At 37.1% G+C, this 72,089-nt stretch overlaps 2 protein-coding genes across 2 annotated transcripts; one reads left to right on the top strand and one right to left on the bottom strand.

Moving 5' to 3' along the window:
- The first annotated feature begins 22,068 nt into the window (after positions 1–22,068).
- On the top strand, positions 22,069–42,031 carry LOC148849240 (serine/threonine-protein kinase SAPK10-like). Its single transcript, XM_088949978.1, has 9 exons — positions 22,069–22,659; positions 23,649–23,723; positions 23,810–23,911; positions 23,997–24,050; positions 24,145–24,237; positions 35,407–35,499; positions 40,407–40,511; positions 40,589–40,687; positions 41,207–42,031. Exons 1-9 carry the CDS (start codon positions 22,483–22,485, stop codon positions 41,495–41,497), a joined length of 1,089 nt encoding a protein of 362 aa, XP_088806104.1. The 5' UTR covers positions 22,069–22,482; the 3' UTR covers positions 41,498–42,031.
- Positions 42,032–64,716: 22,685 nt separating this feature from the next.
- On the bottom strand, positions 64,717–69,544 carry LOC148849239 (putative disease resistance protein At5g66900). The gene is made up of 6 exons (XM_088951396.1): positions 68,400–69,544; positions 67,817–68,229; positions 66,421–66,459; positions 65,666–66,021; positions 65,304–65,521; positions 64,717–65,219 (listed from the first exon to the last, which is right to left on the bottom strand). The coding sequence occupies exons 1-6, from the start codon at positions 68,581–68,583 to the stop codon at positions 64,717–64,719; spliced, it is 1,713 nt and encodes a 570-aa protein (XP_088807522.1). The 5' UTR covers positions 68,584–69,544.
- Positions 69,545–72,089: the final 2,545 nt, after the last annotated feature.

Genomic DNA, 72,089 nt, shown 5'->3' with positions numbered 1-72,089 from the left:
ATCTGCAGGTGCCACCGAATAACCACAGTGAGTCAGAAATTCAGCAATTTTTCCATACCAAGCTCTCGGTGCTTGCTTTAGTCCATAAAGCGCCTTCCGTAGCTTACACACAAATTCAGGATGATCTTGACTTTGAAAGCCCATCAGTTGAACCATGTAGACTTTTCGATCTAACTCTTCATGCAAGAATGCATTCTTCACATCTAACTACCACAAATTCCAATCTTTGTTAGCTGCAAGTGCAAGTAGAACTCGTACAGTCATAAGTTTTGCAATTGGACTAAACATTTCATCATAGTCTAGTCCATATTGTTGAGAAAACCCCCGAGCTACCAGGCGAGCCTTGTGCCTCTCGATTGATCCATCTGTGCGACGCTTTACCTTATACACCCACTTGCAAGAGATAGGCTTCACATTTGTAGGTTTTGGCACGAGATCCCAAGTCTGATTTCGTTCTAATGCAGTGATCTCCTCATCCATAGTTTTATTCCACTCCGGATTCTGAAATGCTTCCTCAAATGTCTCTGGTTCTTTTGCAGCTATTTCTTCTATTATAGCTTTGTTGGCATATTTGGGATTTGGCTTTCTATCTCTTGTAGATCTTCTGAGAGGAGTTGGTGCTTCTGCTTCAATAAGCTCACCTTCTTTGCCTGATTGATCATAAACTCCAGTTTGCCAAGAACTTTGAGCTATGTCTTGCTAGACATTGCTACCATCATCTGCATCTTCAAATTTGCCTAAACTCAGTTGGATTTGAGCAGATTGTAGCTCATCTTTAATAATATCAGAGTCTGGCAGTATCTCCTTTTCTGAGGACCACCATGAAGATGCTTCATCAAACACCACATCCCGAGATGTGTAGCACTTTCTAGTTGTAGGATCACAGCACCTCCATCATTTTCTTTGATTGTCATATCCTACAAAAATGCACTTAACAGCTTTCTTGTCCATCTTGCTACGTAAATGATCAGGTACAAAAACATAGCAAATATAGCCAAAAACTCGAAAATAGCTAACTGTAGGTTTTACATTGCACAACTTTTCAAAAGGTGAAAGAAAGAATAACCTTTGTTGAGGAAGCTTGTTGATTATGAAGGTTCTAGTCTTCATTGCTTTTGCCCAAATTTGTCTTGGAACATTCTTCGCATGAAGCATACTTTGACATATTTTTGCCAAGTGCCTATTCTTCCTTTCTGCTACTCCGTTTTGCTATGGAGTATTAGGACATGTGAACTGATTGCGTATTTAGTGCTCCTGAAGAAAATCACTTAACTCCCCTGAGGTATACTCTCCTTCGTTGTCGGTGTGTAGACAACGAATTCTTTTGCCAACTTCTGCTACCGCTACTTTCCTAAACTCATTAAACTTTGAGAGAGTTTCAGATTTTTGTCTCATGAAGTAAATCCACACATACCTTGAGAAATCATCAACAAAGGTCACCATGTACTTCATCCCACCAATAGAGGCTTGCTTGACAGGTCCAAACACATAGAGTTTATTAACTCTAATGGTTCATTTGCTTTAAATTTTGATTCTTCATATGGCAACTGATGCGCTTTACCATATTGGCACCCTACGCAGACTGTGTCTGCATTAACTTCAAGTTGGGGAAGACCTTTCAACATTGATCTCTTCATCATCACATTTAGCTTGGAATAGTTAACGTGACCTAACCGCATATGCCATAAGTCAGTCGTCTCATTTTTTCTTGTCTTGTCTACATATGCAGTTTCTGTAGACATCACATAGGCTGATTCTAATCTTCGCCCCTTCATCACTGGCTCTTCTATAACTTCAAGGTCACGATAAACCTTGACATCTTGTGGACCAAATAGAACAAAATGGCCAGAAGATGTTAGTTGTGATACTGAAAGCAGATTTTTCTTCATACCTGGAACATGATAAACATTTTGAAGTTGCACCTTATTAGCACTATTTTGGGGAGAAACTGCCATATTAACGATGTGAGCTATTAGTAACTTCGAGTTGTTGGCTGTCACCACAACTCGGCTTCCCTTGTACTCTGACAAATTTTGCAACTTTTCTTTATCACCCGTCATATGATTTGAGCATCCCGAGTTGATGATCCAATCTTTCTCATAGTCAATATGTTCAGATATAGTTGCTATAAGAGCTAACTCCTCTTCTGCTGCAAATAATGCTTCAGCATCCCACTCTTCTTCACTTTTGGAGGTAGCCGCGTTACTCACCATCGGCTTTTTCATTGACCAACAAGCTTTTGCCATGTGACCCTTCTTTCCGCAATTGTAGCATTTTCCTTCAAATTTTCTACCATTGCCATGATTCTTTGAAGCTCCCCATGTACAAGCACTTCCTTCGCCTTGATGACTTCTTGCCTTGTCATCATTCTTCTTAGACCTTCCAAATGTATGCTGCTTGGAGTTCTTCTTGCTTTTATTAACATAGAGTGCTTCTTGCTCACCCTTTAGCGATATTCCTTCCATTTGCTTAGCTAGTGCTTCTTGTTTAGCAAGCAAATTTTCAAACTCAACAAGTGATGGCTGATTTTTCCATCCCTATATTGCAGCAACAAAGCCCTTGTATTCAGGTCTCAAACCATGGATAATTATTCTTTTTATCCTGGTTTCCCCGATTGGAGCTTTCGGATCCAACTCGGAAATTTCACGGCATAGTGACTTCACCTTGTGCTAACGACAAAAGTTCGCTAACTAAAAGTTGAAGCCTTGTGTCATTCTTCTTTGAGAACAACATGGCAAGCGCATCCCAAGCTTCTTTGGGAGTTTTGGCATCCCAGATATGTTCTAGCACATCTTCTTCGACCATGGTCTTTAAAGTGAACATTGCCTTACCCGCTTTTATCTTCCACTTCCGCAATGTACCATTTGCATCCTTTGTTTCCGGTTGCATAACTTCGTTTCCGTTGACAACCTCCCACAAATCTTGGCCTTGCATGTAAGACACCATACATGTAGACCAAGTATTGTAATTCTGATTGTTGAGCTTTTTTATTCCGCCAATGACATGAAGATCGCTCATCTTATCAAGAGAAAAGGCTTACCAAATCTGATGTCCACATCCAACCTGGCTCTGATACCAGATTGATGAAATTGGTGAAATACAACAAAGAAAAATAACTAGAGATACTCACAAAGAATCTCACGAACAGAGAAGAAGGCACAAATTAAACAGCAACCAAGCTATTTTTTTATTTGAAAACTAGACACTACAACTGATGAACTTGTTTGCCTTATATAGGCATACATGAGGATCAACTAATTAAAACATTTTAATTCCACTAATATTTAATTTGGTAACTAACTTAGCAGTTACTAATTCACTAACACAAATTCGGTAACCGACTACTAATACAAAATTCGGTAACTGATTAACAATTACTAATCTACTAATAAAATTGGTAACCGATTAATAATTATTAATCTACTAATAAAATTTGTAACCGACTAACAATTACTAATCCACTGATGTGATGGTGTTGTATTTTATCATTGCATACTTCTTCTTTATTGGTTAAGATATCCCTAATTTGCACAAAGAAAAGTATAGGGATCATTCCCAACAAAGTAGTATCAAAGCTCTTTGTTCTTTGTTCTTGTGCAAATCATGGAAGGAAATTCAGTTAGGATGATTTAATTGAATGGAAGTAATTAGTCTCTTTGGAAATCAAAGATGAAATGTATGTTGCTCTCCAAAGACTTGTATGCACCATTGAAAGGTGAACAAGGTAAGCCCAAGGATATGTCAAGTGACCAATGGAAAATTCTTGACTTGAAAGCCATTGCATGCATTCGACAATGGTTGTATGATATTATTTATCATCTTATAGCAAATGAAACTTCAATCATTCCTCTTTGGAACAATTTGGAAGAATTGTATGAGAAGAAAACTGCTGGCAATAAGGCTTTCTTAATAAGGAATCTCGTAAATTTGAAGTACAAGGAGGGTTCATTATTACCGAACACTTGAACCATATGCAAGATGTTGTAAATCAGTTGGCTTCAATGAAATGGTGTTTGATGATGAACTCCAAGCCTTATTGTTACTAAGTTCATTGCTAGAAAGTTGGGAAACGGTTTTGGTGTCTCTTAGTAACTTTGCACCCGAAGGAAAAGTCACAATGCTCTTTGGAACAAGTTGGAAGAGTTGTATGAGAAGAAAATTGCCGACAATAAGGCTTTCTTAATAAGGAAGCTCGTAAATTTGGAGTACAAGGAGGGTTTGTCCATTACCAAACACTTGAACCAGATTCAAGATGTTGTAAATCAGTTGGCTTCAACGAAAATGGTGTTTGATGGTGAACTCCAAGCCTTATTGTTACTGAGTTCATTGCCGGAAAGTTGAGAAATGATTGTGGTGTCTCTTAGTAACTTTGCACCCGAAGGAAAAGTCACAATGAGTATGGTAAGAAGCAGTTTGCTCAATGAGGAAATTAGAAGAAAATCATTGGACACTAGTAAATCAAATGTACTTCTTACAGAAAGTTGGGGTAGAAATCAAAACCGAGGTCCATACAACCATGACAAGTCTAGAGGTAAATCTAAGTCAAGAAAAGACATCACTTGTCATTATTATAATAAGTTGAGACACTTTAAGAACGAATGCAGAAAATTAAAAAGTGACAAAAAGAAGGAAAATTTTGAAAAGAAAGAAGGAAAGGAGACGACTATAGTTGTTTCAGATGGCGAGGTTATGATTTTTGTAGGATGTGAAGAGTCTTGTTTTAGCCTTACATGCCAAGACATAGATTGGATTATTGGCGCCGGTGCATCATACCATGCTACTCCATACAAGGAATTCTTTGCCACTTACAAATCAAATGATTTTGGTATTGTAAAAATGGGTAACAGCTACACATAAAAAATTGTGGGGTTAAGTGATGTACAAATAGAGACTGATGTTGGTTGTAAATTGGTTCTCAAGGATGTGAGGCACATACCGGATCTTTGCTTCAACCTAATTTTTGCAGGAAAATTAGATGAAGAAGGCTATAACAACAATTTTGGTGAAGGAAAATGGAAACTCACCAAAAGATCTCTTATAGTGGCAAAGGGGCGAAGATGTTGCACTCTTTACAAAATAAAAGCTTAGTTATGCTAGGGGCAACTGAATGTTACAGAAAAAGACTCCTCCAATCTATGGCATAACGGCTTAGTCACATGAGTGAGAAAGGACTTCAAGTTCTTGCCAAGAAACAACTCCTCTCAGGCTTTAAAAGGTATGCATTTAGATTCATGTATTCATTGTTTTGCTGGTAAACAACATAGAATGTACATAGAATTTTTTTCAAAGAAATCATCATCATAGAAAGAAAAATGTTTTAAAATTGGTTTATTCTGATGTATGTGACATGAAAGCCAAGTTTCTTAATGGTGCCTCTTACTTTGTTACATTTTTTATGATGCATCTAGGAAAGTATGGGCATATACCATAAAATATAAAATTGAGATCTTAGAAATATTTAAACATTTTCATATTAGAGTTAAAAGAGAAATAGGAAAACTCTTCAAATGCATCTGTACAAACAATGGAGGTGAATATATTGGTCCATTTGAGGAATATTGTAAAAGTAGTGGTATTTGGCATGAACAGTCAGTTCCCAAGACTCCACAACATAATGGTGCGGCTGAAAGGATGAACTGCACCATTAAGGAAAGAGTTAGGTGTATGCTTTCACATGCTAAATTGCCAAAATCTTTTTGGTGTACTGCTTGTTATTTAATTAATCTATCTCCTTCAATTGTTTTGGATGGAGATGTGTCAGAAAAGATATCAACAATGAGAGATGTCTCATATGATCACCTACGGGTGTTTGGTTGCAAGACATTTGTGCATATTCCCAAAGATGAAAGGTCTAAGTTTGATAAAAAGTCCAAACAATGCATTCTTTTGGGTTATGCAAATGAAAAATTTGGGTACAAGTTATGGGGTCTAGTTGACAATAAGCTAATAAGAAGCAGAGATGTGATCTTTTTTGAAGATCAAATGGTTGAGCTTGAGAACTCTGCAAAGTCACAATCAAAGTTTGAAAGCTTTACTAATTTGGATCCAGTTCCTTTCTCTGTTGTGCATGGTGAAAACATAGAAGATTTACAAGATAATGTGGTTGATGATGATAGCGCCTCAGGTGGCAACCTAGGTGAAGTTGATCATGAAGAGGGGGAGTAGCCTATAAAAGCTCATCAAGTACCACAAGAGCAACCACAAACTCAAGAAGAAGAACTACAATTGAGAAGATCTACTAGGGGATGAGTGTCATTAAAGAAATACTCTCTTCATGAGTATGTTATGCTCACTGATGTAGGTGAACCACAACGTTATGAGGAAGCTGTAGAAAGTAAAGAAAAAGAAAAAATGGTTGAAAGCAATGCAAGAAGAATTAGATTCATTGCATAAGAACTACACTTATAACTTGGTGGATTTACCAAAAAGCAAAAATTCACTCAAGAACATATGGGTATTTAGGTTGGAAAAAAAAAAACTCATAGCCAAGGTACAAAGCAAGATTGGTTGTGAAAGAATTTGGTCAAAAAAAGGGTATTGATTTTGATGAAAAATTTTCTCCAGTTGTAAAAATGTCATCAATCAGAGTAGTATTGGGCCTAGCAACAAGTATGAATTTAGAGGTTGAGTAGTTTGATGTCAAAACTGCATTTCTTCATGGTGATTTGGAATAAGACATCTACATGGAGCAATTGGAAAGGTTTGAAGTCAAGGGAAGAGAACATATGGTTTGTAAGCTAAGAAAGTGCTTGTACGAGTTAAAACAAGCATCTAGGCAGTGGTACAAGAAATTTGAGTCATTCATGGTGGACAAAAGGTACAAGAAAATAGCTACAGATCATTGTGTAATCATTAAAAAATTGTCTAATGATGATTTTATCATTTTCTTGCTCTATGTTAATGATATGTTGATTGTTGGGCAGGACATAAGCAAGATAACATGTTAAAAAAGGAATTAAGCAAATGTTTTTCTATGAAAGATTTGGATTCAACACAACAAATTTTGGGAATTCAAATCTCTCGCAATAGGAAAGTTGGAAAGCTATGGCTATCACAAGAAATGTACATTGGGAAAGTGTTGGAAATGTTCAACACGGACAAAGACGGACAAAGACAAGTCAATTAGTACTCCACTTGCAAGTCACTCCAAGTTGAGTCTTGAATAGAGTCCTTCAATTGAGAAAAAAAAAAGGAAGAAATGATGAATGTACCATACTCTTCAATTGTAGGAAGTTTGATGTATGGTATGGTTTGCACTAGGCTTGACATTGCACATGTAGTTGGTGTGGTTAGTAGATTTCTTGTCAATCCAGGAAAAGAGCATTGGAAAGTAGTTAATGAATTTTCAGGTATCTCAAGAGCACTTTTGAATTATGTTTGTGCTTTTGTAGTGGTAAGACTGTTGGAATGCTATACTGATGCAAACATGGCTGGGGACACTGACTCTAGGAAGTCCATATCATGTTTTTTACTTACTTTTGTAGGAGGAATAGTGTCAAGGCAATTCAAACTACAGAAATGTGTTGCTTTATTTACTACAGAAGCTAAATACATTATTGCAGCCGAAGCTTGCAAGGAAATTTTGTGGATGAAGTAATTCTTTAAAGAATTGGGTAGACAACAAGATGAATATGTTGTTGATTTTTACAGTTAGAGTGCTATCCACTTAGCTAAGAATCCAACTTTTCATTTCAAGTCCAAGCACATTGGTGTCGGGTATCATTGGATTAGAGATGTTCTTGAGGATAAGAAATTACAACTAGAGAAGATCCATATGGAAAGGAATGGCTCAGATATAATGACTAAATATTTACCCAAGAACAAATTTGATTTCTATAGAGGCTTGGCATGTTTGAGTATGAAGAAGACCTCCTCATGAGTCGTAGGGGAGATTTGTTGGATTATCCTCCTCATGAGGTGGGACCCACAAATTGATAAAGCCAAAAATGAAGTAAAGTAAAAAAGGACAAAAAGGGGAAATCAACTAAAAGGGCCTTTTTGTACTATTTGGCTTGTCTTGCAAGCCAATACATCTTTTGGTGTCCAATGAATTAGGAGAGCTCACCCTCCACTCTCTAGAAAATAACAGAGAACAGAGAAGGGGTTTTGAAAAGAAGGGTTTGAAAGAAGAAGATGGGGATAAATTACAAGGGCTGAAACGAAGAAGACAAGTCCAATTTTAGCATTTTTTCTTACTTCCATTTGTGTGTTTCCACCTTTGGTGAGAGATTTCCTATTTGTTGTTTACTTTATTGATGTTTTTATTGTTGGAACACAAGAGATTTTTTAATGTTCATCATCTAGTTGTCCTTAGATAGAAAAACATTGTATCCCATTTTCATTGCTGATAGTGGATGATTTAGACTTCGGCCATATGGTTTTTACCATCACATTGAGGGGTTTTCCACGTAAAAACTTGTTGTGTACTACTATTGCTTACTTTGTTTTTGGTTATTTGTTTCATTACTACATATTTGTTCTTTATTGGTTAAAATACCCCTAATTTGCACAAAGAAAAATATAGGGATCATTCCCAACACTATGGATGAGTTGCAAGCACAAAGATCCCATCATATTAAACTACACAAAAAATTTAGACAATCGAACAATCAACCATCTAGGAGAATGGCTTAAAGCAGATCATCATGCAGAGCAACCTTACGAATTCAATTTATTCATCCTCCTTTCTCATGCATGAATCGTGTAGAATCGTTTAGACGAAGATTCAGAAGATAATGATCCAAACATGCATTAGCGTCGATGTATTGAAGGAATAGGAGATAAATCAACACCAGCAACCAGCCCGTTTAATGTGTTACCACAAGTTTAATTTAGGCTTACAACTCGTCCATGTAGACAGAAGCACCTTCTACGGGAATACAATCACATCTTGATCATGCGGACCCTCTCAATAACATGTGGTACACCCTTGAAAATTTGGGACTAAATTATAAACAACACTACATCACCAAGACAAGATGGCCAGGTCTGTTAGATCTTTGTACGAGAAAAAGGAAGAGAGGCCTGTTGTTCATTGATTTTGTCCATACTACATATAGCACACACCCACGTCATGATTTTACTTTCGGAGAAGTACAGAAAGACTCAATGCAGATTTTTGATTTCCACCGCAAAGCTATAAACATTCAAAATGTCAAAAACCCACACTCTATGCACCTGTGCCCGCCATGAATTGACATCAATTCTGAACTGGCGCCTACCCTAAATGTACTTTGAGCTACAAATTATGACCCTGGGATGAACTGTCATTCTCCTTTTTACTTTCTTGGAATATAAGGGGAGCTAATGGCTCTAAAACCATTTGTCACTTGCAAAATATATGTAAGAGTGAGAGACTAGACCTTCTATTCTTATGTGAAACCCGACTTAAACTAAAAGTTAGGAATTAGCAAAATCTCTTCGCTTTCTAAACTCAATATGTAAAGAAGCCAATGGACAATTTGGGGGTTGCTTTGTTGCTGAAACACCACCTTATAGATATAAGTTAAGTTGGTTTTCGCTCACCTCATACATCTGTACATAGAAAACACACCACTATCATGTAACTGGCACTTGCTCTTGTTTTACAGATTCCCACAAAATATTAGAGGAAGATTGTTTGAAACTATAGGAAAAATGACTTTTAGCGGCAGTCTAAAGGTCTCTAAAATTGCCGCTAGAGACTTTACCGACAGCCGGCTTGCCACTATAAGTTTGGTGTGCTTTATTTTAGCGGCAGCCATGGCCTTCTTTAGTGGTAGCCCTGGCGCACTATAAGTTTTGCTTATCACCACTCTCCTATCTCCAATCTATAAGCCTTGGTTACTCTTAGGGGATGTAAATGACATTTACCTCCCTCAAGATTTAAAAAATTTCAGAAATAGCATTGCAAAAGTCTCCAAACATATGAAGAATTTCATCACCCAATTTCATCTAGCTAACTTCGATTATGTTGGGCTACTATTTATATGGACCAATGGCCAATCAGGACCCACACAGATATTGGAACGACTGGATCGAGGTTTGGCCACCCCAAACTAGATACAACTTTTCCTTGACTCTACTCTTTACAACCAACCTATTATATCATCAGATCGTGGTCCCATCAAACTAAACACTCAGCCTTCTGCCCCACAATCTAAATCTCACTTTTCATTTTCTCCCTTTTTGGATGGACCATCCAATTTGCAAACAAGTCATTGAGAATGAATGGGCCATGCAAACCCAAGGACATCCTTGTTACAAACTCACGACAAAACTTAAAAGCATGCAAGAAAAGACTAAAAGCATGGAACAAGAACCGCTATGGTATCCAAGATCATCAAAATAGGCTGCCACACAAAATATCCTCCCTCCAAATAGCATATGGCTCATCAACTAATGCAAGAAAGGTGCAAAAACTACAACAACACTAAATTCTTGGTTGAATGACGGTGACAAAAACACTAAATTCTTCCACCAACTGTGAAAGCAAAGAAATACCAAAAACTTAAACATCTGGGTCAAAGACTTTGAGGATCAATGGACTTCAAGCAAAAGTGAAGTATCCAAAGCTTTCTTTGATACCATTTGGCAGATAAGAAGTAAGGAGGACGTTCTTAATCCGAATGAGCTATCTCCTATCTCTTTCCCACAGTTGCAACTTACACAAGTAGAGCCATTGATGGCACCACTAACTCAAGGTGGGCTTCTCCAAGTAGTGAAACAGATGAATTCACACAAAGCTCCGGGATCGGATGGTTTCATTACCACTTTTACCAAAATTATTAGGACATTATAAACGTGGAAATCCTTGAATTGGTCAAGAGTTTCTTTCACTTCGAATAGTTGCACAATGAAATAAATAATACCAATTTGGTATTTGTGCCTAAATGCAGCACACCAATGAATGTACACAACTATAGACCTATCAACCTATGTAATGTGTTGTGCAAAATCATTTCTAAATGGATAGTGCTAAAGTTGCAACCATTACTATAAGAGCTCATCTCTCCTTACTAGTCTGGTTTCCTAAAAACCCAGCAAATAACAGACAATATTATTTTGGTAAAGAAAATTGTTCATCACATTAGGTTGCAACGAAAAGGCAAAGATCATGTTGCCATCAAGCTTGACATGTCCAGGGCTTTCAATAGAATGGGTTGGAGATTCCTAAGGAAAACAATGGCAAAAATGAACTTTCCATCAAAATGTATCAACCTAATATACCAATGCATCTCTACTCCCACCATTTTCATCAAGATTGGAGGTGAAGCTCACAACCACTTTCATATAAATAGGGGATTGAGGCAGAGAGACCTCCTATCACCATATCATTTTGTATTAGGTATGGAAATACTCACCCAACTACTCTTTGCTAATGATGTGATTCTTTTCTGTCAAGCTAACATGTCACAAGTCAAAGTCCTTAACCAAGTTTTGAAAAAATTTGGAAACCTATCTGGTTAGAGGATAAATCTTGGCAAGTGATCAATCATGTTTAGTATAAATGTACTTAGACATCACCAAAAATTCATCTCAAGCATGCTCCACATTCGCAAGCTACTTTCAGGCTCCAAATACCTAGGAATCAGAGTTGGTTTCCAAAACAGAATCGACATTTCCCATCAAGAAATTCTAGATAATTTAAGCAGCCGGGTTACTACATGAAACCAAAATTACTCTCTCATGTTGGCAAATTAACTCTAGCTAAATCAATATTGCATTATGCTCCTATATACCCCATGCATACAAAAAAGAGGGAAATCCAAAACCAAGACAAATTGCAGACACTTAGACATGATCCATAAAAGTGGCAGACTTACTGAATTGTGACAGGTCTTGGTCTCTTGGAAATTCCAATTGTTTAACTAACTTTTTAACCCAGCCCAACTCCCCCATATACAAAACATATGGCCTAACCTACAATTGGACTCAAATAAATTAATCTGGAAAAAAACAACGCCCAATGGTCAATTGATAGTTTCCTTAGTTTATTGGGAGCTAGTAACAAAAAATCCTACCCCCTCCACTACCTATTTTAATTGGTAGCATTTGTGGAAAACAAAAATTTCACGAAGATCCCAACTATTTGTTTGGAAGCTCCTATAGGATGGATGGAATATTGACAAAAGATAAATGCTCCTCATGGCTTGGAACCGAGTACTTAACTTGCACTTTTTGTCATCAAGAGGAAGAAATAGCAAATCATTTGTTATTCTTATGCACAACAATCTAGAGTCATGGGAAAGTGGGCCTTAACCCAAGTAAGGTGAAATTCTATTAACGGGATTTCGTTTTTTGGATTTTGAGAGGGGGAAAGTTTTTTTTTTCCTGGGTATCACTTACCCAGGAAATAAAAGAATACTTGTACGAGACAAAAATGCCCCTTTTGATAATAGAATTTTATGGATAAAATGGTCATTATTTTATTTACTTGGGAAATAAAAGAACATGGATAAGCACTTACCTTGGTAAATGTTTCCAGGAAACACTTACTTGGGTAAGCAACTTACCAAAAGTAAACAGGGCCTTAAAGTCACCAATGACAAAGAAACTTATATCTACCTATTTGGTAAAGGTTGTATTGTGCTCTATCTGGAGAGCAAGGAACAATCTAATATTTGAAAGTACTATTATCACACCAGCACAAGTCAATGCATAAGCAAAGTGCTTTCTACAACAGTGCTTCACCTGGCTTGCAAAAACTACTTCAAACTTAACCTAGATACCATGCTCTAATAGTATGCATATTGATGGTTCTTTTGACCCTGTATCAGGTCATGCAGGAAAGGCATTCATCATCAAACTTTTCATAGAAGAAACCATTGCTGAAGGACAACATTGCTGCCTTGTTGGACAACATCAAGCTATGATGCTGAAATAAGAGCTCTCTTGGCAGGATGAGAAATAGCCAAAATATGTTCTTGTGGAGTATTACTATATATTGTTACTCTCGTAAGCTAATAGATCTTTTAACTATCACAAGCCTAACGAATGGGTGGAGCAACTTCATTGGCATTAGCTAAAGAACATGTTGCAATCTTTTGACTCTATTTTTTTTTTTTCTTTTGTGCATGTAAATAGGAACCTAAACCTAGCTGCTCATATATTAGCCTACATGTAGGGGTGTCAATGGACCAGTTTTGGGTTGGACTCCATCTAAATCAAAATCAATTTGGATGGATAGGACGGACTAATAAGACATTGAATTTGGACAGACTGGACGGACCAATAAGACATATTGGATTAGACCTGGTCTGTCCATAAGAATTTATATTGGATTGAGCCAATATCTGATTCATTGATAGAAGATAAGGAACATAGGTGTCAATGGACTAGGTTTGAGTTGGAACCAATCTAAATAATAAGAATTTGAACAGATTGGACAGTCTACATTGAACTGGACCAGTCCAAAATGGTCCAAAATATTCATTGTATTGGATTGGACCAGATCCATTTGTAATGAACTCACCTTGGACTGGTTTGGAGACCAAGTCCAATCCAATTGACACCCCTACCTACACGTCATGCAAAGGTAAGATGGTCATAAGATATAAATATGATATTGCTTATTTTATACAGTTTTCCATCACGTAATGAAGGCTGCTTCTTCCTTTTTTTTTCCTTTTTTTGCAAAAATAAATAAATAAATAAATATATGGTTCCATGTCCAAATATCAATTAAGTGATATTTTTCTCCTTAATGTTGTACCAAATCTAAGTCATTTAATTGATATACCAAGTCAACCCAAATCTCAATAACCATCCAATTGATGTACCAAGATTTTAATCAACCATTCAAATAAGTCAACACAAATCTCAACCATCAAGTGATGTGTAAAGATGTTAATTAATATATATAAGCCATCCAAATAAATCAACCCAATAATGTATGCTATCAAAATTGTTTCTTAGGTTCAGTTTGGAAGGAGTACAAATGCAAATTTGTAGAGTGCAAAACCATGTATTTTGTATGTATTTGCACTGTATATATTTGTATTTGTACTCCTTCCAAACTGAGCCTTAGGAGTTATGAATTAATCATGAGTGCCCAAGTATATATCAATATCTTAACCTATCCCAACCATTCAATTAATGCATAGAACTTTTTAAAGAAAATAGGCTATGCAAATAACATATAAAAAAGATAAATGAATAAAATCCATTTTTGGCATGAATAAAATCTTGACATCTGTTAGAGGCATTTAGTCGATCTTTTTGGTGTTTCATAAATTTGTGTTAATTGCAGAGATTTCTCAAGTCGTTTTTCTCCGGGTGCTCGTGGTTACCTGTTTTTGTCTCAACATGCTTAACATGCTTTTTTGGTTATATTTTTCATTGTTGTTAATTTTTCCACTTTGTAACCTGAGAATTTATTAATGAACTTGCCTTTAGGTTTATAAAAAAAAATCTTGATCATTTAAATCCATCCAAATAATGGATCTAACTAAGTTTGGAATATGCTATGTTGCAACTAAACTCTTGATACATCACTTGGATGGATGATGTTAACTCATTGCTCAAGGAGGCTACTTTGGATTGGTGAGATTAATTCACTAATCCTAGGAGACCATTTTGATGGTCTAATATTTGGATTGATGTGGCATACTAATTATTTTGATTGGTTAGATCAAGCGAAAATTTGATACATCATTTGAAAGCTAAGTTGCTTAATCCACAAGGCTTGTATTTTTTTTTTTTTTGAAGTTTTTCATGAGTTATTTGTATGGGTGAGATCAATTCAATAATTGTAGAGACCATTTTGATAGCTTTGATGTTTGGATTTATTGGATACATCATTTAGATGGGCAATATTAGATGAATTCTTGGTAAATTATTTGAATGGTTGAAATTAGTTAACCAATCTTGAAATGCTATTTTTCATGATCAACAAGAGTTTGAGTTCTCACAAAGTTGGTCCTGACACCCACCTCAGAGCTTTTGAAGTCATGCATTGGGAACATTTATGTGCTTATCTGTTTTTATTCATGAGGAGATGTTCTCAATGCACAACTACAAGGATTATTTTGATAACCCATTTCATATATGGTTGTATTTTATAGAAATTAAAAGAAGCAACAGGGATCACTAGAATTGGTAGAAATCTTGGTCACTCACACATAGGCCCTGTTTGTTTTTTATTTTATTTGGGTAACTATGTTTACCTGTACATGTGTTTTTTCAGTAAGCAAGTTTTTATCGTTTTTGTATGCTAGCAGACTAGCAGTTACTCAGATAAAGAGAGAGGTGAGAGGGAGAAAGTGCTTATCGGCTTCAATAATTGAGCATGTAAGTTATTTACCCATGTATAAGTTAATCATGTAACTGATACTCTTCGGTATCCTGAATTACCAAAATGCCTAGTATAATAGCAAATGAATGCAAGTACTGTGGTAAACTTATGGGTAGATCGAGAAATAGGGCCATAAATACAATGGGTGGGTAATTTCATAATCCTTCACTCCTTTAATCTTTATTAACACTTTCAAAATGTACAAAGCTTGGGAAATTTGCCAAGAAAAAGTTTAGGGAATTAAATGATAGGATATAATAGAAGGGGGTTTATAGGAAATCCCTCATCTTTCCCTTCCTTTTCCTACCTTTTCTTTCAAACCAAACACAATCCAAATTGCACACTTATCTATATTTCTATTTGATCTAGAGATCTGATGCATTAAATTGTATGCCAACTCTTAAATGGGCCACTAAGATCAAAATCGTGTGTTGCGAGAACTCTGAATCAAGATCGCAGTTAGATAGTCTTGCCAACTAGTGAAGCCGAGGTGGAAGGACGAAGCCGCACACCAAGATCAAGGTCTGAAATCAAGATAGAGGATCAAAGGCCTAAGGAGTTGTTCCCCGGGTAGGCACTCTAATTCTCAAGTCAATAATGAGAGAGATGGGTGGTTAGGCTGAGCAGTTGAGAATAATACTGGTCTTAGCAAGAGAAGTAGAGTAACGGTATGAAAGTCTGAAGAGTCCAAAAGTCCCTTACCTTGAACAGAGGTTACCTATTTATAGCCAAAGATCTGTGTCTAATTTGGATGAGGCTATCGGGGCTGTCGAGATGAGGTTACCCGCCGAGGTCTTCGGGATAAGTCCTCTTCCCTAGCAGAGTTGTCTTCCTTATCCGTATGGGACTCCTCTTCTTGGTTGCACTTATCCATCTTACAGAGGCCGCCACATGGCACACTAGGCCAACTCAACCATAACTCAAACAATTAACACTACCAAAATGTGCAAAGCTTGGGAAATCTTCCAAGAAAAAGTTTAGGGAATTAAATGACAAGATATAATAGAAGGGGGTTTATAGGAAATCCCTCATCTTTCCCTTCCTTTTCCTACCTTTTCTTTCAAACCAAACATAATCCAAATTGCACACTTGTCTACATTTCTATTTGATCTAGAGATCTGATACATTAAAATGTATGCCAACTCTTAAATGGGCCATAAAGATCAAAATCATGTGTTGTGAGAACTCTAAATCAAGATTGCAGTTAGATAGTCTTGCCAACTAGTGAAGCTGAGGTGGAAGGATGAAGCCGTGTACCAAGATCAAGGTCTGAAATCAAGAAAGAGGATCAGAGGCCTGAGGAGTTGTGTCCCCGGGTAGGCACTCTGACACTCAAATAAGTAATGAGAGAGATGGGTGGTCAAGCCGAGCAGTTGAGAATAGTACTGGTCTGAGCAAGAGAAGTAGAGTAACGGTATGGAAGTCTAAAGAGTCCAAAAGTCCCTTAACTTGCGTGGGGGTTATCTATTTATAACCGAAGATCCGTGTCCAGTTCGGATGAGGCTGTTGGGGTTGTCAGGATGAGGTTACCCGCCGAGGTCTTCTGGATAAGTCCTCTTCCCTAGTGGAGTTGTTTTCCTTATCCGTATGGGACTCCTCTTCTTTATTGCGCTTATCCATCTTATGGAGGCCGCCACATGGCACACTAGGCCAACTCAACCATAACTCAAACAATTAACACTACCAAAATGTACAAAGCATGGGAAACCTTCTAAAAAAAATTAGGGAATTAAATGACAAGATATAATAGAAGGGGGTTTACAGGAAATCCCTCATCTTTACCTTCCTTTTCCTACCTTTTCTTTCAAACCAAACATAATCCAAATTGCACACTTGTCTACATTTCTATTTGATCTAGAGATCTAATACATTAAAATGTATGCCAACTCTTAAATGGGCCATAAAGATCAAAATCATGTGTTGTGAGAACTCTGAATCAAAATTGCAGTTAGATAGTCTTGCCAACTAGTGAAGCCGAGGTGGAAGGATGAAGCCGTGTACCAAGATCAAGGTCTGAAATCAAGAAAGAGGATCAGATGCCTGAGGAGTTGTGTCCCCGGGTAGGCACTCTGACGCTCAAATCAGTAATGAGAGAGATGGGTGGTCAAGCCGAGCAGTTGAGAATAATACTGGTCTGAGCAAGAGAAGTAGAGTAACGGTATGGAAGTCTAAAGAGTCCAAAAGTCCCTTAACTTGCATGGGGGTTATCTATTTATAACCGAAGATCCGTGTCCAGTTCGGATGAGGCTGTCGGGGTTGTGAGGATGAGGTTACCCGCCGAGGTCTTCTGGATAAGTCCTCTTCCCTAGTGGAGTTGTTTTCCTTATCCGTATGGGACTCCTCTTCTTTATTGCGCTTATCCATCTTATGGAGGCCGCCACATGGCACACTGGGCCAACTCAACCATAACTCAAACAATTAACACTACCAAAATGTACAAAGCATGGGAAACCTTCCAAAAAAAATTAGGGAATTAAATGACAAGATATAATAGAAGGGGGTTTACAGGAAATCCCTCATCTTTACCTTCCTTTTCCTACCTTTTCTTTCAAACCAAACATAATCCAAATTGCACACTTGTCTACATTTCTATTTGATCTAGAGATCTGATACATTAAAATGTATGCCAACTCTTAAATGGGCCATAAAGATCAAAATCATGTGTTGTGAGAACTCTGAATCAAGATTGCAGTTAGATAGTCTTGCCAACTAGTGAAGCCGAGGTGGAAGGATGAAGCCGTGTACCAAGATCAAGGTCTGAAATCAAGAAAGAGGATCAGAGGCCTGAGGAGTTGTGTCCCCGGGTAGGCACTCTGACGCTCAAATAAGTAATGAGAGAGATGGGTGGTCAAGCCGAGCAGTTGAGAATAATACTGGTCTGAGCAAGAGAAGTAGAGTAACGGTATGGAAGTCTAAAGAGTCCAAAAGTCCCTTAACTTGCGTGGGGGTTATCTATTTATAACCGAAGATCCGTGTCCAGTTCGGATGAGGCTGTCGGGGTTGTCAGGATGAGGTTACCCGCCGAGGTCTTCTGGATAAGTCCTCTTCCCTAGTGGAGTTGTTTTCCTTATCCGTATGGGACTCCTCTTCTTTATTGCGCTTATCCATCTTATGGAGGCCGCCACATGGCACACTAGGCCAACTCAACCATAACTCAAACAATTAACACTACCAAAATGTACAAAGCATGGGAAACCTTCAAAAAAAAATTAGGGAATTAAATGACAAGATATAATAGAAGGGGGTTTACAGGAAATCCCTCATCTTTGCCTTCCTTTTCCTACCTTTTCTTTCAAACCAAACATAATCCAAATTGCACACTTGTCTACATTTCTATTTGATCTAGAGATCTAATACATTAAAATGTATGCCAACTCTTAAATGGGCCATAAAGATCAAAATCATGTGTTGTGAGAACTCTGAATCAAGATTGCAGTTAGATAGTCTTGCCAACTGGTGAAGCCGAGGTGGAAGGATGAAGCTGCGCACCAAGATCCAGGCCTGAAATCAATAAAGAGGATCAGAGGCCTGAGGAGTTGTGTCCCCGTCAGGTCGAGCAGTTGAGAATAATACTGGTCTTAGCAAGAGAAGTAGAGTAACGGTATGGAAGTCTGAAGAGTCCAAAAGTCATTTACCTTGAGTGGGGGTTATCTGTTTATAGCCAAAGATCCGTGTCCAATTTGGATGAGGCTGCCGGGGTTGTCGAGATGAGGTTACCCACTTAGGTCTTCGGGATAAGTCCCTCTTCCCTAGTGGAGTTGTCTTCCTTATCCGTATGGGAATCCTCTTCTTGGTTGTGCTTATTCATCTTATGGAGGCCGCCACATGGCACACAGGGCCAACTCAACCATAACTCAAACAATTAATACTACCAAAATGTACAAAGCTTGGGAAATCTTCCAATAAAAAAGTTTAGGGAATTAAATGATAAGATATAATAAAAGGGGGTTTATAGGAAATCCCTCATCTTTACCTTCATTTTCCTACCTTTTCTTTCAAACCAAACACAACCCAAATTGCACACTTGTCTACATTTCTATTTGATCTAGAGATCTAATACATTAAATTGTATGCCAACTCTTAAATGGGCCACAGAGATCAAAATTGTGTGTTATGAGAAATTGTATGCAGTCATCTCGCTATGCATAGCGGTGGCAATTGGACGGGTTGGGTTGGGTTGGGTTGGGTTTGTGTTGAGCTTCAACCCAACCCATTAATGACCCAATTATATAAAATTAAATGGGTTGGGTTCAATTCAAACCCGCTTTAACCCAATCCAACCTGCACCAAAACCATTAATCTTATATTCATGTACTTAAAAAAAAACCAACTCTCTTGACAAATAAGTTGGTATAGTCATAGTTTGGTGGTAATGGTAGTTGCTATTTATATAAGTGGTGAAGATTCAAATAACATTATATGCATGTTATTTTTACACAAGCGGCGAAGCCATTTAATTATGTTTGGGTTTCCGGTTTGACCGAACCACTTAGGTTCAAACCAGTCAGACCAACTTGAACAATCTAATTGGATTGCCTTCGAGCTAATCACGTTAAGGGTGGCTGAACCATTTAGATTTGGATCAGTTCAGTGGGACCAGACTAGACTGGTTTAGTTAATGGCGGATTGACTTGGACCAGCCCATATTAGGTTTGTGCACAGGTTTGGGACCAAACCGACTAGCACGAAGCGGGTCAAAAGAAGTAATCCGGTGACCGGTCTAGGTTCGGGTTGGGTTGTGTGGATACGAACGGATTGAATGATCCAAATTGGACAAAGAAAGTGGGGTGCTGAGCCAGCCTGCCCAGACCCATTTCAGATTCGGGTCGACCCAGATTGGCTTGTATCAGGTCGGGTCAGGTTTGGACCGGGTTGACCGACCCAACCGAACCGAACCGAGGTGATCGAGTTTGTTCATATTTAGACCAAGTTGAGCTAGTCCAGACTTGGGTCAAATTGATTTAGATTTATGTCGATTTGAGTGAAGTGTGTTGATTCGAGACAAAACTAATTTTAGTCAATAATTAATAGAAAATTAATAATTAATTATAACTTATTTCATTCAAATGAAAAAAACTAAAAAAATGGCTAAGGATTTAATACATATATATAGTGATTAACCCAATGGTTATTCACAATCCAACCCATTTAAATTGACCCAATAAATAATCAACCCATTTCCAACCTACCAAACTAAATATGCGAATTGGATGAAAAATTACCACCCCTAACTATGCATTAATAATCCTCCCTTTGACCCTTTTCTCCCCAAAATGGTAATTGTGGGATTCCATTTCGTGTCACCACTGAACAAACCAGCTAATAATACACCAACGAGCCACCTCTCGGTTGGTCAATCGTCTACTTGGATGGTACGGGCAAGAGAGAGAGAGAGAGTGTGGGTTACATTGGATCCAAACGGGCAGGGAGAGCGAGAGAGAGAGAGGACAATGAGTGTGAGTGTACTCCTCACACACTCCGCGGCTCCATGTATAGGACCAAATCATGGTCATGGTCATTGCTTCATTGGTCGACAACTTTTCTTTGCACTCGAGAACCTCTTTTTAGCATGCTTAAGAAGTTTCCGAGTGTACATTTGGAAATTTCCCTACGTAAAAAGGTTAAAACAAAAATAATAAATCCGCGAAAAACAGCGGGTTTTCGGACTATTTTGGACCACATGTCCATCGATCCAATGGCAACCGCACTCTTACATCTAAAATCGGGTAAGGTAAGACCAATTCGTTATTACATTTTACAACCGGTAAAAACATCTGAAAAGTGCTCTCACTCTCACTCTCACTCTCACAGTACCTTCCTATTCTTTCCGGACAGCAACATCAGGGGTCGGTCTATCGTGCCGTACATCGTCGTCTTGTTACTTTCATTTTCATATACGCTATACCGATTTTACCCCCGAATGTTATAGTATTCCTCAAAAAATACACTGCCACCAGTAACAGTATGGTTACTTACCTTGGAATTGGAATTTGGAAAAAAAAAGCAAAACGGACCAATTTTAGGAAGATTCCTGAAGTTTTGAGAAAAAAAAGAAAGATAATTCCGTCATTTGAATTGGCATTTTCTATAGGTAAAAGGTTAGAAACTCGCTTTGTCCCCACGGCTCGATTTCTCATGTTGACCTTGTTTTCTTTTTTTATTTTGGGAATTCATTATATTTGCATTTTGACTCTCATGCTTTAATTACAATAGTACCCTCGTTTCATTGAGGATAAGAAGAAATTTGACGAATCAGAACACCCCCTGAATATTGTTGAATACCGGCTGAGTGAGTGAGTGGTTCCCACTTCCCATTTTTATGATACCGTCCGATTGGTTATCGGTTTTCTTTATGTATTTTCGGTATCATATCGGACCTTTTAGTTCAGTGCAACCCTAATGGGAAACTTTTTTTTTAGTTTGCACGGAATTGGTTAACTTTAACGGTTTAACTAGTTGACGAGCACAAGCACCGAAGCACGATCTGTCAACCGTCAGACCAGAATCTAAGTCCACTCGATTATTGCAGTAAGATCAGCCGGATTTCAATCAGGCGGTTGTTGTTATGCACGTCTATTTTGGTGTCACTTCTCAGGTTTGACACTGCTAATAAAAGGGTGTGGGGTTGTCTCGTGACAGTCGTGACTTCTTACCCTTATCCAATGCATGGAGTTGCGGGGGTAATAAGGTCATTTTATGCGAGGGAGTTATCCGTACTTTTCCGTAAAAACTTTTGGTAGCTTGCGGCGGAGACAGAGGATATTTCCGTAATTTTGGATACACTTTTTTATTCTGTTTAATTAAACTCTCCCGTTCACAGATATTAATCCGTTGTCGATCGCCGATAATAAAAAATCTGCTTTCTGGGGTTTTTTCATAGAGAAGTGAAAGGAGTTCACGAGTTCTCACCGTCTCTGCAACTCATCTGTGTTTTCAGTTCGAGGCCTAAAAAGAAGAAAGGAAAAAGAACAGAAAAAAGAGAAATTTCAAAACGGTGAAGCTGTTGAAGGCAAGTAAGCTTCACGGGCTTGGCCTCTTCGTCCGTCTCTTTCTTCAACCGACAGGTTCTCGATCGATCGAGTGGATCGAATGATCGATCTCGTGCCACGTCTTGGAATTCTGGTTCCTTTGTGTTTAGGGTTTCCTCGCCGTTTCTTTTAGTCCGATAATGTGACCGTAGTCTCGTCGGAGGACAACTCAGAGTGAAGATGGATCGGTCGCAGATCACCGTCGGTCCCGGCATGGATATGCCGATAATGCACGATAGCGATCGGTACGAGCTTGTCAAAGATATTGGTTCGGGTAATTTCGGCGTTGCGAGGTTGATGAGGGATAAGCAGACCAGAGAACTTGTCGCCGTGAAGTACATCGAGCGAGGCGATAAGGTTAGTTGAATTGCTGAAAATTCCTGTTTGTTTCTTTAATTTGATTTTATCTTTTGTTATTGACTTTATACTTTACCTTGTTTATGGATACTAGCTGGTTTTCTTCTTGATTATTGGTTGAGATAGCGAAGTCAATTATGTAGAGGGTTGTGACACCTGCCCAAAAAGGGATGAGATAAACCGAGTTTCTTCAGTTTTGAATTGTTGTCGGTTTGAAATTTAATGATGATTTCGCGATATTTATTTGTGTTTTTCCGCATATTTATTCTTTTCTTGGGGATTACTGTAGGTGTAAACAAGAAGGTTTAGCGGGGAATTTGATGTCAAATCAGTTTATGTTTGAAGTGTTTTGGCCCTTCTTTGGGACCTTAGTTTATTTGAACATATATAATAGTTTCCAAATAGAAAGCCTTAATTTGTTTTCTTTTCCCTGTAGTGTGAGTTCTTGTTAATTCCTTTTATTTGTTAACTTGTTTTCTTAAATTTCGTGCGTTGCCTTTTGGTTGTAAATGGAATAGGTGGACTTGTTTAACTTTTTACTACATTGGGATTTCTTTCCTTATTTACTTTCTATTTTTTTACCCAAATATGCAAGTAGTTAAGTGATTAGTTAGTTAGTAGGTAAAGAAAGGAATGTCTACACCGAACATTTATTTGCATTGCCAACTAAGCAAACTGTCGTTGCTAGTATAGTATTGGTTTCCTGTTTCAAACCAGTTAATGTACCATGACAAAACGTAGAAGCTAACTTTGAAGTAAGTGGTTGTAAAGTTTTCTTACTCAACTTTTGGACTTACTATTGTACCATGCTATTTTAGTAGCAACATTGGGATTCTTTAATGGATTATATTTCCTGAACTTTATCTATCCATGTGTGTGTGGCTGTGGCTGTTGGGGGGGGGGATTGTAACTGAATAGGCCCAAAAATTATTGCATGTGAAACTATTGTGGCATTTATTGTTTTTCCATTCCTCTTTCCTATGTAACAGATAGATGAAAATGTGCAAAGAGAAATTATTAACCATAGGTCATTGAGGCATCCCAACATTGTTAGGTTCAAGGAGGTATGTGCAGTTTTGATCTTTTTAATAGTATCAATTTGGGAAGGACTGGTGGCCAAAGTGTTAATCTGCTTTTCATCTTACTTAAGGTCATCTTAACACCAACTCATTTGGCTATTGTGATGGAATATGCATCTGGTGGAGAGCTGTTTGAGCGCATTTGCAATGCTGGACGCTTCAGTGAGGATGAGGTTCTTAGTCCAATCCATCGTCAATTTTCTCCTCTATTCCTTGTTGGTTTACTTAATGATTCTATTAACTTTTTAACCTCTGCAGGCTCGCTTCTTTTTCCAGCAACTTATATCTGGAGTCAGCTATTGTCACTCAATGGTAGCTGATTAACTTAGTATATTCAATTGTTGGCCTCCCCAGGGAATGCCACAGAAACTAACTTTTGCTTCTATTTGCTGCTTTATTCATGAAGCAAGTCTGCCACCGAGACCTAAAATTAGAAAATACACTGTTAGATGGTAGCCCAGCACCTCGTTTGAAGATATGTGATTTTGGGTACTCAAAGGTACTCTTACCTTTCCTGATATTTTTCTGCTGTTAAGTTTTGGCTTTCTTCTATATGATGACATATTTTAGGAGTTGAAGGTGAGACTATTTCTGCATGCACTAGTGTACATGTTTTCTTGAATATCATATGCATCTAACGTTGCATCTTCACTTCCTTTGAAAGGAATATCTGATATTTTGTTGTTTATCCTTATATTTGTTTGAATTTGATATTTACTCCTTTTTTGTTATTTCTTTCTCACAAAAGTAACTATGGGGTATCATCTTAATGAACAGTAGGTGTTTGTACATGAGAAAATTTACATAAATGCACAAAAGTATTTGGTGTAGATCCATGTCCACAAAAAAGGGACATAGAGGTATTGGAAACAGAAAAAACATGTCCAGCCAATCTTTTTTTTTTTTTTGGAAAAAGGTAAAGTAATTTTATTCAGAGAGAGCATATTACAACAAGACTCAGGCCAACTAGATCTTCCTGGGCCTAAAACAGATTACAAGAACATCCATGATTTAGTACATGTCCAGCCAATCTTATTAAGCCATTAGCAATAGATTTCAAAGCCCTAGCAATTTATCCAATTTTAATTGGCACATTGGTGAATTTTTTTTTTCTGATCTCATTAAAGAGATAATAGACTAATAAAACATAGATTTCAAAGCACTAAGCAAGGCTAGGTGACCGGATGCGCCTTGTCACCTTGTTACTTAGGCAAATGAATTTTTTAAATAAAAACTATGAATCCTACGGTAATTCCCTAGGTTCCATGATAACTAGCAATCATCTTTCATTAATAATTGTCCATAATATTCATAAAAAAGGTATAAGCTTCATATTAAAACATAGAAAATCACATATCCATGGGGAGAAAATATAGGGGCTGATCCCTTGTTTTTGTCCTAGGAAAAGAAAAAAAAAGGGTTGAAGGAGAAAAAGAAGAAGATGATGAAGATAAAGAATGTGTTGATTTTGTTGAGATCATGTATCATAAGCTTGGGAGTATGGTTATATCCTGTATGTATCATATGTAATGTTTTTGGTCTTTTTCTTTCTTTATTACTTAGGAAGGGCAGATTTGTCCTTTCATCTTCTTTTATAAATCTAATATAAATACAGTTCTTTCTTGGGTGTGTGAAATAGAGAACACACTTGATATTCAACTCTAAACTGCTCTCTCTTACCCATTTGACATGGTATCAGAGCAGGTCTTTCTGACATGTTTTTAATTTGGATTTGATTCCTGGGATTTAAAGGAAGATTGAAGGACTATAGATCGACTTCTCTGCATTCTTTTGTAAGCCTTCTGGATGCTGTTTTGATCAGCACAAGTTCTTCTTGTCTTTACACCGAAATCATGGGTTACACCTGTGTTTTTCTTTTTTCTCTCAATCAGACCATTGGATCTTGCTAGGATTCTAGATTCTGTGTTGCCCTAGCCTTCTCTTTCAATCTATGAAATCAGATCTTGGATTCAATCTGTTGTTGAAAGGTTTTGATCCCTCTCTTCTTACCAATACTGCTGAAAGTTACTTTTTTTGGACTATTAGTCCTTGTTCTTGGTTGTTTGAAGTTACTCTTTTGGAAAAACTGTTTTCTTTGGTGGTTTTTACATCAACTTCTTTCTGTTTATCACTTGATGGACCTGTTCTTGGTATTTTTTATTGTAATGGCTTCAAATAGAAGAGGAACTCTTCTACTTAAGTTTAACGGAAATAATTATGCAATGTGGAAGTTTCATTTTTAGTTTTTTGTTGAAGGACAAGGGTTGTGGGTCTATATTGATTGTTCAAAACCCAAAGCGGATGAATCAGACAGTAAAGGAATGAAACAATGGAAAATAGACAATGCTAGAATTGTCTCTTGGGTTCTTGGATCGCTTGAGACAGATATTGCCATTCCGTTGAGAGGTTTAAGGATCACCAAGGAGATGTTTGACTATATGGAGAAGGTTTACCAGCAATCTATCCTATCTAAGTAATACTAAATTGAAACTAAAATCTTCTCCTACAATCAAGGGGAGAAGAGAATACAGGAATACTATGCTGGGTTTGTAAACTTGTAGATTGAATATGAATTGGTTCATTTGGGGGAGTCCTTGGTAGCTTGCTGTGTTAAAGCAATGAAAGGTCACTTCGATAATAGAAAGGTTATGCACTTTCTCTTGCATTTGGAGCTTGACGTTGAGGTGATCAGGTCAAATATTTTGAGTAGGGGAACTATACCTAGTTTGGATTCTATCTTGGGAGATCTTTATATAGAAGAAAAGGATGATTACTCAGTCTACCATAGATAGGAAACATGATACTAGTGTTGAAACTGTTTTTCTTGCTAGCAAGTCCAAACCCAAAAGGGATTTGTCTTGGGTTTAGTGTTATGAGTGTAAGGAGTTTGGCCACATGGTTTTCCATTCCAAAAAGAACACATGTACCTATTTTAAACAACATGGACACATTATCACTGAGTGTCCCACTCGGCCACCTAAAGGACATACATTAGCCCTAAAGAACAATCAACACAAAGCCTATTAGTCTATGATTGATGGTGTTTTCGTTGAGGAAAAGATGCGGCAATTGGTATCCACTGCAATTTCTTCTGCGTTTATAGCCATTGGTCTATTTGGTAAGTCATCACCTTATTGTCCCAACCCTAGCCATCTTTGGATAATTGATTCAGGTGCCTCTAATCATTTGATGAGGCATATTCTGGTCAGTCTCTCAAACTTTCATCTTTTGTACTAAAAACATTGTTACAACCAATGGTGAACAACTTGAAATCATTGGATGTGATGATTTTTTTTTTTGATCAATAACAAAAACTTTTATTAATAAAAGGATATGGAAAAGATACAACAAGAAGGGGGTAAAATCTCTTACCCCACCCAAAAAACATCACATTACAATACAGCCCAAAAGAAACTAGTTCTTCCCACCCCTTGCTTAGCTAGATAATCTACAAAAGAATTGGCGCTCCTCTTGGACCATTGAAACTGAATTTGCATGTCTTGAGTGAGTTGGAAAATTTCTTTTTTTTTTTCATTCAAGAACTTCCATAAACCAGCCTCTTTCTTCTGCAGCCAGTTAATAGTCAGTTTAGAATCATCCTCCACCAACAGCTTCCTAATATTCAATTGTTTGGCTCTTCTAATTCCTTCTAATATTGCTGAAATTTCAGCTCTCAGAGAATCCCCCCAGCCTATAGGCCCTGAAAACATAGCCATAATTCGATCTTCTTCATCCCTAAACATTCTTCCAATACCTGAAAGTCCTAGGTTCCCTTCTCTGCTACCATCAAAATTCAATTTAGTAAACCCCATAATTGGAGGAGACCAAGTTGGAACAGTAGCATTAAATAGCCGAGCAGACCAAACAACTTCTTTCCAATTTCTAATGATGTCTCCTGCTGAGATACCTTTAAAAAGCTCCGTAGATTTGACCCAATGAACCACCCTAATGTAGATTAAATCAATGATGGCTTCTTTGTTCCTTTCTTTTTCCTGGAAGGTTCGTTGATTTCTTTCCTCCCACACTGACCAACATACAACTGCTCTTACACATCTCCGTAAGATCTTACCTCTCTTTTTTAAACCCCTCACTGGAACAGAGTTAAACAAGCTTAGTACACTTGGGGGAGTGGGTCACCTGCAACCAAAAAGAGAGAAAAACCAACACCAGATTTCTGAAACAAAAGGACAGGAAACAAATAAGTGATAATAGCTCTCACCATTCCTCTTACATAAGATACACCAGTGTGGGGATAAACACCATCATGGCCTTTTCTTTTGAAGTAAGTCACAAGTGTTACGCTTTCATAGGATAGCTTCCCAGCATAAAGCACCTACTCTGGGAGGAATTGGGTTACCCCAAACTTCCGGAGTTGGGAAAGGAGGATCAAGGGCCGAATGGGAATGGGCTAATTCCTTGAAGAAGGAAGAGCATGAAAAAATACCTGAAGGAGTAGGAGCCCAAATCCTACTGTCCAATCTAGAGGGGTCAACAACTACCTCCTCCAAAATCTTAATCAAATTAGAAATGGAATCCAATTCAGAGTCTCTAAGAGGCCTCCGGAAGCCCAAGTTCCAAACAGGGCCATAAGTAGAATAGGTTAGGAAAGTAGCAACAGGCTCATTTTTAAACCTTGAGAGAGAGAACAAAGAAGGAAACTGCTCTTTCTTTCATTTTTAAACTTTGCCTTCCCTGACTAATTCTCATTTTCATCTCCCTAAAACCTTGTTTGCCTCGAAACTTACTACTAATTTGATATTTGTCGGTTAGTTGGTTGATGGTAACATTGTTTCTTTTCCCTTTTATGGTTGATTAATCCAGGACCGACACACTGGGACAATGAAGGGGAAGGGGCGTAGGCAGGGTTGGCAATTTTCTCCAGAAGGCGAGAAGACAAAGACACCATCTACCTCACCTTGTTTGCTTTCTATTGCTACTAGTTCTATTATTGCTTGCAAAAATGATGGGCGGCATCTTTGGCATAGACGTCTTGGCCACCCTTATCCTAAGAAACTTGAGTTTTTATTTCGTAATAGTTACCTATCTTCTAAAGCTACTACGTTTGTGGACGTTGATAAGTTTTGTATTACATGCTGCTTGAGTAAGAGTCATATATTGCCATTTCCTTTTGCTGCTGAACACTCTACTATTCTTTCAAGTTAATACATAGTGAATGTTTGGTCGTCTCCTATAACTTCTAGATTGGGCTATAAATATTTTGTTCTTTTCATTGATGACTATACCTCACTTGGATCTATTTTTTGCGCAAGAAACCAGATGTGTTTCCCTCGTTTAATTGTTTTAGGCTTTGGCTAAAAATCAGTTTAGTGCTACCATTGGCACTTTGCATTCAAATTCAAAGGGGTTTTAAACCTATTTGAAAGAACAAGGAATTATTTCAAAAAGGTCATGCCTAGGAAATCCACAACAAAATGATGTTGCAAAGCGTACAAACAGACATATCTTGAGTGTTGTGAGAACCCTTATTCAAGACTCTCATGTCCCTACTTCCTTTTGGGTGGACAACTAGCACTATTGTGTATTAAATATTGCATTTAATCAACTTATTCTCATCTTTTGTTCTCAATAACACCTCACCCTTTCAATGCTTATTTCATTGCCCACCAGACTTCTCATCAATGCATGTGTTTGGATGCGTTTGCTTTGTTCATCTTCCACCTCATGAACGCACTAAGCTTTATTGTCAATCTGCGTTATGTGCTTTTTTTTTTTTTTGGATCAATAACACACTTCATTAATTTCATTAAAACTTTTCAATGATAATTACAAAGAGGAAGACAAACTTTCGTATCTTCCAGCTATACCTTGAGCTCCAAAAGAAGGAAAAGGAAAAAGAGAAAGATAAGGAGAAATAGAAAAATAATTACAATTGTGCCTAGAACATTGACTCCCTCTCCACCCCTTGTTTCACTAACCCATCAACAAAAGAATTAGTTGATCTTTTAACCCAACTAATTTTAACCTCCATTTCATGAGCCAACCATCTAAATTTCCTCCTCATATTGCTGTAATTCCATAAGCCACTGTAGTTTTTATTTAGCCATCCAACCACCACCTTTGAGTCCTCTTCAATTACAAGTTTTCTGATATTCATCTCCTTGGCTTTCTGGATTCCTTCCATAACCACATGGATCTCGACTCAGAGAGAGTCACCCACTCCAATTGGGCCTGAGAACATGGCAGAAGCAACCCTATTCTCATCCCTGAAGACACCCCCAACCCCTAATTGTCCAGGATTCTCTCTGCAGCTCCCATCAAAGTTTAGTTTTATGAAACCCGTAGGGGGGAGTCCAAGACACATTCATCACTGTTTTGGTCTGGGTATTGCTAGCAATCACACCCCAATTCCTCAACATGTCATCCACTGTATAATCTATGAATAGCTCTAATGATTTCATCAACTGTACCACCCTTATAAGGATCAAAGCCCTCAACTCATCAGTGCTTTTCTCAACTTCCGAGAAAATCCTAGCATTTCTTTTTTCCCATAAGGACCAACAAATCGCAACCCTCAGTCCTCTCCACATAATCCTGCCCCTTTTCATGTGCCACCTGAAAAAAGGAGAAAATAGATTTTGCATGTTTGCTGGAGGGTTCCAACTATACCCAAATAGGGTAAGAGCCCAGTCCCAAATAGACTTTGCATATTGGCAAGACACCAGTAGGTGAAAACTCGTTTCCCCATCAGCTTTACAAAGAACACACCAATGAGGGGACAAACAAGTATTGGGTCTCTTCTTTTGGAGCATATCACTAGTGTTGCATCTTTCTAGAAAGACTTCCCAGCAAAAGCTACCAACCATAGGAGGGATTGGTTTGCACCAAACCTCATGAACAGGAAAAGGGATGGCAACAAGACTGGTGGACTAGCTTAAAACTTTGAAGAAAGAGGCACAAGAGAAAGAACCAGTGGGGGTATGTAGGAGTCCAAATTCTAGAGTCCACCTTAGCAGGGTGTAAGAAAACATTGTCAAGAAGTTGAAGAAAACTCGGGATGCTATCAAGGTGTAAGTCTCTCACAGCCCTTCTCAAGCCCCAATTCCACCCAAACCTAGAAGTGGAAGAGGAGGGAGATATGGAGGATGAAACTAGCTCATTTTTTAAGGTTGGAGAGTCCATGCAAAGAAGGAAACTGGTCCTTTAGAGGAGCATCCCCCACCCAAGTTTGTTCTCAGAATTTTATAGCATTACCTGAATTCAAGTCATACCTGATAAGAGGGGAAAAAACTGGTAACAATTCATGAATGGCTTTCTAAGTTGAAACACATGTAGTCCTAGCTTGGATTCTAGCATCCCATCCATTTATTTCCAGCCCATGTATGCTGACCACTATCTTGGCCCATAACTTCTCCTTCTCTAGTGGGAATCTCCACAACCATTTCCCAGAAGGGCCATATTCCTGTTTTTAATGTTCTCAAGCCCTAAACCACCACTATTTTTACTCCTAGTCACCACCTCCCAAGCTACTCTATGATCCCTTTTCTCCTCTCCCAGCTCCTAAAGGAAGTCTCTCATCATCTTTTCCAATCTATTGGCAACCTTTACCGGGATCTTGAACACTGAAAGGAAATAAATAGGTAAATTTACTAGAGTAGCCTTAATCAGTGTTATCCTCCCACCCATAGAAAGGTAATTCCTTTTCCAAGAGACAAGTTTCTTTTCAAAACTTTCCACCACCAGATTCCAGAAGCTCTCTCTTTGGGTGATCACCCAATGGTAACCCCAAATAATTCAAAGGTCACTTTGAGACTTCACACTCAAGCATTTTTTGCAATCTCCCTGACCTCACCTTCCACCATATTCACACCCATTACACAACTTTTTCAAAGTTCACCTTCAAATTTGACATTTGTTCAAAGAGTTGTATCACAAATTTCAAGTTCCTTAAATACCTCATATTTCTGCTTCACATAATAGAATTGTGTCATCTGCAAATTGTAGATGGGTGAGGGGGGGTATCCTCCCTTCCAACTCTGCAACCTCTAATAAGACCCCTAGAATCTACTTTGTAAATTGGTTTCGCCAGAACATCAGCAATCAGTTGGAACAGGAAGGGAGACAGGGGGGTCTCCTTTTTTTACACCCCTAATGGCTGGGAAGAAGTCAATCGCTGTCCCATTCACTAGTACCGAGTAATGACAATTACAAACACACCCCATAATCCATTTGCACCACCTAGCCCCAAATCCAAAATTGGTCATAACTTTCCTAAAACATTCCCATTCCACCAAGTCATAGGCTTTTTCTAGATCCAGCTTACTGACCACTCCTTTCTTCCAATCTTTCTTGAAATGCTCCACAAGCAATTAGAATTTGATCTATTATTTGTCATCCACTCACAAAAGTTCCTTGATTTGGTGAGATAATAGTTGGCAACACTTCCTTCAACCTTAGAGACAACACCTTTGCAAGGATCTTATACAAGCTATTCACCAAGCTAATTGGCCTGAAATCCTTTGGACACAATGTTTGCCTCTCGAAAGTCTCCACTTTCTTCTTTCAAGTCAAGGCTCTCAATCTTGTCCATCAAGGTTCTCTTCCTTTCTTCAAGCCTTCCAAACTCCAATTGGTTCCACTCCTTGATCTTTGCTTTCAAGAATTGTAACTTTCTATGGAACCTTATTCCTTCCCACTCCACCATTGGATTGCACTCGTACCACCACTTCCTTACTCTTTTAGTGAATCTAGGATGGAGCAATCACATATTCTCAAACCTAAAGGGGGCAGGTCCACCATTCCTCATTTCCTCCTTGCATATCACTATAGGCCAATGGTCAGAGGTCAATTTGTCTTATGTGTTTTCATGGGGTACAGTTTAGAACATAAAGGGTTCCTTTGCTATGATCCAACTTTTTGTTTCATTTGCATTTCCTGGAATGTTATCTTTCTTGAGAATGTTTCTTTCTTCCATCATATTGTCAAACTTCCTACTACTCTCTATGTTGTGCATTCCTTTGATATTTTAGGTGCTTCATGCTCACATCCATCTATGCGTATGCTTCTCCAGCTTTATGCAAGAAGGTGAGTTTCTGTTCCTTAGCCTATCCTCTCCTCTTCTTCACCTCTAGTTGCTAGTCCATCACATCTTCCGTCTGACACTATAAGTGCTCCACCTCTTCCACCTTGTGATTCTTTACCATCATCCCCTCCTCTACGTAGATCAACTCATGTTTCCTGACCTTCTAACTGCTATTGTTTTCCTATAGACTATAGTTCCTTTTCTACAGTTTTGTCCTCCATAGATATTCCCCTAACTTACCAATAGGCTGTGGCTATTCTGCATTGGAAAGAAGCTATGGACATTGAGATTAGCCTCTTCTTGAAAAATGATACTTGGGAACGTGGAAGCTTGTTCTTGTCCCTCTAGATGTTTCAATTATTGGTAGTAAACGGGTTTACTCAGTAAAGCTGAATTCTAATGGGAGCCTTGAGAGATACAAGTCTCGTTTAGTGGCTTAGAGATATAAGCAAGAATATGGGTAGACTATGAAGAGACATTTGCTCTTGTAGCCAAGATGACAACTGTTCGTTTGGTTTTGACTATTTTTTGTTATTAAACATTGGAGCATTCATCAGATGGATGTTTAAAATGCCTTCTTGTATGGTCAGCTGAAGGAAACAGTCTCTATGAAACCTCCACTTAGTTATTGTGGTGATCCTAATCTAGTTTGTTGCCTCAAGAGATCCTTATATGGCCTCAAGCAAGTGCCCCGAGCCTCGTTTGAAAGGTTCTGTAAGGTTATTATTGATGCTGGATTTTCTTAGAGCCCTTATGACTACTATTTATTATTTCATATGAAGTGGCCTCAAGGTCTTACACTACTATATGTTGATGGCATTCTTATTTCAAGGGATGATACTAAAGGAATTGTTCTTTTGAAAATCCTTCTATGTCAATCTTTTAAGATGAAGGATCTTGGGAACCTCACATATTTTCTTGGTTTAGCAGTCTTTCACTCTTCTTGTGGATACCTTATAAATCAACAAAAGTATGCCACAGATCTAGTGAAGCTTGCCTATTTGACCGATGACAAGCAAGTTGATACTCCTATTGAAGTTAATCTGGAGCTGTCCAAGGATGATGGTGAACCTCTACCTGATGCTCTACTCTGTATAGACAACTTGTTAGTAGTCTCATTTTTCTCACTATGACCAGTCTGGACATTTCCTATGCTGTCCAAGTTGTTAGCTAGTTTTTCTCCTGTCCCAGACATCCTCACATGACAGCTATTCTATGGATCATTTGTTATATACGGGGTTCCTTATCTCATGGACTGTTTATCTTCTTCATCCCCTTTTCACTTGACTACATATGTTGATGCTGATTGGGTAGGATGCCCTAACACTAGAAGGTCCACTACTACGTGGTGCATTTTCCTAGGAGATTCCCTCATTTCATGGAAGTGTAAGAAGCAATAGACTGTTTCTAAATCCTCCACAGAAGCCAGATATCGGGCTATGTCGTCTGCGTGCAGTGAGCTAATATGGCTCTGTGCTCTTCTTCATGGTCTTTCTATGGATATGCCATCCCCAATTCCTTTCCATGCATGTTAGTGCCATCAAGATCGTCTCTAATCCAGTCTTCCATGAGCACACCAAACACATATAGGTCGATTGTCGCTTCATCAGAGACCAATTTCTTGCTGGGAACATATTTCTCATGTCTCCTCCAGTCTCCAACTAGCTGACCTTTTCACCAAGGCTATGATATGAGCTCGTCATCAATTTATAGTTGACAACTGATGCTTACCTCTCGGCCGGCATTAGTTTGAGGGAGGGGGGGGTAGAGATTGTGTATCATAAGCTTGGGAGTATGGTTATCATATATATTGTACCATATGTAATGTATTTGTTCTTTTTCTTTCTTCGTTACTTTGGAAGGACAGGTTTGTCATTTCATTGTCTTGTATCAATCTAATATAAATATAGTTCTTGGGCGTGTGAGATAGACAACACACCCAACATTCAACCTTAAACTGCTCTCTCTCATACTGATTTGACAAAATTTTAAAGTTCTTGCTTGCTGTTTCAGGTTTTGAAAGCAAAAGAAACTAGTATGTAAACCCATGAAATGAATATTTTAGGCTAATAATGCCTATTATATTATTATAATCTCAAGAAAAATAATAAAGAATATAAAAGTGTTTTGCAGCTGTATGTACAAGATAGGTAGGTGATAAAGTGAGGCGGTCCTCCATCAGTGCCTCGTCGCCTAGGCATTGTCTTGGCCCTTGACAACTACGTAATAGCAAAGATTCCAAGGCCTATTGCCAATTATTGGTTAAGAAAAATATTCTTGACCTTATGAACAGTTCCTTTTTTTAATGATAAACTATCAATAAGAATTTATTTAAAGAGAAAAAGAGTAGAGAGATGAATCAAAAGGAAAGTAAAACTGAAAGTAATTGCTACATGATGTTCACCTACCCACTGAAGTACAACAAAAGATCCTTTAGGACATTCCGTTATTTGTTTATATAATATTATTATGTCTCTTACACTGCTGGCCCCAAGCATGGATGGAGGAGGTTGTTTCAGGTTGGCAGCTGGCACTAACTTTTGCCAAACTCTTGTGATCATGATGATGAATTAGGCTAGCCAAGATCAAGCAATATCTTCACATTTCTAACTGTGTTGCTCTTTTCAGTCATCAGTGCTTCATTCACAACCAAAATCAACTGTTGGAACACCAGCATACATTGCTCCCGAAGTATTACTTAAGAAAGAGTATGATGGCAAGGTAACATTGTTTTTTACTTGTGCAGCTTATTATATTTGCATGTTTCTTTTAACTTCTACTATCTATGTTTTTATTAAAACTTTCAAGTATATTCTATATTGGTTCTGCTTCGAAAATAGTCCTACTACAATGATGATCATCATCATCATCTAAGCCTTGTTCTAACTATATGGGGTCGGCTACATGAATCCTGTTTTTCCATTCTGTTCTGTTGTTAAATTATGAATACTTAAATCATTTTTTACTACTTCAACTCATGTAATTTTTGGTTTGCACCAGCCCTTCTAGCCCCTTCAACTTGCAACAAATTGTTGCCTCTTAGTCTTAGTTTGGAAAGAGTACAAATGCAAAGATGTACAGTGGAAATACATACAAAATAATACAAAATATAATGTTTTGCACTCTACATATTTGCATTTGTACTCCTTCCATACTGAGCCTTATGGGAAAATCCTACTACAATATTGTCCTTTAATTTTATTGGCTAAAATAACCTTGAATTTCAGGATGCAGTAGTCAAAAAAGGTTACTTGATGCAATAACCTCTATGATCTGTGGAACATTAATGTGTCCACAATGTGTAGTTTGTTTAATTCTCAAGTTAAATATGCACTGTGGCATATTCATATTCCGATACACAATTCGTCTCCTTGATATATGTTCTTATAAAAATATAAAAGTTATTAAAATAACCAAAGGGTCTAAGAGAAGATGATAAGATAGATATCACTTGAAAATGAAAACAAATAAAGCTGTACCTGATAACACAATAAGCAATACAAGTGACAGTAACATACTACACAAATAAAGCTATACCTGATAACACAATAACCAACAGCTACACAATCTAAAACTTGAAAATCTGGATGCACCAACAGCCAAATCAACAGCAAAGAAACATCAATAACCACAATTCACATACTACCTTGCGACTGCCGTAGAAGATATTTCTGATTCTCTTCCTCCAAGTAACTTAAAATATTTAACCACAATATTCAGACAACAGGATCCCAACCGCACCATTAAAAACAGTCACATCTAAAATTGAAAAAATCAGTTGACTTTGGTCATTTTTTTTCTCTATTCAATTCTCTCCAAGAAAGTTTAATAGTTTCCATAAAGAACCAAGGCATCAATTTCATCTAAATTTTACTCCTTTATTAATTTCTTATGTTCTCCTTTCCACCTTTCAACAACTCCCTGACCTCCCTACTCTCTTCAACCACTGTCTCCACTTCTTTGCATTCCTCTCATCCCACCCTTAAATCCACTGCTCCTCTACCCCAATACCTCCAAATCCACTAACTTCCTCCTCCAATAGTAACCTTTGGCATGCACAAAATGGTCATTCTAAAACTCAGCCCTGTATTCTCATACTTGTCAGCTTGAGATTTTACAATTGCACTAAACAATGGCCCCTGCAACTTTTCTTATCCATTGTTGTGCTATATTTTTATTCCTCTGTTTTATTGCAATTTTTAAATGTTACAGTTAAAACAAATGTTATATTTTAAACAAAGAAAAATGCTGTCATATTAAGGTATGGCCCTTATTTATAAAAAAAGAAAGGGTATCTAAGACACATTGGATTGGTGGAGCTAGATTTGTATAATCAATTCTCAGATGGCTGAGATAGTTCCCTATTAAATTAGTTAATGAGCATATCTGCTAATGGACTGGTTATCCATGTTCTCCACCTATGTGCTTCATCTTTGCTAAACTGAAGGGTCTTAGAATATGATTTTTCTAAGTGTTTCTTTTTCTACTCTATGTAGGATTAAGATAGACTCAGAAATAGTCAGAACATTAACAATTTAGAATCTCCTTCTATCTCCACTTGGTGTAATCCCAATTGCTTGGCATATTTTACACCTTGAAGCAGGACCATCACTTCTGCTTGCAATGAGTCTCTCACCCCTATTGGCCCAGAGAACATAGCAACAATTCTCCCATCTCCATCTCTGAATACTCCCCCTATACCTGAAGGCCACGGATTACGTCTAGAGCTCCCATCAAAGTTCAACTTTATTTTTTGTTGTGTTGGAGGGGACCACATTTCCTGCACAATAGGTTTTATAGATGTTGTAGCTGCCACCTTCCCCAATTCCTAAATATGTCCTCAGCTGAAAAATCTTTAAACAAATCAAGAGTTTTCAACCAATGGATAGTCATAATGGTTATTCTATAGTTGCCTCCTTGGATTTCTCCACTCCTTTAAAGATCCTGTTATTTCTTTCTTCCCAGACTGACCAGAGTATAGCTGCTCCTGTGGCTCTCCACATCACTCTACCATGCCTCTTTGGTTGCTTGAAAAAGCTTGGGTCAGAAATAGTCAGAACATTGCTAGAGATCTGGCAAATATTGCAGGGGATGTTTTTGAATAATTTGGTTCTGAGAATGAAAATCACATTAAAGAACCTGATATTAGGAGTGCATTTATGTTTATGATTTAGGGACTGTTTGATTACAGCTGAAGTTGCTGAACTAAAAGACTTATTATTTTGTCTTTTAATGGATAAAATAGTTAACTAACAAAATAATCAAAGGTATAGTAATATAACTTAAGCTTTAGCCATTAAGGAGCCCACAACCTCCTTAAAATCTTATTCACTTTAAGACAAAGCAATAAGCTTTTCTGTTCATCTACTTCACCTTCACCAGTTATCAAATGGTCCCTAAAAGAATTGAGTTTTCTGACACTTGACTGTGTATGTTTCTATATTAATTATTTATGCTATATAGGATATAAGTATACTCTATGTATATTTGAAAATAGCAAAGTCCCATATTGTTGCTCCCATATTTTTTCAAAATATTGTCCACAGAACATTCAAGCATTGCTGAATTTTTTCAATAGAATGGTATTTTTGACATTTTTCGCTGAAAAGCTCATATAAACATGTGATATGAATTTTCCATGCAGAGAAACAAGCACTTTAATAGGTGAGTTAGAAGACACCAACACCTTTTCACTAAGCAAGTATGAACTATGTATACACACCAAGAAAGAGAAGCTACTTGGCAATCACACTGAAAAAAATATCCAAAAGCCAAGGTTGTATTCTGTCTTGCCATTCTAACTACAACAATATTATGGACCTCATACAGTCTAATTTCTCTAATCTAATTCCTCCTAAACACTCTTCAACTTAAAACTTATAAATCGAATGACCATAAAACTAAGTAAAATATGGAAATGGGAGGTCTGAATTTTTCACAGCGAGGTCTTTATACAAAAAGTTGTTGGCTACAGATACAACCAATTTTCCAGCTTCTAAAATATGGTGCTTTGCACCTTCCTCAAGGTGGCTTTCCTTGTATAGTTGCTTTAATTAAGTGTCTGACAAGGGACAATTTCTATAGGAGAGGTATGGCAGTGAACAGAAGCATATGCATACTGTGTAATGGGGCTCGAGGAATTAGTTAAACATGTGTTCTTGCATTGTAGTTTCTAAAAGAATTTCTAGACCTGGGTGAGAGGCATATTTGGTGTGGCAGGATGTTGTCCAAAACAATGTTTTTAAAGGGTGACTACAAGAATGCCTAGGTACAAAGGTGAGGCACATTTCATGGCATGCGTCTCAACTGAGCAAGCCTACCCTCCATCACATATTCTATGAGCCATGCTATTGTCTTCGTTTTACTTAGGAAAAACAGTTGTTACATAACTGTAATTGATGCTATCTGTTTTTATCTAATCCATACAAATTCTATGGCTCATATTTGGTTACATTTTATTAGTGTTTTTTAGAATTAAATTGTTGGTTTAAACCATTATTGTTATTCTGGTTTCTAGCTAGACCAAGGAGTTGCTTGGAGCTCATTCATAGACAGTACTATACAACTAAATGCATATGACCCTCCTTCCCTCTCTTTCATAAACACTGAAGAAAGGAAAGAAAATCCCTTTTTAGTGGCAATTTCATAGATTTTGGGTGATCCAGCTTTGTCAATTTGGGGCTTTATGATTGTAATTTTGTGGTTGTTGTAGGAATAATAGGTTTAATTGTATTAAGAGGTGAACATAATTTAAAGCATCATATTATGGCAAAGTCAGAGTTGTAATGTTACTTTAGTTCTACACTGTAGGGGATTAACTTTATCCATTTTGATTGGTTTTAGTGTCATTAGATAGGTTATTGAGTAATATATGCAACATTCCTCTAAAAAAGTTATATATTCAACAAGACCAATATTTCATAAAGCCAACTGTTCTGAGAGTTGGTTGCAAAAAAAAAAAAGCTGTTTTGGGAGTTGGTTAAAAAACACAAAAACTTGTTTTGGGAGTTATAATAGTTTTTTGCTGACAAGATGCCGGGCTACAATGGGATTTGAGTCTATTTTTTGGGGTTTATCTTAGAACTGGATTTTGGTGGTTTGTTTGGTTGTAGTAGAATTGGTAGAGGATTCTGAGTTACTTTGGATGTCTAAGTCCTTATTTGAGTGTCTCAATTGTTTTTCTTAGTTTTGAAACAATTAGAAGTTTTTTTAGGTTAGTTTCTTCATAAAGTTGGAGTCTGGAAAGTGATGGCTGGACCTAGTTCTATTCTAGAGATGGTTGATCCTTATTTTGCATATTGAATCAGTGAAATAATAAATTAGAGTTTGAATATTGTGGGGTGGGTTTTCCCTGTCTTTTTCTCTCTATTTTCTTCTAAGGCTGTTTGGTTTGAAAAATAAAGGTAGGGAAAGAAAGGGCTCCCTACCTTTTCTTTCAAACAAAAAATGCTTAAATGTGTAATCTCTTCTTTTTCTTTATCTATTTGTGATCTGTACTCTTATCTTTTAGAAACTTCCCATCTTCTTTACCTGCAACTTATTTCTTAGTAGGATATTACTTCTTGTTCTACATGTGTGTTTTTTGCATGTTCACATAGACATTGCTCTCATCATTTGAACAATTGCAGATTGCAGATGTTTGGTCATGTGGGGTCACACTTTACGTCATGCTTGTTGGTGCATACCCTTTTGAAGACCCTGAGGACCCCAAGAACTTCTGTAAGACAATACAGGTACTTGGTTGCACCTTATTGTTACAGCTTATATGAGGTAAAACAAATTAATTATGTCATGTTTCTGACTTTTACAGCGCATTTCGAGTGTTCAATATTCTATCCCAGACTATGTTCACATTTCTGATGAGTGTCGCGAACTTATCTCGAGGATTTTTGATGCTAACCCTGGAACTGTAAGTTGTATATTCTTTGTTGCAAATGTGAGGCTCTTCTCTAGGAATTATTAACAAATTATGTTAGGAAGCACACAGAATAGACCTAGACCTATAGCCCTGGCTTTAGACTCTATATATCTGAACCCCAAGGAGAAAATTCAAATTCAAGAATCATTAGCAAGGTTTGTTCCAGCATTCTGGCTTGGAAAGGAAGGGCAGTATTCTTGTGGACAGTAAATTTTACTGGTATTTTTGCAGTGATTGAGCCAGATGTTGCCAATGTGTTTTGCTCAGTAGCCGCAAGCAAATGCTGTTATTACAACTTCCTGTCTGTATGCTTCATTGATAAACTTTTCATCTCTATGTTATTTCTAGATCATGTTTACAACTTTAAGAGTACTTGCATCTTTGCTTTCTTGTCAAAGTTTGGTGAAATGGCAACTTCCTTGACTCCTTATCTTTACAAGTTCAGCTCTTCATGATATTGCTGCTTTAACTGTTGGAGATTCTCATGCTTTTCAATATAACCTGTAACAGAGAATAACCATTCCTGAGATAAGAAACCATGAATGGTTTCTGAAGAACCTACCTGCAGACCTCATGGATGAAAACATGATGAACAACCAGTTTGAAGAGCCTGATCAGCCAATGCAAAGTATTGATCAAATCATGCAGATCATAGCTGAGGCTACAATACCTGCAGCTGGAACCCGTATTCTTGACCAGTTTTTTTCTGGCTGCCAGGACCTTGATGATGACATGGATGACCTGGACAGTGATCCCGACCTCGATGTTGACAGCAGTGGAGAGATAGTCTATGCAATGTGATTGTGTTCCCTTTCATGGTTAAACACCTTCCATGACAAAAGTTCAATACACGCTTCTGGGCCTGGTGGGCATGCGAAGGTTGGGGGAGGTTTGGAGGCTGATTATTATATAACTATTAGGCAGTCTGGTGGGAAGTAGGTCAAAACATGACTACTGCCAGTCGTCCTCCATCTATCACAGTGACTTGTTCATAATGCACAGCTTGATCCAGTCTGTATGTTTGTGAGGAACTTTCAATGTTTGCAACCCGCCCCAGGTTCTGGTAATTCAAGGGTTGGGTGAATTCGACCCATATTTTCCCGGTGCTGTCCTGTTTACCTATTATTGTGTTGTAGTGATGTGTTTTTGTTCTGTTGCCACCTTCATGTGGCGTGTATGTACTCTTCTATTACACAGTAAACGGTTGCTACAAATGTGTTGGCCCGTGATGTTTCGTTGCTTTGCTTTCTTCTATATTAACTTGTTACATCTTTGAAAGCTTGACATATTTGAAACCCGGCCTTCTTTGTTTCTATATATTATTAACTTGTTACATCTTTGTTCTGCTCGATTACCAAGAATTTTAAAGTCATGAATGCCTTTTAAGTTTTAACTCTTGATACTTTTTTCCCAAGGTTCAAAAATTGGCCGATATGTATCGTATCGGGAGCACCCCGATACACCCCTGTAGAGGGTGTATCGGGGTTTTGACTGGTTTAGGGGGTGAGCGAACCTTGAACTGGCTCCCCTGAACCGGATTTGAAAAAAATAAGTATTGATACTGCCTGACATGTCTCTACCGACGTATCGATATTTCCTTTAATATCTGTATCCATTTAGCTCTTTTTCGCTGCTGGAAAGTGGCAACTGAATCGCTCCCGCCCTAGAATCTAGAGGAAGGTTTAAAAAATCGATACGTATTGGCTCGTATCAGCTGATACGTATTGTATCAGGAGCAATCCGATATGCCCTTACAGAGGGTGTATTGGGGGGTTTTGACCAGTTCAGGGGTGGATGAACCTTAAACTGGCCCTACTGAACCGGATTTGAAAAAAAAAAAATAACAAAAATATAAAAAAGTACCGATACCTGATACCCGGTAAGGGCATATAGATGTTTAGAACCTTGCTCTAGAGAGGGCCTATAAAAAAGAGCATTATGAAATGATCTCCCTCTCGTTCACCTTTTTCGGCTTTTCCAGCAAGTTTTTGAAAACTAAGGATGAATCTCCCTGCTTAAAAAGGTTCAACTAAAGAATAATGTCATAATATTACATTTTATCTCAGTTTTTGTGAAGGTTGTTCCCAAATGGAATCTTCAAGCTAAACAATATGGTTGGCACAGAGAATCTACCATACCAATATCTTCTATGTGTAAATTAAAGGTGTAATTTGGATGGAGACTATCTCACAAATCTCAGAGTTAGAATTGCCAAGCTCAATGTCGGGGTGAACTACAATGTGAATTGCTTTTTTTGTTAGTTCTAAAAACAACTCAAAACCATTTTCTTGTTTTTATTGTTATTGATTCTAAAAACAAATCAAAACCATCTTCTTGTTATTGGTTCTAAAAACAAATCAAAACCATCTTGTTTGAAAACAGATTGTTTCTTAAACAAGAACACAAGAAACATGTGTTTGTTTATCTTTTTTTTTTTTTGTTTTCAAAACTGAAACTAAAAACATTTTCTTAAATCTGGATTAAAAAATAATTTTTTTTCATTTAATTATTCAATTTAATGTTCTATAAATCATATAATTTCTATATTAAAAAAAATATTTTTGTTTTAAAAATCAATATTTTGTTGAATATAAAAACATGGTTAACGTATATTTTGAAAAAAAAAAGTTCAAAAACATGTTTTTTTTTTTTATGTTTTTAAAGATGTGACGATTATAAAAACAAATGAAAACAAAAACACTGTTGTAGACATCCCATAGTGATAACAAATTACTGAAATCAGGATAACAAAAAGAAATATTGCCATTGATTCATTCTCTACCATTTAGGGGGCATTCTTTTTTTGGATTTTGAGAGAGGGGAAAGTTGGTCAATGGGATTTTGGTTCCCATTGACCAAGAATCCCATGCTCTTTTTCCAGATTTATATGGGGATCAGGGAAAGTTTATTTTCTACCATTTAGGGGGCGTTCTTTTTTTGGATTTTGAGGGGGGAAAGTTGGGCAATGGGATTTTGGTTCCCATTGACCAAGAATCCCATATTCTTTTTCCAGATTTATATGGGGACCAGGGAAAGTTTATTTTCTTGGGTAAGTGATACCCATCTCCTATGCGGGTAAATAACTTTTCCACCTAGGGGGAAAGTTGCCAACACTTGAATGGGACAAAAATACCCCTTTTAATAATGGATTTTTATGGCTAAAATAGTCATTGCCTTATTTAAGTGAGAAATAAAAGAACATGGATAAATGCATTTACCGGGTAAGTGTTTCCCAGGAAAAACTTACTTGGATAACTGCATTTGCCTAGGTAAGTAAATTACCGAAAAGAGAACGAGGCCTTATTGATAGTGGCCTTTTTTGGTAAAGCTGACACGGAAGTTTGGAACAACTTAACATTAGGGAGTGGCAGAAAGGCTTTCCAAGGCGTCCAGACTTGGAATTGGTATATATATGCCAGTCACATGCAAGGCATGTGAGAAGATATATTGCTTAATTTAATTAAGGAAAATTCATGAACAATATCTTGAACTTGGGGGTTTTGTCTAGTCAGTCCCTGAACTTTTAAACATGTCTCTGCAGTATCCTGAACTTTCAATTTGTGTCTAGTAGTTCCCTACTGTTAGTTGACCATCAACGGCCAAGTGGAACGACTGAATTACCCTTCATATTCCGAGGAATAGAGAGAGATTTTTTAGAAAAAAGACAAAACTGCCTTCATCTAAAAAAGGGTTTATGAGGCGCATTGTTCACTTAAAACGTGGCTTTGTTTTGAGGTTGCAGTGGTCGCCGCTAGTGTGATTGTTTGAGTAAACGCCGACAGAGAACACTTTCATAGCCAACGATTAACTGAGCATTCTCACCCTCTACACACCCTCTCTCTTTCTCTAGCAGACCCTTTCACACTCTCACCCTTTGAACCCTCTCTCTCTCTCTCTCTAACAGACTATCCCTGACATTCTCTTTGAACCCTCAATCTCTCTCTCAGCCTTACACTCTCTTGAACCATATCTCACCATCTGAACCCTCCCTATCTCTAATAGACTCTCCCTCACACCCTCACACCCTCTAAACTCTCTCTCAATCTTTACCAGACTCTACCTCACCCTCTTTCTCTCTCTAGCAGACCCTCCCTCACACTCTCACACTCTGAACCCTTTCTCTCTCTAACAGACCATCCCTTACACTCTCATCCTCTGAACCCCCCCTTCTCTCTCTCTAACTAGCCAATTTCTTTCAGCTTTTCCCTTGATCTCTCTCACACACTCTCTCAGCCTTATACTCTTGAAGGTCATGAGTCACAACATGCTGAAATAATTATATTAGTCAGTTCAATAATCTTTATGACTTCATGAAACATGTATATGCATGGTTCCTCATTAGCATAATGCATTTCCAACTGATTGTTTGGTGGTTGAAATAGGGATCTAATGGATAAAAATCGGTACACATACACTTCTTGCAACGGAGCTTTTGTGGATAATGGCTGCAATTGGCACTTCTGTTTTTTTTTGTCTCTTGAAGAGTGGAAGATGAGATCACAGATCGATTGTTATTGTGTCTTTTTTTGGTCTTCCTTGTTTTTGTGAAGGAGATAGATATTTGTTTTTTTTTTTTTTTTTGGCAGGGGTTGAAACTGAACTACTTGTATTTGTAAATCTTTTGTTTGTGGAAGCAAATACACGTTGTATAGGTAAAAACTTTTTGTGAATGGTGAATATATGATGAATATGGAAAATTGTTTTTCTTCCTAAGAATTTGTCAAAGCTGTTTGTGAATGGTGAATATGTGATAAATATGGATGGATGTTTTTTTCATAAGATTATGTCACAACTCTTTGCAGGTGTTTTTAATACAAGATAATGATAAGGTGTTTTGACTAAGGGTTGGCATTTGGTTTAACCGAACATTATTTTGGTTTTAACCGAAATAGAAGACCACCGGATTTTTTTGAATTATCTCTCAATTCAATATTTCTTTATACAAACAATTCTTTTATAACATAGAGAGTTTCTCAAGATTTTAGGTCCTCAAAATCTTAAATAAGATATTTATCTTCTTACATAATGTAAATTCTTGACTATTATTCATCATGTTTAATGATGATAATGTTAGTCTCCTCAAAAATTAAGTTGTGATGAACTAAATTTTCTGATTTTTAAGATGCATCAATGGTGAATGTGCCATACAAACAAGTTTGAACCCCAGAGTTTCAAAGGCTTAAAGAATCGAAAGTAAATAAAAAAGAGGAAACAGCCATCGCTGGTTTTCAACCGACGACTATTGTTGGTTTTCATCACGTAGTACCAATACAAGTCAATGAACGGAGCAGTGATAGAAAGCAAGGATTCTGTTTCTAAAGCGAAAAAAAGAGGAAACTAATGGCCAGCAAGTGGCCAAGAATATAGAGGAAAAGAAAAAGTAAATAAAAAATATGAAAAAGAATAAAAAGAATGAATAATCTTACCTGAGAAAATTTGTACTTCACCATAGAAAGAGCGTTCATTTTGCTGGAAAATAACGTTTAGTTCGCTGGAGCAAATGTATGTAACCAACCTTTGGCACTTAAGCTAACTCTTGAGCTTTGACAATAGACAATAGATTGGGTCTTGCCGCCAACTTAGGTTAGGTGACTTATGTCTTAGGTTGGTCTTGGGTTAATGGTTAATGGTTTAGGACTTGCTGACTTAGGTTAGTATTGAGGATATTGAGGGATCGACCAGCCCTAGTTCTCCTACCAAAAAGAAGGTGTTACTCTATCGAAGATGGAGCAGTTACTATAGAGAGACCAGCTAGAGGATCTCCTACCAAAGATGGAGTAGTTACTATAGAGAGACCAGCCAGAATGAAAAGGAAACTTTCTCATTAGGAAGTTTCTTAGCTAGGCTAATTACCTTGATTGCATGTTGCTATTCTTGTAATTATTTTCAAGATTTATTCACCATTGTTTTGTATATAATACCTTTGTACAATCAAATCAATGTTAATGGAATTGGACCCATTCCTTTAGAATTATTTTCTTTCTCTTCATTAGACTTTTAACTTGGTATCAGAGCCAAGTCTTTGCAACCCATCCATGGATTTCAACACTACAATGCATCTGAAGCAATGAGCTCAAACTCAACCTTTTCTTAGATTCCTTCAACGCCAATGAATGTCAGCTCCATTCCCAACATCTCCCACTATCTGACAATCAAGCTCAATGGGGAAAACTTTCTTCTCTGGAAAGCTCAACTACTACCAGGACTTCAAGCTCACATGCTAATGGGATTAATTGATGGGTCGGCCAAGCCTCCCTTGGAAGAGATTTAGGATCCTACTAATAACAATAAGAGAATTCTTAACCCAAAATTTTCTACTTGGGTACAATTAGATCAACTTGTCTTAAGTTGGCTCGTAGCATTTCTAACTAAGGGAGTTTTAGCACAAGTTGTTGGACTCTTTACAACTGCTGAAGCTTGGAGTGCTTTGGAAAAATCCTTCTCCTCGCATTCTCAGTCTAGGGTACTACAACTTAGGTGCTAACTTTAGAATCTCAAGAAGTGAAATCTGTCAATTAGTGACTATGTTCAGAAAGCCAAAATGATTGCAGATAATCTTTCTACAGTTTTAGAACTAGTAGCAAAAGAATATCTGGTTTTATACGTCCTATATGGCTTGGGTAGTGAGTTTGAATCTCTTATTATAGCAATAACAAATCGAACTGATGCAGATCAACTTAGTATTAGTGATGTTCTTGGACTTCTCTTGAGTCATGAAGCCTAGCTTCTACAACACAATTGCAACAAATAATAATAAAAATTCATCCAATAATTTTGTCTTCTCAGAATTCCTATAATCAAAATAGAGGAAGTTATAATAGTGGCAGAGGTAGGGGGTGTGGTAGTCAGCCCTCTGGTCATGGACAAGGTCATGGAAGAGGAAACACCATTATCTGTTAACTTTGTAACAAACCGGGTCATGAAGCACTGAAATGTTACAAACAGTATGATCTCACTTATCAAGGAGAGAATAACTCAAATCCACCAGATCTTGTAGCCTTTCATAGTGGAATGTCACACAATGGCTCTGTTTCCGGGTTCAATCCAATATGGTATCTGGATAGTGGCACCACCCATCATATGACACCGAATGCTGGTAACTTATAAATTAGATCGAATTATCAAGGTTCTGATCAAGTCAAGATTGGTAACGGAATAGGTTTGGTGATAGATAATATTGGATCAACCTCTATTTTTTGCAATGTTAATGAATTTTGTCTTGAACAAGTATTTCATGTTATTGCTCTAATAAAAGATATGCTTTTAATAAGTAAGTTTACCAAGGATAATAATTTGATTTTTGAGTTTCACTCGGATTTCTTTGTCTTGAAGGACCATATAGGAAGAGCTTTACTTTGAGGACCTAGTAGAGATGGACTCTATCAGTTTCCCGAGACAATTCAACACAAGACAAATAACTCAGAAGCTCTTGTAGGCGAGAAGGATGATTCCTTGAAAGAATGGCATCAACAGCTTGGTCATACATCTCTAAAAGTTGTTAAAAATGTTATTCTAAATTTGGTTTGCCATATTCAAAGTCTCTTAGTCACCTTTTTGTGTGTGAGGCATGTCAAATGGGTAAAGCCCATCGTTTTATTTACCTTTATTTGATACAAAATTTTCTTCTCCACTTGAGTTAGTTTTTTTTTTTTTGATATTATGGGGACCTGCCCCAACTTTGTCTAATAAAGGATATAAATTTTATGTTTTATTCATTGATGCCTACTCCAAATTTTCATGGATTTATCCCCTTGAGAAAAAAGCAGATGTGTTTAATACTTTTCTTATATTTAAAAGTCATGTAGAAACCATATTTTCTACCAAAATCAAGATGTTTCAGAGTGATTGGGGCAGAGAATTTCACAAATTTTCTCATTATCTTGATGATGCAGGCCACACATGAACATAATGGCAGTGTTGAAAACAAACATTGGCATGTCATTGAGTCCACATTATCTCTACTAGCGGCCTCCTCTCTTCCTCAGTCCTTCTAGGTAGATGCTACTGAAATTGCCATTTTCTTATCAATCGATTGCCTACTCCGGGCCTTAGTAATCTCTCTCCTTATGAAAAATCGTTTGGGAAACCACCAGATTATTCTCTGTTAAAAGTGTTTGGTTGTAAGTGTTATCCTCTTCTTTGGCCCTACAACAAACACAAGATGGATTTTCGCTTTGTGCCTTGTATATTCATTAGCTATAGTAACTATCACATAGGGTATCATTGTTACAATCCTACTACGAGGCGAGAAATTATTGCCTGACATGTTGCCTTTGATGAGAACTCCATCGGTCTGTTACAGTCATCACCGTCTACCATCTCCTCGAACACTACTAGCATCATTCTTCCTCCTCTAGGTGTCACTGACTCTGCTCCTTGTCTGACTCCTGCTATTCCTGAGGTATCTTCCTATCCTCTACCTTCTATTGAGATTACTAATGAGGAATATGCTACTTCTTCTCCTGACCCAGAACAACTAGTTTCTATAAGTGATGACCTCTTACCAGTTTGGCGCACTTGAGCTCTTCAAGAGCTCTTGGACACAACTTCGGTGGTGCAACTTCCTATGTGCACTCATTCCATGGAAACAAGGTCCATGGAAGCTCATTTGGCTTGCGCTCTACTTGCCACTTGCCATCCTCTTCCGTTTGAGTTGCTTCATGATGTCGCTACTCATGAAGTTGAACCATCTTCCTATACTCAAGCTTCCAAGTCTGCTCATTAACGTTTAGCCATGGCCACCGGGTTTCATGCCTTAGTTCAGAATGGTACTTGGGAGCTAGTTCCCTATGACTCATCTATGAATGCTGTTGGTTCCAAGTGGGTTTTCAAAATCAAATGTCACCCCGATGCTCGATGGCTTGATTGATTGTTACAAAGCTCGTTTTATTGCTTAAGGCTTCACTCAGGTTCCTGGCGTTGACTTCACAAACACCTTCAGTCTTGTGGTCAAACCCACCACTGTTCGTACTGTTCTTTCTCTAAAAATATCTCGAGGATGGGATATTCGGAAATTAGATGTTCATAATGCATTTCTCAATGGATTCATTATAGAAACAATATATACACGCCAACCCAAAGGTTTTGAGGATAGCAATTATCCACATCATATATGCAAGCTTCACAAGGTCCTCTATGGTCTCAAATAGGCCCCTCAGGCTTGGTTCTCTCATTTGAGCAATCGGCTTTGTGATCTTGGTTTTCGTGGTTAATAGTGTGATCCTTCATTGTTCATTTACACTCGGGATCATATTACCATATAGATATTCGTTTATGTTGATGATATTATTGTTACTAGGTCCTCCTCCTCTCATGTTTCTCGTCTGATTGGTGACTTGTCTCAGTCCTTTGCTCTCAAAGATTTGGGGTCTTTGCATGATTTTCTTGGTATTGAAGCCCATCGGGATGCCACAAGGTTGTTTCTTTCTCAGTGCAAATATCTTTTGGACCTCTTGTTGAAGACCAATCTTGTTGTGGCTAAACTAGTTTTTAGTCCCATGGCTACCTCATCTCGCCTCTCTAAGTTCCAAAGGGAGACTTTATTTGACCCTACTCATTGTCGTAGGGTTGTGGGTGCACTTCAGTATGTTACTCTCACATGACCATATGTAGCTTTTGTTGTAAATAAAGCTTGTTAGTTTTTGCATGCTCCTACTAAGGAACACTTGGCAGATATTAAAAGACTCTTGAGGTATCTCAAAGGCACTATTGATTTTTGTTGCATTTCTTCACCCAGTCCTTGGGGTCTTTAGCTGCCTACTCTGATGTTGATTGGGCAGGTTGTCCTGATGACCGACGCTCTACCAAAGGTTATGGTATTTTCCTTGGTTTTCACTTAGTCTCGTGGAGTGCTAAAAAGCAACCTACTATTGCCCGGTCTAATACGGAGGTTGAATTTCAAGCTCTAGATAATGCAACTAAAGCACTAATGTGGCTCTAGTCTCTTCTCTCTGACTTGGGTGTTACTCTCCAGTCGCCACCTGTGCTTTATTGTAATAATGTTAGAGCTACATATCTTGCAGCTCATCCCATATTTCATGCTCGTGCTAAGCATATAGAAGTCGATTTTCATTTCTTACATGACCTTATTCTTAGTGGTTCGGTTTCTTCCCTCTCAGGATCAAGTTGCTGACATTTTCAATAAGCCTCTCTCTTCTCATCATTTCGAATGGCTTCGGTCCAAACTTCATGTTCTTCCAACCCATTTTCGCTTGAGGGGGTGTATTGAGGATATCAAGGGATCAACCAACCCTAGTTCTCCTACCAAAAAGAGAGTTATTATTCTAGAAGGAGCTCCTACCAAAGATGGAACAGTTACTATAGAGAGACCAGCTAGAGGAACAGTTACTATAGAGAGACCAACTAGAGGATCTCTTACCAAAGATAGAGTAGTTACTATAGAGAGACCAACTAAAATGAAATGGAAACTTTCTCATTAGGAAGTTTATTAGCTAGGCTAATTACCTTGATTGCATGTTGCTATTCTTGTAACTATTTTCCAGATTTATTCACCATTGTTTTGTATATAATACCTTTGTGCAATCAAATCAATGTTAATGGAATTCGACCCATTCCTTTAGAATTATTGTCTTTCTCTTCATTAGACTTTAATTGTTAGGTTGTAGGGTTTAGACTTTTATTGCATAGACTTAGCATTTGTGTGATGAAGAAGAAGAAGAAGAAGAGAGCACCGACAATAGAGTTTGGAGGTCTGTTCACCGATAAAAGAGGAGGAGAGAGAGGGCGTGGTCGTGAAAAATGGAAGAAGGAAAAAGAAGAAGAAAGGGGTAGAGAGAGGGCATCGACAACAAATTTTAGAGGTTTTTTCACCGACAACTGAGGGGAGAGAGAGATAGAGAGAGAGGGCACTAGCGATAGAGTTCGGAGGTTTATTCACCAGTAATAGAGGAGAGAGAGAGAGAGAGAGAGAGAGAGAGAGAGAGAGAGAGAGAGAGAGAGAGGATTAAGCACAATTGTGGAATACTTAATGTCGCAAGTCATAGTTCAATCGTGGAACGAGAGGTTGAAGATGAACCTCTAATTTGTTCAGTTTTATTTTTTATAATATTAATTGTATAGACTTAACATTTAATTAACAAGTTCTCACTGCAAAATCTTGTCCCTTAGGCCTAGTCATGTAGTAATATCTTGATAGGAAAACTCTGTCCTGGGCTAAGATAGAATTTTATACCATAAGTGCCTTTGACAAAGATCTTCTACCATATAGATTCGATATGATATTTCAAACCACATGCAACTAATCATAACTTAAAATGGTTCCATCATCACAATTTGCATAAACCAATAAATCTAGATCCAAACTACAAATTGAAGTTCCATACTACAAGTTTGGCATACTATATATTAACCATTTTCAAACAAAAAGCTGAACTTGTAGACTACAAGTTCATTAACAACCAAAATCTTCATATGCCCAAAATAGAACTATGGAACACATTATCCTAACTCTAGGTCTTGTACATGTACATGCCTAGAAAAACACCAACGAACAAAGCAATTAGGACTCTCATGGTCTTGAATCCTTCACCAACTCTTTATAGGGAGGAGGACTCCATGGACTTCAATCGATTGCCCATGTCAACTACCAATTCTTGAACATCTCCAAAACGAGACTCTATAGCCTTCAACTGATTGTCCATGTCTATTACCATTTCTTGAAGTTCTCCAATATGTGTTTCCATGCAATTTGTTATTAAGTTGCCTTCACTAGAAAAGTTTGTGGAAAGAATTGCATGGCTGAGGTACGTTGCCCTGAAATGCAATGCAATGGAGGTCAACATCCCATCTCTGTAATAAAGAGTATACAACATTTATATAAAAGATATGCTTACAAGACTTATCTGGCAGTAGTAAAATATCTATTCAGATTAGATTATAGTCTGTTTTCGAACCCTAGATCACAACCTTCTTATCACATTTACAATCCTTAGGTTTGTATTTAAGATAACTAGTACATTGATCGGCACTTGTGGATTGAGTAGAAGACATCCCTATGCATCAAAAATGGACAAATCACATAAACAATCTTTCAAGCATGCAATTTAAAACAAAAAGGGGAGCTTGAACATAAGAAGAAACATGTAAAGGGAGGCCACCTTCTTCCTCCGACACGAGTTGATGGTCAAAGGATGGTAGAGCTTCAACAGGGGAGCTTGTTGGATAGTGGACGAGGGAGCTTGAAGAGGGACATATGTATGAACGAGTGTGTACTGTGAGAAGATTATAGCCTGTTTTATTCCAAACTATTCTTTTATTTCAGTTGAAAGATTTTGGTCGACTTACAGTGGTATTAGAGCTAGTCGTCCAAGACCTTAACTCTGTGATTGGTTGAACCTCTCGAGTTGGAACCATGGCTGCCATTAATTAATTTTTTTTTTTTTGTGTATCTATGTTAATGGGTTTTGGTAATACCGGTAATCTACCACATGGCTTGAGTTTTGGGTTGTATTCTGCCCATTCCATTAGATTCAAGAGAATAGTTTATTTTTTTCTTTTGTTTATTTACTTTATTTAATTATTGCTCTTTGATTCATTCTTTGAATGCTGATTTGGTGTTGGTAGTTATGGTTAAATCCACCATTAACATAGAGGTTTGTAGCAATAGTTGTTGGTTAGCTTATTGTGCATAAACTTGGGTTGTCTGTGATGGCATAACAAGATCAAAACCATGACTGCGATCTAGCATGGTTCAATCCAAATAATGGTATAGATGAGCCACGGATAGAAAATCAAATGAGCAGAAATAATCCATGGCTGATCGTCCTATGCGCTGACATATATGAACTAGTGGTCAAATGAATTCAAATTTATCAAAATTTAAAATTAAAAGTTGTTTTTTGTACTTGTACAGTTACGCCAATTTCTACTATGTGTAGTGGGCCCCAAGCCCATTATTCTTTTTTTTTTGGCATGAAGTTGATTGAATTATCAAATACCAATTTGTTGACGGGGCCAAGAGACCTAAGCCGATTTGGGTCCAACTGAACCGGTTCAATATAACCTTATTAGTACAAATTGGATGGTGGTCCGGTTCTTAATTGAACTGAGTGAATTATTCGAATAATCCGTTTGGGATCGCTGTAATCAATATTTTGATCGCGTCGACAAATTGGTTATTGATTGTATCGCACTATAGGAAATTCTTTTTCTGAATGGGCCTAGCCAAAGCAACCCATTGGTGTGTCAAGGATGCAGAGTTTAAATTAATCACGTTAAATCTTAACTACTTAGGCCCAAAGGCGAGCAATTGAGATTTAACAAACAGAGTGTGTACTGTCAGAAGATTCCCTAATGCCAAAAGATTTGGGATAACATCCTCCGATGATGCATACTCAGTTGATATGGCAATTGGGTTGAATTCCCAAAGGTAAAACTCAATTGCTTTTATGGCAAATTCCTAATCTTGTTTAATTCAAATTACAACAAATCTCGATTTGTTTGACATTACTGCAATCCCTATGTTGGATGGGGATAATTATGCAGAATGGAGTGAAATGCTCCATATAATTCTGGGATGCAAAAGACTTAGACATGCGTCTCAAAAAGAGAGAGAGCACTTGGATGCAAAGGGACAATCCAACCGAATCTGCAAATCTGTTGTGAAAGCCCATATAAACAAGAGGATAAGGAGTGCGATCCCTGAAAAGGACATCGTGTCTGAGTATCTTGCAGCCATCGAAGTACACTTTGTCGCCTCAGAAAATGTACTCTCACAGACCTTACTAAATAAGCTAGCTAACATGAGATTAGCTAATTCTAAATCTGTGAGAAACCGTACTCTAGAAATGGACATAAGCGACAAGCTCAATAGCCTAGGTGTGACTATCACAGATACTTTTTTAGTCACCTTTATACTTACCTCCTTGCCTTCTGAGTATGGACCATTCAAGGTATCATACAATACTCAGAAGGAACCCTAGAGCTTCAATAGTCTCCTAACCATGTGTGTACAAGAGGAAGAAAGACTCAAACAAGAGAGGTTGGAAACTGCCAACCTTGTTGTAAAAGGTGACAAGAAAAAGAAAAGTCCGCCACAGAAGAACAAGGGGCATAAAAATGCTGAAGGTAAGCCGAAGAGAGAGTTCACTTGCTTCTTTTGTAAGAAGAAGGCCATCTTAGAAGTTACTACATAAGGTTTAAGAGCTATCTGGAAAAGAAGAAAGGTCTAAAAAGGAAAGACAGGTACTAATCTTTCCTTAGTATATGAATCTAATTTTGTTAAGTCCTGCTATGATTCATGGTGGATTGATTCGGGTGCAACAAACCATATTGTTAACACCATGCAAGGACTGTGAAGGACAAGGAAGCCAAAGCCGAATGAACAATTCATTTTTCTGGGAGACGGAAATAAAGTGGCAGTGGAAGCCATAGGAGTTTTTGAAATAGTTTTGAGTACCAATTATAAATTGATTTTGAACAATGTGGTTTGTGTGCCTGGATTTTCCAGGAACTTGATTTCTGTTTCTAAACTAGTACGTGATGGATATAGATTAAATTTCTTTGATTCAAAGTTAGAGATATTTTATTCATCTAATTTAATTGGTTTTGGTAATTTGATTGATAACTTGTACAAATTGAACTGTTCATCAGATTTAGACAAATTGATGTCTTATATAGTTGGAACAAAAAGGAGTTCAATAGTAGAAAACTCCTTATTCTTGTGGCATAGAAGATTATGTCACATTTCAGTTGACTGACTTAAAAGACTCATGAAAGACAAAATTCTCAAAAACATGAGCTTGATAACTTTCATACCTGTGTTGATTGCATTAAAGAAAAGCAAATAAAGGAAAGAAAGCCATGAGAAGTGAAGCTACAAACATATGTGGACCACTCCCTACTCCCTGCTTGAGTGGTCAAAGATATTTTATAACATTTATTGATGACTACTCAAGGTATACGTATATATACATACTTCATGAAAAATCTGAAGCCTTGCAGGTGTTTAAGATTTTGAAGGTAGAAGTAGAAAAGCCTATTGGAGACACAATAAAATTGGTCCAATCTGATAGAGGAGGAGATTATTATGGGAGGCATACAGACTTGGGACAAAGTCCAGGACCCTTTGTGTTGTTCTTAAGAGAACATGGAATAGTCTCACATTACACTATGCCCGGGTCACCAGAACAAAATGGTGTAATTGAGAGAAGAAATATAACCCTTAATGAACATGGTGAGGAGCATGATAAGTGGCTCCATCTTGCCCATAAGATTGTGGGGAGAAGCTCTGAAAACCACGATATATGTATTAAATAGAGTACCAACTAAATTAGTATCTAAAACTCCATTCGAGTTATGGGTTGGAAAGAAACCCAGTTGAAATCATGTACATTTTTGGGGTTGCAAAGCTGAGTATACAATCTACAGTTCTTAGAGGCAAGATCTAAATGGTTCAGGTTCTATTGTCCAAATAATTCCCCAAGAATTGTAGAGGCAAGAAATGCAAAGTTTTTAGAGGACCTCTTGGAGAAGAGGGAGAATCTCCGAAGCATTGATTTTAGGAAAATCCAAAACATTGATAGACATCTCAACATTGTTCTACCTACAAACTTTGTTGTAATACGAGAAGAACAACCGTTAGTAGAATAGATTACTGAAGTAGAAGCGACTGTTGCTCATCAAGAAGAACCTATGAAGGAAATACCATCAATCGTAGTGAGCACATAGGCACCGATTCTTCTTAGGAGATCAACTCGAACAAGAAAAAACACAGCATCCTCCGATTATGTATACCTTTAAGAAACTGAGTTTGATTTGGGTCCTTTGATATACCCAGTCACATTCAGAGAAGCCATTGAAAATCGTAACTCCGCGCTCTGGCTTGAAGCCATGAAAAGCAAAATTGACTCCATGATCACCAATGGCATCTGGGATGTAGTATTGCTATAGATAGGTGCTAAAACAATTTCATGCAAATGGATATTTAAGACTAAAAAGGCACTTACTAGTGAAATTGAGAAGTACAAAACAAGACTAGTGGCCAAAGGGTACAATACAACAAGAGGAGTTGATTACAATGAGACTTTTTCCTTTGTCTCCAAGAAAGATTCATTCGGGATAATCATGGTATTAGTAGCTCATTATGGCATGAAGCTACATCAAATGGATGTGAAAACAACCTTTCTGAATGGTGATATAGAATAAGAAATGTACATGGAACAACTCAAAGGGTTTAAAGCTGAGGGCGGGGAACATATGATTTGCAGAATAAAGAAGGCAATCTATGGATTGAATCAGGCCTTCCGCCAATGATACTACAAGTTTCATAGTGTAATTACATCTTTCGAATACAAAGAAAATGCAATGGATTAATGTATATACCTCAAGGTCAGTGGGAGTAGATTCATCCTACTGGTGTTATATGTTGATGACATCTTGTTAGCTAATAGGGACATAAGCTTGTTGCGCTAAACAAAAGAATTTTTAAAACATAAATTCGACATAGACATGGGAGAAGCTTCTTATGTCCTAAGGATTGAGATCCTGAGAGATAGAGCCCATAAAGTTTTGGAGTTATCTCAAAGGGCCTACATTCAAAGGGTCTTAGAATGCTTTGGAATGGAAAACTGTGCACCAAGTGTAGTTCCCATTCACAAAGGAGATAAGCTTAGCAGTGAAAGTTGTCCTCATATTGAACATGATGTCCCTTATGCATCAGCCGTTGGCAGCCTGATGTATGCACAAGACCTGACATTGCGTTTGTAATGGGAGTACTGAGTAAATTTCAAAGCAACCCAGGTAGGAAACATTGGAAAGATGCTAAGAAAGTGCTCAAGTATCTGCAGGGAACCAAACAATATATTCTCACATACAAGAAATGAGACAAATTGATACACTGATTCAGATTATGGTGGTTTCCCAAACACCAGAAAGTCCACATCGGAGTATATATTTATGCTTGTTGGAGGAGTAATTTCTTGGAGGAGCAACAAGCAGAAGTTGAGAGCTTCCTTCACGATGGAAGCAGAATTCATTGGGTGCCATGATGCTATGGCACATGCAATATGGCTAAAAACTTTATTATCAACCTAGGTGCCCTAGTATTGGATTATATAGATAAAACCAATACAACTTTACTACGATAATCCAACAGTTATGTTTTTCTGCGATAAAACCAATACAAGAGTAGTAGCCAAAGCAAGTACATAGATTTGAAGTACTTGGTAGTAAGAGACAAAATACAAGGCAAGGTAGACATCCATCGTATCAAAACTAACAAAATGTTAGCAAACCCCATGACTAAGGGGTTGTCCCCAATGATTTATCAAAACCATGTGAAAAACATGGGTGTTGTCGATTCGTTGGATGAATGCAATTTAATTCAGTGACATGTGTTGGTGCCTCCTATATCTACGGGTGTCCCACAACCTGTCATATTGTGCACATATATAAGATGACAGACTATGGATTGGAAACACAACAGGGTCCATACACTGAGGGTTGTGATGCGTAATTGTATAACACATGGAAAGAAACTTGTATAATCCGAAGGTACCACCATGATTTACATTATGCTAGCAATTTCCTAAGTGGTTTGCTTTGGTTGAATATATATATATATATATATATATATATATACTCTATGGCCACCTTTTGGGAAATTGTTAAAAAAATCACCCGTTGGATAGGACCTGAATTGTGACCACAATCCAAACTGAATTGGTCCAAATTCAACCACCCTAATTGGAGCTCATTATGAGGGTGTTGGACTTAAAACAATTTCTTAATAAAATAACCCCATTAATTAAGGGATTTGTGAGATTCAAATTTGAATTTAAATATCCCATTTATAATTTTAGAAACCATGGGGCTGATTGATTGACAAAATTTATGGGAATTAAATTAATGCAAGATCTTTGATAGGAAGATTGCCTAAAAGACTAACAATGGAGAAAAGACCCATCTCCCCTAAGCGTGTGATCCCTCCTGATTTTTGTTTTCCTCCTTCAAGCTTCACTCTCATTCTGCTCTCCCCAAAAGAAAAAGAGTGCTCCCTATCTGAACTAGAGAGTTAACACACGAGAGATCGACTAGAGTTCTAAGGGGATATTACAGTTCTCGCGAGTCACCGACTATAATTGATGTTAACTGTTGAGTAGTTAGACCGCATTAATTAGAAACAAGGAGTCAAAGTCTAGTGGGGCTCAATTCAAGGAAGTAGAAAGCGGTTTCGATCAATACACTTGCTGGTACGAGAGTTCCTTGCACAGAGGTTACGGCGATTGGAGGTAAAATTTTATTCCAAACTGTTCTTGAAGGACCAAGTAGATGCAGAGGTGAACGACTAAGATCTTGGTGTATCAAACCTTCATACAAAGAGAGAAGGAGTAGCTACACCATATAGAATCCGAGACATTTATCTCTCAAACAAATTGCAACAGAACTATCAAATTTGGATGGAGACGAAATTTGGAGGTTGCTTGACCTTCCAAGTTATCTTTGATTTTGCACCTCCTGCTATTTTTGTGATAGCCATATATATAGGTCTTTCCCCAACGTTCCCTTCCTTATTTTGAGGGAGTGTAATCGACTTGAACGTTTGGAGAGAAGACCAAGTCAAGGCCTCTCCAGATTGAGACAAATGTTTCATACTAACCAGGGTCAAATGGATATCCGTTGACCCAATAAGAGCTGGAATTTGGATCCAGAATAATCCAGCAATATTGGTATCTCCATGCATAAAAACATTTTCAAATAAACAATCAAATAAATTTATTTTTATAGAAAATAAATAAATAGGTAATAATTTAAAATGAATGATTGTGTGTGAGAGTGTTGCATGGAGATGACCATAAAATAATCATCTTCCATCAGCGTGTGGCTTGTCACATGGCCATTGGATATTCCAACATGTTGAAGATCAAATAAGGGCCTACGGCCACTCTACCAACATCTCCCACTTGGCCAGTTAGACCCAAGATGAATAAATGCCAATCAATCTCATTGCTTTGACGTGCCTTACATAATATGTAATTGCAATGGGTTTAGTCATTGGGTCGGCAATCATTTCTTTTGTAGGCACGTATTCTACCAGGATCTATTCCATTGGTAGACATGATATATGTACCGGTACCAGATATCAATATGTTTCACTTCAAGGCATGACATGGTAGCATAACTGAGTATCATCACAGTTCATCAGTATATCAAGAACTTTCACTACTTTTGAACCCACAAATCTTCAAATATTGAACTCAGTATGCACAACTTTAGGTACTACGTAGCTTTGCTTTCTTGCTCATCAACGAGACAATTGGTCCTCCTGAGAGGAATTAGCACCCAATGGTGAATCTTCCATTGTTAGCAACACACTTATCCAACACTTCCAAGTCATATGGGTCTGAAGTGTTTTACCAACTTTAAATAAGCAACCATTCTTTTAATGGTATTCTTTTAATGGTTCTCTAAAGGGTTCCTTAGGTATTTACTTACAAGACCAACAATACATTATATATTAGGTCTTGTATAATACATTGCATACATCAAGTCAACTATAGATTAAAGCACAATATCTTTTTTTCATCTTTAGTATTTGTTCATTAATGAGAGCCATATCTAAATCTGATTATCTAGCAGATTTGAGTCTCAACCCCATAGCATTCTTTGACATAAACTATCTCAAAATATTTCGGGAGTATGCTCTTGTAAAAGAGCTAAATTTCTGGCATTCTTATCCATTTTTCAAGCATCTTAGATTTTCAAATTAGTTTTCAATGAATCGTTCATTTCATTGATTGTGGACACATCACTTCTAGCAACTAGGATGTGCTCTACACACAAGAGAAGAATAATAAATATACTCCCACTATTCGAAGAATAAGCACAAGGAATTATGAATAAACACCCCTTTTTTTTTTAATTGCATCTCAAAATGTATGCTATCAAATCTTGGAGGATTATTTTAAGCCATATGTAGTAAATCAAATAAGCTAAGTCATATATGTTTCTTCATGAAGAAATGCAGTTCTCACACAGAGAAAAGAAAATGAAGATATACAACCAATAACATCATGAAGTAAGGTTAGTAACTGATGAGGTAAATGTCTTCATAATCAATGCTTCTATTAGAGTATATCTTTCTTGATATACAAAGCTTGATTTATAATTCTCTATATATAGATCCTTCAATATTCATTTATGCCCTATAGGTTTTTGTTTTGATAAAATCAATTAATTCTCAAACATAAGGGATTGCTTATTTAGATGTAATAGTCCATTATTCCTAATGAAGGAAACCTTTTTCTTTGAAGAGGTAAAGTATTGTATTAGACTCAAAAGTGTAAGGTCAAGTACTATGGGAATTTGTACAAGAACGACCAGAACTAGAACTTCCAATAAGGTTCGCCCTCCTTGAAATTTGCTTTCCAAGGATACAATTTCTTTTACTAATTAACAAATATGCAACCTTTGATATTTTCACTATATGAATAGTATATAAAGGTACACTTAAAGCTCATTATTATCCAAATTGCCTCTTTTTTTTTGTTGATTTGGTACAAAAATCATTAAACAAGTTGGGTGTATATTCTCCACTATTTCTCTTAAGAGATTTTTTTTTTGCATTATCTAATCAGATTTTTCTTAACCAAGTACACATGTCCAAGTCTAGGATCCATGGCACATTCCCTTTCCCTATGTGTTTTTGCATTCAAAATGCCACATTCATCTGAAAGAATAATTGGTAATGATTTATTTGATATCTTTCCTTTCCTAAAAGGGAATTAATTTTCACTAAGGCATGGTTCATAACATTAATAATGCATTCCCATTTTATGTATTCAATCATTAGAACTCATTCTTTCTATTTTATCCTCATATACAAGAGTCTCGATGTGCATTATCATCTATATGACAAACACAATAAACATCTATTTTATTACTAGTCAAAATGTTTACTCCCACTATCCTTGTGCAACTTGAACTAATATGGATAATAATTTCCCTCTTAGTTTTTCTTCGTATTTTAAGCTTCGGGAGTATGATTTCTACTCCTAATTTTACAATTATGGGGAGAAAAAGGTTACAATCTAAGAACCAAAGAGTGATTTCCCAAACAAGAACTAAGCAATAATTGATTAAACAATTCAGGGATTATCTTCCAATCACAATAGAACTGAATATCACTCAACAAAAGTTCACAATATTATATAGTAATTAGATTTTATTTTATCAAGACATGTGACTATTCAATGATTTAATTAGCAAAGATGCCATTGTATAATTTTCACAAAAAGCCCAAGAAAGTAGATCATACATATTATGATTGAATGAGAAAACTTTAATTTCAATAACTAGTGAGAGAGACCAAAAATGTTGGGTCTCTTCTGCCTAGTGGCTAATAAAATTTAATTGATTCAAAAAGTCCAAATATTAGTGTTTTTATGAAAACACAATAGTAAGTAGGTAGAATATCAATTAACTTCTTAGGAATCAAATGTTCAAATATAGTGGATTATCAATTGACTTCCCAACAATCAAATGTTCAAACAGCTATTGATCAACTTATTTTAAACCATGTTGATCATCACAAAAAAAAAATTGCAATATTATGAGGAAAGATCAGTAGTAAAAAATCAGACATGCTATCCCCTAGTGCAACAATTCAATAAAAGATACATAAATCAAATATATATTCTAGTAAACGTGCATCGAATATTTTTAGATTCAAAGAATAAGATCAATTGTTGCAATCGGGATGATTTAGTCATCAATATAAATTAATTTACTTTGATTTAAATACAGCAAAATCCACTTGAAAACCAATTAAAGAAATTTGGGAAATAGAAAAACAGGTAGCATTTAAGAGAGTCAAAATGCACAAAGCCCAACTTGAACAGTTTCTATTTTTAAGGCTATGAAATAGGAAATGAACAGGCCACTAAACCATGCTTAAATTTGGTTCCTTGAATTAAAGGTTGAAGATACGAGAGAAAATGGAGACAACTCCTAATATATTGCAAGTCTCTAAAACAACTTCAAAACTTCAAATGTTTTAGGAACAAGCCTCCTATTTGCAACAAAACTCAATGCAGTCCGTAAATTAGGCAAGAATTTCAATCAAAATCCCCAAAGTAACTGGTTATACAAAAACTAATTCTAAACTGCTCATCCATATGCAACAGACATATCTTGAGAATAGAATAAATAAAGGCAAAGAGAAAAGCTTAGCTGTTTTCGCTGAAATGCCTCAAGCAATCTGCTCTCAGAAGTAGCCGTAACCCAGTTCACCATCATTGACTCGTGCACAACATCAGGTCCAAATTAAATCTTGATTGTTTGCAGTCTTGGATGCAATAGGATGGTACCCGGTTTGTCCCTTAGTTTGATTCACTGCTTCAATCTCTGGCCCTTTTATTAGACCTCTTCTCTGATGGAGTCTGGTGTAGGCAGCCGTAGGAGCTCAATGTTGCAATAAAGCAAAACACTTACCATAGACAGTCCTTTCCAAGATGAATACATATAGGTTTGAACAATCACACTAGGTTGGAGATGTTTGAGTTCCAGTTCGTTAGAAGCCAATGCACAGTGAAGCCAATGACAATGTGTTATGGTTTTATGCATATTGTTGCCTTATGCACAGTGACGTTCGACTGAAGCTAGTATGCAAAAGAAGTTGGGCGCTCAAAACAGGTCCAGAGGCTTGAACGACTTTATGCATCGAATAGCTCTCAGCTTTGGGTGGTATTAATCCTCAAAAAAAATGTAAATAATTAATTAAGATGGGTAAGCAAAGAGAGCATGAACCATTCAAGCATCCCAGAAAATAAATGGAATCAAACCAAAAAATAAATAAATAAGGGTTTCTAATCCCAGAAAATAAATGGAATAAAAAAATGTAAATAATTAATTAAGATGGGTAAGCAAAGAGAGCATGAACAATTCGAGAATTCCAGAAAATAAATGGAATCAAACCAAAAAATAAATAAATAAATAAATAAGGGTTTCTAATACCCGATTTGGATTTGGGACTGATTTCCAGCTTTCAATTTTCTAGGACGAACAAATCCTATTCTTAGATGCGTAGAGGATAAAAAAACCCAAATATACGCAGGGTTTCTTGACCAGAAACTCTGATCTGCGAATATGAGCCATGGTTGTATCCTTGGTCGAAGTAAATCACCAATACATGCTTTCATTTGCAGTGATTAAACGACTATAGCTGGATGTCACCGGTTCGTTCGGAGATGAGAAGAAAGAAAAACTCGAACAGGTACTTCAGTGAAGACAGGAGAAGAAGCACACCCTGAACTCGAACGATGGAGGCGATTTGCTGTTGAGACACGGTCTCAGTGGAGAAGTATGGAAGCTTTCGAACTGGGTCATGTCCGCTCAGAGATGGGAGAGACGAGAAGAAACCCCCGAACAGGTTCTTTTGAAGGAATCTCCTCGCTCAAGTCGATGAAGAATAAGAACTGATATCTACAGATGGGAGAGGCTGTCGAACAGGGTTTCGGTGGAGACCAGACAAAACCTTTGAACAAAAATAAAATTTCTCTCTCCTTGCCCTCTATGAAGCTTAAATGATGAGGTTCAATTCAGTGTTACGGGATATAGTGAAAATAATATGCCAGTCGATGCTGTGCTCTGATACTGACCAAGTCAAGGCCTGTTGAGACAAATGTCTCATAATGACCAAGGATCTATCCACATGATCATTCAGTTTAGACGGGTCAAATGGATATTGACTTAATAAGAGCTAGAATATTATTGACTTAATAATCTAATAATATTGGTATTTTCATGCATAAAAGTATTTTCAAATAAACAATCAAATAAATTTATTTTTATAAAAAATAAATAAATAGGTAATAATTTAAAATGAATGATTGTGTGTGAGAGTGTTGCATGGAGATAACCATAAAATAATCATCTTCCATCAACATGTCACATGGCCATTGGATATTCAACAAGGGCCTAGCCACTCTACCGACTGTTCTTTTATTTCATTGAACAGATTTTGGTTGACTTACAGTTTACACTGTTTACATATAAGACGCTGTTTAAGACTTAAAGATTAAACCAAGTTTTTCAGGCAGTGTGGATAAATTATGACAGTTGGTGATCCTGAGCTTCTGTAGGTGGACGAGGCTACAGATTCCTGATGGCAATTCCACTAGATCATTGCAGTAATCAATGTCAAGCTCAATGAGATTCGGCAACATAGTGGAGATGTCGGTGGTACAATTTTCCAAAGCTTGGCGGACCTCACACATAACCAATGATATCTTCTGCAAATTCTTCAAAAGGAATGTGATGTCTTTAGGGAAAGGAGGAACTGAAATTTTCTCTAATCTGATTCTCTTTAATTGGTCTAGGTAACTTAGTGCTTGCAATTCATTGAGTTTGGCATGTTGGTGCCCATGATTTGCAAGGATCAACACCTTCAGCTTTCCCATTTTCTCCATGAATGGAGGTAAGGAATAGTTTATTGCCAAGAAGTCCAGAATTAGAACCTCGGCTTCAGGAAGTTGCAGGCTGCACCAACTTGAGGCATGCATTTCACCTGCAGGACACAGTCTGCATGAGTCATGTTTAATGGATAATTGCAAAGCAACAGATGGGCATTAAAGAAACAACTTCAGGAAACCTGTAATGATGGAGACAAGGCGGGCACTGAGGGGTTGATTCTTTTGTTCCTTCCAGCTGCTGGGAATACCATCTTCTCTTCTTTCCATTACAAGTCTCTTGCTTTGTTTTAGGTCTTGCTGCTGCTGGTGGCTCTGGTAGATAGCCAAGTCTCTAAGGAGATCATGCTGGAGAATGAATAACTCATTGAATCTTCCATCAATTTCTCCTGTAACGTTCCTGGATTAGGAGGACAAGTTAGACCCAGTTAAACGTTCATTTTATGGAGTAGGAGCACATTGGAGCTTTTACTAGAGATGTGATCAAGAAAATTTCAAGTGCAAGAAGATTTTAATTTGATGTAATGGAATTTAATTAACCTACCTTGAGGTTTCCAGCAAAGTAACAAGACTTTGAGTTGAAAGTTTAAGGAGGTTATTGTATGCATCACTTTCATCATTTAACTTGTAGAGTTCAACCCAAATATCTAAAAGAGCAGAGGCTGGGATTCTTTGGTCCTCAGGGAACGAACATAAATCCAAGAAACATTCTCGGACTGTATGATCCATGAAATCTAAGCTGGTCCCAAGACAAGTCTGCAGTTCTCTGTGAGAACCAAAGATTGAACTACCTTTTGATAGAATCCTCTCTGTCCTTTTCCATATGCTCAGGGGCTGCCCTCGGAGTGATTGGGCAATCACCTTAACAGCCAGGGGAAATCCTTTGCAACCTCTCACTATCTGCAACTCACGCAGAAGATAACAATCATTAAGCACTAGTCGAGTCCCAATAACCATGTTTAAATTACTGCAGAAAATATCAAATATTTGAATCCAATTAGAGAAAAATCAGCCTTGGTCTCTGTGTACAAAGCTCGGCAAGAAATAAGAATCAGGAGCCAATGTTGAATGGTGTCAACTAAAGCAATGGTTCTACCAAAAATCAAATCAAATGGTTTCTGATAATGGCATATATATATATATACACTAATATACTATAAACTAGAGAGAATACCCTTTTCTTCGGGATTTTTTTGTCTAAGCATACAATGGGTATAAAGAGAGCATATATGTCCTTAACTCTCACTTCTGAAGCGACCCACTTATCAGGGGCTGCCCTCGGAGTGATTGGGCAATCACCTTAACAGCCAGGGGAAATCCTTTGCAACCTCTCACTATCTGCAACTCACGCAGAAGATAACAATCATTAAGCACTAGTCGAGTCCCAATAACCATGTTTAAATTACTGCAGAAAATATCAAATATTTGAATCCAATTAGAGAAAAATCAGCCTTGGTCTCTGTGTACAAAGCTCGGCAAGAAATAAGAATCAGGAGCCAATGTTGAATGGTGTCAACTAAAGCAATGGTTCTACCAAAAATCAAATCAAATGGTTTCTGATAATGGCATATATATATATATATACACTAATATACTATAAACTAGAGAGAATACCCTTTTCTTCGGGATTTTTTTGTCTAAGCATACAATGGGTATAAAGAGAGCATATATGTCCTTAACTCTCACTTCTGAAGCGACCCACTTATAATTATTCAAAAACTACTAGAGTGTTGGAACCATGAATTATAACTATTCAGACCACTTAATACCTTAATTAATTTTTGGATAAATAAATTATAAAAAGTGACTATAGAATATAAATAATTTTGTCTTAGAGATACTGTCGCGTGCAAATGCATATATATATACCTCAAATTTGGGTTTCTTGATGAATATAAGTGATTATTATCAGGAATAAGTTATTTGGACTCATTTTCCAAATCCAAATAAGGACTTTTCTTTGGTATGGCCCCGACCTAAAATAAGCACTCCCAAACTTAGCCCCTGTGAACTAAAATCATTTTGGTGATTGGGTCATAGGTTGAAAGGTTCAACAATCTGGTTCTGACTGCTTATTCAAATAAAAATACAAAAAAGGGGGTTTGGTTGAAATTTTAGAGGGTACAACACCTATTAATATACCTAATAGCTAGGTTTTTATTATTCAATCCATCCCATAAACTTTTGTACAATTTGTACAATGGGAACACTAACCGGTGGGGGAATGAATGAAAATTCAAAGGGTAGTGAATCATAGGTCAAGGTGTCGGTAAATAAAATCCAAAAACCTAATAAAAATGTAACCGGGGGGGGGGGGGGGGGGGAGAGAGGAATAAATGAAAATTCAAAGGGGTAATGAATCATAGGTGAAGGTGTTGATAAATAAAATCCAAAAACCTAATAAAAATGTAACACGTGGGGGAATGAATCAAAATACAAAGTAGTTAACAAAGGTGAAGTTATTAGTAAATAAAATCCAAAAACCTAATAAAAATCCCTGAATAGCCTGAACTCTAAATTTCCCTACATATAAATTTGACCAAGTAATTAAACAGTTCAGGACTGGACAACCAAAAAGGGCTTTGTTTCCAGGTCTCAATTCTGATGGTTCAACCATCTGATCTGGTCCAAGTCAGACAAACATTATAGTATTCATATGTGATGCATCCGCGTAGATGGCAGATGAACAAAGCACCTTTTCGAGAAGTTCGGCAGGTGGCTGGTCATTGTTGCCATATTCGCCCTGCAGGAACGCGGAGTGATGGTAAAAGAGAGTCACGGCATCTCTGTTTCTCAAAGTTTTCAGATGATACACAGAATCAAACGATTGGAGTGCAGTCCTTGACGTGACCAACATCTTATATTCATCTAATCTTCTGAAGAGAAGCTTCTGAAGGACTGGTTCGGACCAAACATCATCTAGGACCAACAACATGTTTTCTTGTTTCTTCTGCATCAACAGGTCTTCCACCTGCTTACATGCATCATCTTCATCTTGGAACTCGGGGGACGGAAACCCATTAACCATTTCAAATAACCTCTGCATGATCACCTTCGAGCTGGGTGAGCTTGAAATACTTAAAGAGTAGATGTGATCTTTGAAGAAGCCTGAGCACAAACAAGATTATATATCTACGTAAGGCATCTGCAAATTGCAACTGACTGAATTTAAAGTAGAATGGAAATATACAACTATTTACGATCTTAAAGCCAAAAAAAAATTCTAAAAAAGCCTTAAATTAAATGAGAGAGAGAGAGAGAGAGAGAGCAAATCATACGTCGGACTTGGTCGTCTTGGCAAAGCATCGCGGCCAAGGTTGTCTTGCCACATCCACCAGGAGCACATATTCCAACCACCTTTACACCTTGTCTAAATAGCTCCTTCTTCAACTCTTGCAGAGGTACCTGCAAGCCAACGATAAGATTTGGAAGTTCTGGAGCCGAAAAAACCCTAGTCCCCATTCCACTGTAAATCTTTCTCTTTTCCAATCTTGGCAACTTCTTCGAGTATCGATCAGCTGTAGCCACTAAACAAAGCTCCTTCCACCTTCGATGCAAGCGAAGATCGAAGAGACGTGATTATCAAACGAACAGCATGGCGAATGCAGTTTTGTTGGGCTCTACATATCAAGCTTTGCCCAATTGGAGTCGTTGGTTTCTTTGCCTTTGGGAAGAACCGAAGAAGACAACGAACAAAGATCGAACAATTAAACAAAGGTTGGTTGATAAAACAGACAACGAACAGATTCTTTTATAGGGCTGAACTTTTTTTTTTTTGAGAGGAGAAGGGGTCGAAGTAGAAACTGCATGGAAATTGGAAATTAATTTCTGTTAAATTGGATGAGAATCAAATCTCATCCAGGATTCCAATTTTCATTCACATTCATTTTTGAACCAGGGAATAGACCATTCTCAAATGGACCCTAAATTAAAAAAATATCCCTTTCAACTTTCTCTTGCCCATTTTTTCTTAAACCCTAATCGATTCAAAAACACATCTCTATTGTTGCATATCTTCTTTGTTTCTCACTGGAAAATATTTTTATCGTCTCATTGGTGAAGGACTCTCCATCATCGAAGAAGGAAATTTTTTCCTACAAAAAATCGCTGGGAAAGGAAGACTTTCCAGCAAAAAATGGAGAATGAAAAAACTTCCAATAACATGTTGAATTACAATGAAAAAACATGATGGTTTGTTGTTAGATTGTAGAGCATCTTCAGGTCTATGGATCATCGACCAAACCATGTTCAGGTTAGTCATCACAAAAACCAGCTCAAAAACTAATCAAATATGGTTAAACTCAAAATTAATAAAAACCATAAATTTGAAAAACAAAGATAAACAAAACAAGACAAAAAGGGTTCTAATTTTATAATCATTGATCAATCGAAAAATTATATAATTTGTTTTAGACGGAAAACAAATTAAAGCAACCCCATAATACTAGGGGTGGCCACGAGCCGAGCTCGATGTACATATACATAAATACATATAATAATAATAATATTATTATAACTAATAATAGTAATAATAAAATTATAGAAAATAATATATATAATACAAATATTGTAATATATAATATTTTTATTTTTTATATAATAATAATAACTAATTATTGTAATTCTTATTTTTCTAAATGTCAAATAAAAATATTTGTATATAATTTTTTTTCATTTTTATAAAAAAATTTTCTCAAGTCAAATTTGAGCCGAGTTGAGCTCGAGCTCAAGGTTCTAGCTTGAACTGAGCTTGAGCCTCATATTGTCTTGGTGAACTGAATTTGAATAACTAGCTATTTAACTCAATTCGGCTCGAATCCACCCCTAGATAACACGCAACCGCTCTTGAAAAGGTAATGGGGATTTAGAAAATTTTAAACAACCCAAAAAGAATCTTTCTTCAAGTTAACTGATCATGGAATCCTATGGAGAGAATATTTGTTGCAAAGTGAAATTTGAAGGGGCCTTTGCTACAAATAAAAGTTTAATTTAGGAGGGTAATTGTTACTCACACATTACAGAACAACGGGTCTTTTTAATTTACCTTAATATTTATTCAATGGTTACGTGTTGATTCAACAATAAACCAGACTTTTTACCAAGAAAAAAAAAACAATAGACCAGACTTTCTAAATGAGTCTTTGACGCTTGTTCTCCAAGACATAGGAATGAAAGGGTGTCTTGCGCCTAGTATGGTTCACGCCAACCGTATGTCACTAATGTTAGTTTTATCATATCTTAGTGCTTGAAAGCTCCATTATTTCAGTTTTCCTCTATATAATAGAAATTTAAAATGCTAAGAACAATGGGCTTCATTTGATTAAAAAATTAAGGGTTGTTGTTCTGGGCTAAACAGTGTCCTCAAAAGGAAGTGGAGAATGAAATACGCGAATCCATGGATTCCTAATCACTAATTAATTATATTAAAGGGTGGATAAATCCATTTCATACAATAATTAACAGAAAATTAATAGAGATTCCTTTGTTAGGTGGGTACACTTAATTCAAAGGGCGGAGAGGAAGGAATCTCTTTTACTTTTAGGGCCCCAAATATATTAGTCAGGACCAGGCTTTATTATTCAAGTTCAGTTCAAGTGTTATTTTTGGGTTACGTATAGTTTATCTTATCACAATTTAAGTTGTGATTTAGTGAGAATGGTCAATTTTTTATGCTCTAGATAAACTTATATTATTTTTTTATCTTAATATTGATTTTTTATTGGTTTGTTATTATTTCATATTATTTTTAGATAAAATTATTAAAATCTCGTCTTATATCTATAAACCACCTTTGTGTTTTAACCCTAATAAAAAATTCTCCTATAGTTTAAAAAAAGATACGAATACCTCCTTTCCATTGACTTATAACAACGACGACCTTCATTTGATTAAAAGATTTAAGGGTTATTGTTCTGAAGAACTAAACAATGTCTTCAAAAAAGTATAATGGAGAAGGAAATACTTGAATCCGTGGATTCATAATAAATAATTAAGTAGGGTAGCATATGTAATAATATTGAATCCATGGATTCCTAATCAGTATTGAGTAGGAACTACATGTAATATTAAAGGGTGGATAAATCCATTTCAAACAACAATGAGCAGAACATAGAGATTTTTTGTTAGGCGGATACACTTTAATTCAAGGGGCAGAGTAAGGAATCTCTTTTACTTTTAGGGCAGGAAATCAAAAAGTTTAGTAGGGAATGATGCTCATCTATATCTGAATCAATATAAATACATTAAACTTTTTCCTTTCAAATGCCAATCTCTACCAATTCTCTCTCTTTTATTTCTTTTTCAAATTATAAGAATGTCACTCTCTCCTACCAACTCTCTCTCTTTCTTGCTTTTTTTCTTTCAAATTGCAAGAATCTCACACTCTCTCTCTCTCTCTCTTATAAATTACAAGAATGCCACTCTCTCTCTCTCTCTTTTGCTTTTTTCCTTACAAATTACAAGAAATATCTCGGCTCAGGTCCTCGACAACTAAGGGAGACCTCAGCTCAACACTTTATCAAATAAGGGAGACCTTAGCTCGACACCTCACCTGTTAGGGAAACCTTAGCTTGACACTTCAGTAGTTTGAGGGAGACCTCGGTTTGGCACCTCGACAATTGAGGGAGACCTCGCCTGCTTGAGAGACCTACAATCAAAGGTATTCGAGCTTGAACTTCTGATCTTTTGACTCGAGCCGAGATCGAGCTCGAACTCAAGTATCTAATTCGAATCAAGCTCGAGCCTAATAGTTTATGAGCGAGCCCCTACAATGCAGGGCCCCCTCTACTAGTTAATATATTAAGTTGAAATGTGTACAAAGGAAAGTCTAACGATGTAAGAAAATAGTAACTTTTGCCCTTTTTTTCTTTCTAAATTACAAGAATGGCATATAAAGATAAGCCCCCTTAAATAATTGACTTGTAATTGCCCTTATGTTATTCAAAAAATTACATGACTATCCCATATAA

This window comes from Nelumbo lutea, chromosome 6 (assembly GCF_056320005.1).
Source record: "Nelumbo lutea isolate HS-2025 chromosome 6, American lotus-T2T, whole genome shotgun sequence".
NCBI classification, from domain to species: domain Eukaryota; kingdom Viridiplantae; phylum Streptophyta; class Magnoliopsida; order Proteales; family Nelumbonaceae; genus Nelumbo; species Nelumbo lutea.
Note: the sequence above shows the minus strand (reverse complement) of the source record. Positions and strands in the feature narration are given on the sequence as shown.

Coding starts and splice junctions, on each gene's coding strand:
- LOC148849239 (XM_088951396.1), bottom strand. CDS start 68,583: ATGGGGACTAGGGTTTTTTCGGCTCCAGAACTTCCAAATCTTATCGTT. Junction 66,460..67,816: donor CTGCCGAACTTCTCGAAAAG/GTGCTTTGTTCA, acceptor CGTGAGTTGCAG/ATAGTGAGAGGTTGCAAAGG. Junction 66,022..66,420: donor GATTTCCCCTGGCTGTTAAG/GTGATTGCCCAA, acceptor CGTGAGTTGCAG/ATAGTGAGAGGTTGCAAAGG.
- LOC148849240 (XM_088949978.1), top strand. CDS start 22,483: ATGGATCGGTCGCAGATCACCGTCGGTCCCGGCATGGATATGCCGATA. Junction 23,724..23,809: donor ACATTGTTAGGTTCAAGGAG/GTATGTGCAGTT, acceptor ATCTTACTTAAG/GTCATCTTAACACCAACTCA. Junction 24,051..24,144: donor TCAGCTATTGTCACTCAATG/GTAGCTGATTAA, acceptor TTATTCATGAAG/CAAGTCTGCCACCGAGACCT.